Source organism: Mesoplodon densirostris, chromosome 4 (genome assembly GCF_025265405.1).
Source record: "Mesoplodon densirostris isolate mMesDen1 chromosome 4, mMesDen1 primary haplotype, whole genome shotgun sequence".
NCBI classification, from domain to species: domain Eukaryota; kingdom Metazoa; phylum Chordata; class Mammalia; order Artiodactyla; family Ziphiidae; genus Mesoplodon; species Mesoplodon densirostris.
This window is the reverse complement of record NC_082664.1, coordinates 90224669-90293167: the sequence shown is the minus strand read 5'-3', so window position 1 is coordinate 90293167 and position 68499 is coordinate 90224669. Positions and strand designations below refer to the sequence as shown.

The following is a 68499-nucleotide window of genomic DNA, read 5'->3' as shown; positions in this document are numbered from 1 at the left end:
CGCAGGCTTCTCATTGCAGTGGCTTCTCTTGTTGCGGAGCATGGGCTCTAGGCACGCGGGCTTCAGTAGTTCTGGCATGCGGGCTCAGTAGTTGTGGCTCGCGGGCTCTAGAGTGCAGGCTCAGTAGTTGTGGCGCATGGGCTTAGTTGCTCCGCGGCATGTGGGATCTTCCCAGACCAGGGCTCGAACCCGTGTCCCCTACCTTGGCAGGCGGATTCTTAACCACTGCGCCACCAGGGAAGTCCCCCTATCTAGTTGCAGAATCTCTGATTGTAATGCCTTTTAGATGTTTAAGAAATAAACCTGAAAAAAAGTTCCAGATAGGATAAAAGAGAGATTAAAAGAACCTTTACTTTTTATATCAGTCACTTTTAATGTCCCTGCAGCCCCAGCAACAGTGGCAGACAGGAAAGAAAGAAGCCCTAGCGGGAGTGAGTTTGGTGAGGACCACCGGGAAGTGTGAGCGCAGCGACCTGAGGAGCCTCCAACGGTGCAGACCAGGGGTCGGCGGCACGCCTCACAGGCCCTTCTGCCACAGCCTGTTTGTATGGCCCAAAGAGCTGAGGGTGGTTTTCTCATTTTTTTAATGGTTAAAAAATCAGAATAACAATATTTCATGAGGTGAAAATTATGTAAACTTTAAATTTCAGTGTCTGTAAATAAACTCACTGAACATATCCATTCAACCATGGCTGCTCTCTCATGCTGCAGTGGCAAAATTGAGTAGTTGTGACAAATATAAGATATTTACTATCTGTCCCTTTATAGAAAAAGTTTGCTGGCCTCTGGTGTACCCTATTGTACAATTTTAGGGCCATAACAGCATAAATGGATGCAGCAAGCTCTTGTAGAGCCCTCTTGGAAGTTTCTGTGACTGGTTGGTCTCACGGCTACCCTAGTCACCAAAAGGTCTTCTCCTCCCTTTACCTTTTTTCTTTTCTTTATCTGCCTTGGAGTTTGGGGCCGAAATATAGGGAAAGAGTAGCAAGACTTCAAATATTATCTACGTACCATATGTTCTATGTAATGTTCAGCAGCAAAGCCATTTTCTACCCAGAGCACCATGATCACCAGCATCATTTAAGAATATTCTTCAGGGGCTTCCCTGGTGGCGCAGTGGTTGAGAGTCTGCCTGCCGATGCAGGGGACACGGGTTTGTGTCCCGGTCTGGGAAGATCCCACATGCTGCGGAGCGGCTGGGCCCGTGAGCCATGGCCGCTGAGCCTGTGCGTCCGGAGCCTGTGCTCCACAACGGGAGAGGCCACAACAGTGAGAGGCCCGCGTACCGCAAAAAAAAAAAAAAAAAAGAATATTCTTTGGGACTTCCCTGGTAGTCCAGTGGGTAAGACTCGGAGCTCCCAATGCGTGGGGCCCAGGTTCAATCCCTGGTCGGGAAACTAGATCCCACATGCATGCCGCAACTAAGACCCCACGCAGCCTAAATAAATAAGTAAAATATTTCTTAAAAAACTATTTTTCAACGTAAAGCTTATTCACCTGAATTTTTTAATTTCTCACTTAAGTTATGACAAAAAATGAAGGAAATAAAAATGTATATATGTTGAATATCTTATGTAGTTGGTGCCAACTGGGAGTTCAAAAACAAAAAACATTTTATCTGCTAAGTAAATTGAAATTTAGCTGTAAGTCTTTTAAAAGAGTATGTTCTTTAGAGTTTTCCAGTTACCTAGCTAGTAAAAGACAACTATTTTTGAAAACAGTAATAAATACAGTTTTAGATAAGTTATACTAGTAAATACTGATATGTTACATATTCTTTGTGATTATATACCTTTCCAGTTACCTAGCTAGTAAAAGATAACTATTTTTGAAAACAGTAATAAGTACAGTTTTAGATAAGTTATACTAGTAAATACTGATATGTTACATATTCTTTGTGATTCTATACCTTTCCAGTTACCTAGCTAGTAAAAGATAACTATTTTTGAAAACAGTAATAAATACAGTTTTAGATAAGTTATACTAGTAAATACTGATATGTTACATATTCTTTGTGATTCTATACCTTTCCAGTTACCTAGCTAGTAAAAGATAACTATTTTTGAAAACAGTAATAAATACAGTTTTAGATAAGTTATACTAGTAAACACTGATATGTTACATATTCTTTGTGATTCTATACCTAGCTCTACTTCTTTTTGATGTGTTATATTTTGGGGTCCATGTCACATGCTAAAACAAATCCTAATCTGGGCTACCAGCCATACAAACTCTTATTTATGCTAAACTTTCAGCTTTATTTAATATATTAGGATAATATTTTCTGATTATAATTCAGTTCCAACTATGATCTATTATAATTGCTATAAGCTGTGAAATAAACTAAGCATAAATAGGAATTACAAAGCCTTACGACATCTCTATGTGAATCGTGTTTAAGATTAAGATGTTTAAACCTCCTAAGATTATAAGGTTCAGTGAAATATAACCAAAGATGTCATTTTCAAGCAGCACTCTGGTTTAAGGCTCTCATGTGACTTTTGCAGAATGTAAACTGTAAAGTTTGGCCTGTGGGTATTACCCAATAAACATGAAGATGATACTTTGTAAGTTACCAAATAGCTTCGATGTCTCCTGTCCTGGAATTTTCAGACTTATTCTGGTTAGATTTTAAATTCCTATTGTCTGTGTTTCACTTGCCTGTTTCTGCACATTGGTTTGTGGGTTGTTGTTGTGGGTTGTTTTTGTTTTTTCTTTTTTAATTTTATTATTATTTTTTAACATCTTTATTGGAGTATAATTGCTTTACATTGTTGCTGCTGTATAACAAAGTGAATCAGCTATACGTATACACATATCCCCATATCCCCTAGCTCTTGCGTCTTCCTCCCTCCCTCCCTATCCCACCTTTCTAGGTGGTCACAAAGCACCGAGCTAATCTCCCTGTGCTATATGCAGCTGCTTCCCACTAGCTATCTATTTCACATTTGGTAGTGTATATATATCCATGCCACTCTCTCACTTCGTTTCAGCTTACCCTGCCCCCTCCCCGTGTCCTCAGGTCCACTCTCTATGTCTACGTCTTTATTCCTGTCCTGGCCCTAGGTTCTTCAGAACCATTATTTTTTTTTTAGATTCCATATATATGTGTTAGCATATGGTATTTGTTTTTCTCTTTCTGACTTACTTTACTCTGTATGATAGTCTCTAGGTCCATCCACCTCACTACAAATAACTCAGTTTCATTTATTTTTATGGCTGAGTAATATTCTATTGTATATATGTGTCACATCTTCTTTATCCATTCATCTGTTGATGGACACTTAGGTTGCTTCCATGTCCTGGCTATTGTAAATAGAGCTGCAGTGAACATTGTGGTATATGACTCTTTTTGAATTATGGTTTTCTCTGGGTATATGCTCAGTAGTGGAATTGCTGGGTCATGTGGTAGTTCTATTTTTAGTTTTTTAAGGAACGTCCATACTGTTCTCCATAGTGGCTGTATCAATTTACATTCCCATCAGCAGTGCAAGAGGGTTCCCTTTTCTCCACACCCTCTCCAGCATTTACTGTTTGTAGATTTTTGATGATGGCCATTCTGACCAGTGTGAGGTGATACCTCATTGTACTTTTGATTTGCATTTCTCTAATGATTAGTGATGTTGAGCATCCTTTCATGTGTTTGTTGGCAATCTGTATATCTTCTTTGGAGAAATGTCTATTTAGGTCTTCTGCCCATTTTTGGATTGGGTTGCTTATTTTTTTGATATTGAGCTGCATGAGATGCTTGTATATTTTGGAGATTAATCCTTTGTCAGTTGCTTCGTTTGCAAATATTTTCACCCATTCTGAGGGTTGTCTATTTGTCTTGTTTATTGTTTCCTTTGCTGTGCAAAAGCTTTTAAGTTTCATTAGGTCTCATTTGTTTATTTTTGTTTTTATTTCCATTTCTCTAGGAGGTGGGTCAAAAAGGATCTTGCTGTGATTTATGTCATAGAGGGTTCTGCCTATGTTTTTCTCTAAGAGTTTTATAGTGTCTGACTTTACATTTAGGTCTTTATCCCATTATGAGTTTATTTTTGTGTACAGTGTTAGGGAATGTTCTAATTTCATTCTTTTACATGTAGCTGTCCAGTTTTCCCAACACCACTTATTGAAGATGCTGTCTTTTCTCCATTGTATATTCTTCGTTCCTTTATCAAAGATAAGGTGACCATATGTGCATGAGTTTATCTCTGATTCTGCCAGCTCCATTTTTCTTTCTCAAGATTGCTTTGGCTATTCAGAGTCTTTTGTGTTTCATACAAATTGTGACATTTTTGTTCTAATTCTGTGAAAAATGCCATCGGTAGTTTGATAGGGATTGCATTGAATCTGTAGATTGCTTTGGGTAGTAGAGTCATTTTCACAATGTTGATTCTTCCAGTCCAAGAACATGGTATATCACTCCATCTGTTTGTATCATCTTTAATTTCTTTCATCAGTGTCTTATAGTTTTCTGCATGCAGGTCTTTTGTCTCCCTAGGTAGGTTTATTCCTAGGTATTTTCTTCTTTTTGTTGCAGTGGTAAATGGGAGTGTCTCCTTCATTTCTCTTTCAGATTTTTCATCATTAGTGTATAGGAATGCAAGAGATTTCTGTGCATTAAATTTGTATGCTGCTACTCTACCAAATTCATTGATTAGCTCCAGTAGTTTTCTGGTAGCATCTTTAGGATTCTCTATGTATAGTATCATGTCATCTTCAAACTGACAGTTTTACTTCTTCTTTTCCAATTTGGATTCCTTTTATTTCTTTTTTGTCTCTGATTGCTGTGGCTAAAACTTCCAAAACTGTGTTGAATAACAGTGGTTAGAGTGGGCAACCTTGTCTTGTTCCTGATATTAGTGGAAATGGTTTCAATTTTTCCCATTGAGAACGATGTTGGCTGTGGGTTTGTCATATATGGCCTTTACTATGTTGAGGTAAGTTCCCTCTATGCCTACCCTCTGGAGAGTTTTTATCATAAATAGGTGTTGAATTTTGTCAAAAGCTTTTTCTGCATCTATTGAGATGATCATATGGTTTTTATCCTTCAGTTTGTTAATATGGTGTATGACATTCATTGATTTGTGTATATTGAAGAATCCTGGCATTCCTGGGATAAACCCCACTTAATCATGGTGTATGATCCTTTTAATGTGCTGCTAGATTCTGTTTGCTAGTATTTTGTTGAGGATTCTTGCATCTATGTTCATCAGTGATATTGGCCTATAGTTTTCTTTTTTTGTAGCATCATTGTCTGGTTTTGGTATCAGGGTGATGGTGGCCTCATAGAATGAGTTTGGGAGTGTTCCTCCCTCTGCTATATTTTGGAAGAGTTTGAGAAGGATAGGTGTTAGCTCTTCTCTAAATGCTTGATAGAATTCGCCTGTGAATACATCTGGCCCTGGGCTTTTGTTTATTGGAAGATTTTTAATCACAGTCTCAATTTCAGTGCTTGTGATTGGTCTGTTCATATTTTCTATTTCTTCCTGGTTCAGTCTCGGAAGGTTGTGCTTTTCTAAGAATTTATCCATTTCTCCCAGGTTGTCCATTTTATTGGCATATAGTTGCTTGTAGTAATCTCTCATGATCCTTTGTATTTCGGCAGTGTCAGTTGTTACTTCTTTTTCATTTCTAATTCTGTTGATTGGAGTCTTCTGCCTTTTTTTCTTGATGAGTCTGGCTAATGGTTTATCAATTTGTTTATCTTCTCAAAGAACCAGCTTTTAGTTTTATTGTTCTTTGCTATCGTTTCCTTCATTTCTTTTTCATTTCTTTCTAATCTGATCTTTACGATTTCTTTCCTTCTGCTAACTTCAGGGGGTTTTTGTTCTTTCTCTAATTGCTTTAGGTGTAAGGTTAGGTTGTTTATTTTAGATGTTTCTTGTTTCTTGAGGTAAGATCATATGGCTATAAACTTCCCTCTTAGAGCCGCTTTTGCTGCATCCCATAGGTTTGGGGTCATCGTATTTTCACTGTCATTTGTTTCTATGAATTTTTTGATTTTGTCTTTGATTTCTTCAGTGATCTCTTGGTTATTTAGTAGTGTATTGTTTAGCCTCCTTATGTTTGTATTTTTTAAAGATTTTTTTCCTGTAATTGATATCTAGTCTCATAGCATTGTAGTCAGAAAAAGATACTTGATACAATTTCAATTTTCTTTAGTTTACCAAGGCTTGATTTGTGACCCAAGAGTATGATCTATCCTGGAGAATGTTCCATGAGCACTTGAGAAGAAAGTGTGTTCTGTTGTTTTTGGATGGAATGCCCTATAAATATCAGTTAAGTCCATCTTGTTTCATTTAAAGCTTGTGTTTCCTTATTTATTTTCATTTTGGATGATCTGTCCATTGGTGAAATTGGGGTGTTAAAGTCCCCTACTATGATTGTGTTACTTTCGATTTCCCTTTTTATGGCTGTTAGCATTTGCCTTATGTATTGAGGTGCTCCTATGTTGGGTGTATAAATATTTACAATTGTTATATCTTTTTCTTGGATTGATCTCTTGCTCATTATGTAGTATCCTTCTTTGTCTCTTGTAATAGTCTTTTTTTTTTTTTTTTTTTTTGCGGTACACGGGCCTCTCACTGTTGTGGCCTCTCCCATTGCGGAGCACAGGCTCCGGATGCAGAGGCTCAGTGGCCATGGCTCATGGGCCCAGCCGCTCTGCAGCATGTGGGATCTTCCCGGACCGGGGCACGAATCCGTGTCCCCTGCATCAGCAGGCGGACTCTCAACCACTGTGCCACCAGGGAAGCCCCATAGTCTTGATTTTAAAGTCTATTTTGTCTGATATGAGAATTGCTCCTCCACCTTTCTTTTGATTTCCATTTGCATGGAATATCTTTTTCTATCCTCTCACTTTCAGTCTGTATGTTTCCTTAGGTCTGAAATGGGTCTCTTGTAGACAGCATATATATAGGTCTTGCTTTTGTATCCATTCAGCTAGTCTATGTCTTTTGGGTGAAGCATTTAATCCATTTACATTTAAGGTAAGTATTGATATGTATGTTCCTATTATCATTTTCTTAATTGTTTTGGGCTTGTTTTTGTAGGTCTTTTCCTTCTCTTGTGTTTCCTGCCTAGAGAAGTTCCTTTAGCATTTGTTGTAAAGGTGGTTTGGTGGAGCTGAATTCTCTTAGCTTTTGCTTGTCTGTAAAGCTTTTGATTTCTCTGTTGAATCTGAATGAGATCCTTGCTGGGTAGAGTAATCTTGGTTGTAGGTTTTTCCCTTTCATCACTTTAAATATGTCCTGCCACTCCCTTCTGGCTTGCAGAATTTTTGCTGAAAGATCAACTGTTAACCTTATGGGGATTCCCTTGTATGTTATTTATTGATTTTCCTTGCTGCTTTCAATATTTTTTCTTTGTATTTAATATTTTATACTTTGATTAATATGTGTCTGGCATGTTTCTCCTTGGATTTATCCTGTATGGGACTCTCTGTGCTTCCTGGACTTGACTAACTATTTCCCTTCCCATATTAGGGAAGTTTTCAACTATAATCTCTTCAAATATTTTCTCAGTCCCTTTCTTTTTCTCTTCTTTTTCTGGGACCCCTGTAATTTGAATGTTTATGCATTTATTGTTGTCCCAGAGGTCCCTGAGACTGTCCTCAATTCTTTTCATTCTTTTTTCTTTATTTTTCTCTGCGGTAGTTATTTCCACTATTTTATCTTCCAGGTCACTTATCCGTTCTTCTGCCTTAGTTATTCTGCTATTGATTCCTTCTAGAGAATTTTTAATTTCATTTATTGTGTTGTTCATCATTGTTTGTTTGCTCTTTCATTCTTCTAGGTCCTTGTTAAACGTTTCTTGTATTTTCTCCATTCTATTTCCAAGATTTTGGATCATCTTTACTACCATTACTCTGAATTCTTTTTCAGGTAGACTGCCCATTTCCTCTTCATTTGTTTGGTCTGGTGGGTTTTTACCTTGTTCCTTCATCTGCTGCATATTTCTCTGTCTTCTCATTTTGTTTAACTTACTGTGTTTGGAGTCTCCTTTTCACAGGTTGCAGGTTCATAGTTCCCGTTGTTTTTGGTGTCTGCCCCCAGTGGGTAAGGTTGATTCAATGGATTGTGTAGGTTTCCTGGTGGAGGGGACTGATGCCTGTGTTCTGGTGGATGAAGCTAGATCTTGTCTTTCTGGTGGGCAGGACCACGTTAGTGGTGTGTTTGGGGGTGTCTGTGAACTTAGTATGGTTTTAGGCAGCCTCTCTGCTAATGGGTGGGGTTGTGTTCCTGTCTTGCTAGTTGTTTGGCATGGGGTGTCCAACACTGCAACTTGCTGGTTGTGGAGTGGAGCTGGGTCTTAGCGTTGAGACGGAGATCTCTGGGAGAGCTTTCGCCAATTGATATTACATGGGGCCAGGAGGTCTCTGTTGGTCCAGTGTCCTGAACTTGGCTCTCCCACCTCAGAGGCTCAGGCCTGACACCCCGCCGGAGCACCAAGACCTTGTCAGCCACACAGCAGTGAATGTGGCGGTCTCCATTATGAAGTCAGATTACGAGGGTCTACAACAGCTGTTCAGCTAGAACAGGCTGACTTGGTAGCACTTTGTCTACGAGGCTGTCTCCAGCAGCTGGTCGCTAAAAGCGTAGGTCTCAGCATGTGCGGCCAGAATCTTAAACGTTTATATAGAGGTCTTCACTGGGTTCAGTCACGGATTCGGTACAGATGGTCTCAAGAACACCTTACTCTCTCAAGGTTGTGTGCTTGAAACAGCTCCTAAGCCTGAGGGTCTACAAGCTGCAAGAAGACGAGACCGCCAGGAGCGGCCTGAAAGCTGTGATTCTTGCCACGAACCCTGCTGCTGCCGTCGTGGAATCTGGCTTCCCCCGCCGCTCTGCAATGAGTTTTCAGTGAAGCTTTCTCTCTGTGCTGATGAGATTCATGTTACCTGAGTTGCCCAAAGCCACAGAGCTCTTAAATGTTGGGGCGGGGGTACAAACCCAGCAAACCTGGCTCCAAGGTCGGTGTCATCTCACCCTGTCTGAAGCAAGGTCCTGGAGCAACACCCCACTGTGTGTGGCAGACAGCGGGCAGGACCATTTTTGTTTTTTGTTTTTAACACTTTTGTTCACTTTAACAAAATGCTGACAGTATGGGTAGGTTTTTCTCCAAAATATATTGAGGTATTTCTTGTTAAGAGAGTAGGATTTTTTTAAATAGGAAACTTTTAGAGACCTCATGAAGCAAGGCTAGCCTTAGAGCAAGACAGACCACCTCTGTTCCCTTGACTTTCCTAGGACTGAGGCTCTGTCCCCACCTTCTTCTATCACCTTTCCCCTACTTCCTTTCCAGAAGAAACTTGCTAACAGCATAAAGGTAACAGCGATATTTACCTCTGAACAGTGATTACATTGAATGGCCTCAAACTTCAGAACTGGGGTGAAGATAAGAGTTTCCTGGACTTCCATTTACTAATTATCATATTCAGCTGTGAAAGCTACAAGGCAAATCCTAGTTCCAACAGGTTTTAAATCAGTTACAGCTTGACCAGAGTTTCAGTATTATTAGAACATGAGCCTATTCCATCCTCTCTTTGCTTTTTTGTATAAGAATATTTTCCAAAGGCCAGAATATTCTTAAAACCCCTGAGACAAAGTACTACAGAATTTATAGTGTTTTAACCATTGATATATATTTGGTTTTAGAAGCATTCTCATCTTTAAGATACCATGATATTGAAATCGGGACATCTCAAAAAGTTGGTTCAACTGGTTGGAAAATTTTTTTTTTTCTAGAGTAGATTGAGACTATTTCCAGATGCTGATTTTATAAGCGTTCAACTAAGAATTGCTCTTTGAAGGCCACCTCCCTACCACTGAACATGTTACGGAATAGAACATGAAACTCCTACATATTTTTTAAATTAAACAGGAAATTAAACAATATTATGTTTTCGGAGAGCATGTTGAGCCATACGGTCACCCCTATAGATAGATCACGCTCCCATTAGGGATGGCTTGAGAAACTGGCCTGTAGGATAAAGCCCATCCTCTTGGTAAAAACACACAAAATCCTTCTGATTGGTGACTGCTGACTTCTCCACCCACAGTTCCATCCTCTCCATGACTGCCATCCTACTTCCCAAGCATCAGCCATACCAAACCACAGTCAACTTTTGGTTAATGGGGGAAATAATTGCTAACATGTATTGAGACTTTATTGCCCTTCAGACACTGTGCCATGCACTTTTTATGTATTATTTAACCCTCATGATGGTACTTTGAAGAATATTATAATATTCATTTTGCAAATGAAGAAACTGAGATCAGAAAAGGTTAAGTGATTTGCCTAAAGTCCTACAGGTGGAGCAGTAATGCAGGAATAGAAGTCACAGACAACTCTTTAATATAGTTGTAGCTAGTAAACATGTAGTACAAAAGGGATGCAATGTAGACTAATGTAGTTAAAATCACAACCAAGTTTTAATAATGGATGTATAAAAGTAATAGAAGTATAATAGTTTAGGAACATTCAAACTTATATAAGTTCATGCATGATTGGCAAAAAAAAAGTAGCCAAAAGTTTACTCTGTTTCTTGAGTTCTTGTTTTTTGAGGTACCAGAATGGCACTTAATAGGGTCCCAGCATGTTCCCTTCATTGGCCCTTCCTGTCCTTATTCCTCAGCCCTCACAGCCATGACTGGGAAGGGCTGGAATCCAAGCCACAGGGCTTGGACTCCTGGCCTTTCCTCTGTAGCCAGCCACTCCTCTAAGGCCAGGACACTGCATTTCCCAGTCCACACCTGGTCTTGTTTGTGAGGGGTGTGGGGGCAATCCATGTTACAGTCAACATACCATGGCACCCACTGGTCCCAGCAGCCCCCCAAATTTTAAGTCACTTCATGCATGGTTTGGGGGGAGGGAAGGAAGGCTAAATTAAGAAGGGGCTGTGCCCACCAGTCAGCCATCACCAAGACAGAACAGAGACAAACAGCTCGGAAATGCTGCATAGAGAATGTGAACCCACAGGAAACAAAACAAATGAAAACACAAGCCTCTGGTAATTCATAGAAATTTCCAGGAAGACAATGAACTTCCCACAAGTCATGGAATTATGGGTTAAAGTTGATCTCATCTTGGTTGGGAGTGCATAAAACCTAGTTGATATCTGGGTTAGTTACTAGGTAGCTCCAAACCAAATAGATGCTTTCATTGTGAGCTCACACAGAGGCAGGGGCTCTGGCAGGCAGCCTAGATTTCCATCCTGGCTCTCTCACCCTAAGAATTGCAGAAAGTTACTAAACTTCTCCATGCCTCAGTTTCTCCATTTGCAAAATGGGGATAATAATTGTCCCTACCTAATGTGACTTTTACGAGGATTAAATGAACCACATAAAGTATTAAGAATACACAAAGCTCAAATGTCAACTATCGTCCACAAGTTAATTTCTTCACAAATGCACTTTTATTTATTTTTTTAAACACTAATTGAGCACTGCCAGTCTTGCAGCTCCCAGAACAAGACAAACTTTCTTATCCTCTGCTCCCTTGCCCCCTTCTTTACCTGAAAGATCTTTTCCGCAACTTCTTTACCTCACAGAAACCAATTCATCCTTAAAGACTCTCCTCAGGCATCACCTCCTCCAAGAAGCCTTCCTTGCCCTCCCTAAGTGAATTAGGAGCCCCTCCTCTGTGCTCACTTCCCTAATTCTGTCTCTGTCACCCTGGAGAGCCACCACTGTCTGATTACCCACAAGCCCCCTGGGGTGGAACGTAGGTCTGCTCTTTGAATTTCCAATGTTAGAGACACAGGAGGGCTGGGTGAATGTTCCCATGGTTGGAAACTATAGTCATTAAATATCTATTTATACACAGAAAATTTTTAAGGAGCCCTAAGAACCCCCACTGTCAATGCTCTAACCTCTTCCCTGTAATGTAACTGAAACCCTATCGTAAAACTACTCTTCTGGAAAAATGTTCCAGATTGGCCATCTCCCAATGACAAATTGTTTTTTTCTACTTATGATATGTGTAATTATATTGCAGCCATGCAAGTACTTATGGTTTTCTTTATCTTTTTAAGATTGCAACAGAAATCAGACACTTTTCTGAAACACCCAAGACAAGTATGCAATTAACTGCCACTAAATTGGTGTTAACAGCCAGCAGTTTTTATCACTTACAGGGCCTGATGATCTCGCTTGGAGCCCAGTGGTAGGACTGAGCTGGTTCCTATCAGTTCTAGTCTTCTTGATGACAGCTTCTTTGTTTTTATAAAAGACCCTTTCTTTTTGAAAGATGAGTGAAGTGATTATTTGCAGCATGGGGGAACAGCTCAGGCTACTTCCAAAGTATTGATGGATTTTAAGTCAATAATCTTAGTGTTAAAGCGTGTAGCCAAGTATACACAACTGCTCTGGATTAAGAGGCCAGAGAACAGGTTCTGATCCCAGCTTTGCTATGTGTGTCTCATCGGAAAAGTTACTCTGTTTGGCTGGGCCTCAGTCTGGCTATCTGAATAATAATAATAATAATAATAATAATAATAATAATAATGGGGACTTCCCTGGTGGTCCAGTGGTTGGGACTCTACGCTTCCACTGCAGGGGACGGGGGTTTGATCCCTGGCTGGGGAACTAAGATCCCACATGCCACGTGGCATCGCCAATAATAATAATAATACTTATTATTATTATTAATTAATACTTATTATTAATAAGTATTATTATATATTTAATAACACTAATTATTATTATCTTATACTTAATAATAATACTTATTATTTTAAAAACATTGATGGAGTGCTTAGCGCTGTACACACCAGGCATTGTTCTAAAAGATTTTTCATTTGGAGTGATTAACAGTTCTAAAAGCTTTTCAGGTTTTTGAGAATCCTACCAAATAGCCCTATGAGTTATCATAACCCCAGTTTTACAGGTAAGGAAGCTGAGGCAGAGAGAGGTTAAGAAACTCGCCTAAGGTTGACTAGTAACCTTGAGCTGGGATTCAAATCCAGGTGGTCAGGCTCCAGTGTCCATACTGTTACCCTTTATGATGTGATTAGAGCTGTGACTGGCCTCATGGGTTATCTAGTACAGTATTGTGCTATGCTCTCTGAGGGCCCCGAGTGACTGCCCTGGGCCACAGCAAGAACCTGCTTCTGTGGGCGGCTGTGTGGGTGGTATGGATGTGGGTGAAGAGGGGCACAGCAGGAACGTGCCTGCTTCATCAATGATTGTCCAACTGGATGGACAGGTTACCTTAACTCTTCCCCCATGTCTCCCAGGATTACCTGAGGCTTTCTAACACATTCTGCAAATAAAGACCCCGAGGGGCTATGCTCTTACTGCCTCTTCTCTTGTATACTTTGTTGGTGAGACACTAAGGAGAGACAGCATGGTGCAGTGGAAAGGAGAGGGTTTGGATCCAGCCTGCAGTCAGTTCAAATTCAGCTCTGTGAACTTAATAGCTATGTGATCTTAGCAAGGGCCTAAAAGTCTCAGCTGTGCAAGAGGATGACACCCTGGGCCTCACAGGCTTGCTTTAGGGATGAATTAAAGCACTGTACATAAAATGTCTACATGGTGCTTGATGCTCAGTAAAATGCCATCTCTTTCTTCCACTCCCCACTCCGGGGTTGAGAGGTTGCAAGTGTCCCTGCTGGACACATATAATCAACTTAGTCTAACTCAGGCAGATTCTGTCATCAAGGGATCAATCTAAAGATTGAAAGAAACTAACTGTTATCAGAGGTTTTATGTCAGGTCATTTCATACATACCAGCTTCTCCTAACTGGGGCAACACTGACCCTGACTTTATATCCAGGTTCACTCAGTGTGACCTTAGGTAAACTATTTGACCTCTTCAGGCTCAGTTTTTTCATTGGTAAAGTGGTGGTCGTAATATTACCTGACCTCATAGGACTGTTGTGAGAATTAAATGAGATGATGCATGCAAATGCTTCGTGCTCACTCAGTGGAGGCTGCAGCTGTCATTATTCCTATTTTGGTTTCCCGAGCTTCCTTGGCCCCACAGAAGCTTTCCTGACACCGTAAAAACAGGTTCAAAGTCACAGACTTAAATATGCAATTAAGGTGCAGGATCTGTTTCACAAGGAAGTCACTCATAACCATCCCAGCACAGATCACACCATCAGGTCAAGGATGACATATCCCAGCCCCTTCCTCTTCCTTCCACCAAAATCCTGTGCTTAGGGCTGCTTCTGGGGGAAGTATCCACAGCCGACTCTGATGAGCCATGAGCACAAGGACCTAAAAGTTTTTAGGAAGCCTCTTGGTTCAATAAACACACACCTTCTAACTCATGGACCAAAAATAGTTTTTCTCTAGAGGGAGACTCAAGTAGAGATGTGTGTATATCATGTCACAGTGACAGAATGAGAGCTCAGATTATGGGGAGTCCCGCTACTGTGCCCCACCATGTCCCTCAGACAAGCACAATTAGTACTAGGACAGCATGTGTCCTATCTCTCCCCCCAACAGCACGTCCCCCTACCTGAAACATCAAGTTCGCCACCTACACCCCCATCCTCCAAACATACCATCTGTCCCTGTCCCTTGTTCTTATTTTCATAGTAGGACAGTAGGACTTATTTCATCAGTAAGACAGGGAGGGCCTCCATCCCTCACCCTAACCCCACACCCTTCCTGGGGCCAAGTTAAGAGCGTCTAAACAGACCTGAACTACTCTACTTGATCATCACATTGGATTCTTCCTCCCCTTCCTCAGTGGACTGCAATGTTGAATACACCCATAGCCCAACCAAACTGAGTCCACTAGACTGTGAGTGCCTTGAGGACAGGGTCCACATCTATCTTGCCCCATCCCATCCTTAGTGTCCAAAACGATGAGTGGCACAAAGTCGACCTCAAAAGATCTTTGCTGAATAAATGATGAATGAATAAATTCAGATTTTAGAGAAGGAGCAGAAGTCTTGAAACCAAGCAGGACCCTGTGGGGCCCTCATGGGTACAGGTCCTTTCTGTGTCTCCTGTTTCTTGTTTATAGGAAATAGGCTTCATTCAGCCTCCTTGATCTTCCCTGAGTTCCAAAGGGAAAATTCAAACAGTCGCTAATCAGGGAAGGGAGGAGATGCAGAAACAGACAGAGGAGCAGTCAAGAAGTGTATCAACTATTCATACACACAACAACGTGGATGCGTCTCAGAATAATTATGCTGAGCAAAAGAAGTAGACAAAAATAAATATTGTATAATTCCATTCATATAAAAGTTGAACTAATCTATATTGACAGCAAGTAGGTCAGTGGTTGCCTGGGGATGGGTGGGGACAGGGAAGCATGAAGGGGAGGGATTACAAAGGCACACAAGGAAACTTTTAGGGGTGATGGATATGTTTACCCTCTTGATGGTGGTGACTGTTTCACAGGCATATACATATACAAATATTATAAAATTATACCCTTTAAATATGTGCAGGGTATTGTATGTCAATTGTATCTCAATCAAAAACAAGAGTAAAGGCCCTGAACCAAGATGGCGGAGTAGAAGGACGTGCTCTCACTCCCTCGTGCGAGAACACCAGAATCACAACTAGCTGCTGGACAATCATCAACAGGAAGACACTGGAACTCACCAAAAAAGATACCCCACATCCAAAGACAAAGGAGAAGCCACAACGAGATGGTAGGAGGGGCGCAATCACAGTTAAATCAAATCCCATAACTGCTGGGTGGGTGACTCACAAACTGGAGAACACTTATACCACAGGAGTCCACCCACTGGAGTGAAGGTTCTGAGCCCCACGTCAGGCTTCCCAACCTGGGGGTCCAGCAACTGGAGGAGGAATTCCTAGAGAATCAGACTTTGAAGGCTAGTGGGATTTGACTGAAGGATTTTGACAGGACTGGGGGAAACAGAGACTCCACACTTGGAGGGCACATACAAAGTAATGTGCGCATTGGGACCCAGGGGAAGGAGCAGTGACCCCAGAGGAGACTGAACCGGACCTACCTGCTAGTGTTGGAGGGTCTCCTGCAGAGGCGGGGGTGGCTGTGGCTCACCGTGGGGACAAGGACCCTGGCAGCAGAAGTTCTGGGAAGTACTCCTTGGTGTGAGCCCTCCCAGAGTCTGCCGTTAAGCCCCACCAAAGAGCCCAGGTAGGGTCCAGTGTTGGGTTGCCTCAGGCCAAACAATCAACAGGGAGGGTAACACTAGGATGACTGACAGTGAAATCTAGACATTTGGGGCAGAAAATCCACCGCATATTACATGCAGGGTTTGCACATGTGACCCATGACGAGGCATGAAGGACAGTCCAGCCTGTGCAGAGAACTCTTGAAATTACACTGACTGAAACTTACACCTACATTCCACCAATCATCTCCAAGGCCTCTCTCCCTCTTGCCCCCTACTTCCAAGAGAAATACCCCACTCAAAAGCCAATTGGGAAGACAGATCTGAGCATTGCCTCCTGTCTCCTTGTTTGGCTGCCTTACAATAAAGGCTTTTACCCTCTGCAAAAGCCATTGCCGTGGTATTTGGTCTTTTTTGCTGTGCAGCAGGCAAACAGAGTCCACTTGCTCTGTTATACCATAAAACATCCTCTTTTGTCTTTAGCTGAGGATGGTATTTAAGGTGAAGGTTTCAGCCACTTTGGCAAGTTACTCAGTTTTTCTGGGTCTCTTCCATATATACATGTAATTAAAGTTTTGTGTGATTTCCTCCTGCTAATCTGTCTTATGTCAATTTAATTCTTAGACCTGCCAGAAGAACCTAGAAGTATAGGGGAAAATTTCTTCTTCCCCCTGAGGCAGGAGACAGATGGGCCCCAGGCTGAGCAGCTGGAGTTTGTCCCCTGTGGACAGATACTCCAAGAGGAAGGTAATAGCAGGAGGATAATAGGAGAGGCTGAGCCCTGCCCAGATAAAAGATAGAGGCCACATATTTCTCATTCTCGAGGTCAAGGAGACCTTCCCAACTATACATGTTCAGAAAGGCTCCTTGGAGTTCAAAAAGGGAGTGATGTCAACCTACCCATAGGGCTCTTCACTGGAATCCATCTAGGCTAAGAGATGTGCATGCACACATGGGAGGAACCTGAGATAAACCAAATATGGACTCAGAACCAGGCAAAGCAAGATGATTGGCCAAAGGAAACCTGGAAGAAATGTCCCATATAAGTGATTCAAACAACATGAGGGCACAACTCTCTCTGAGTCCACCCGTATATCTATCCACACATACTTTTTTTAAAAATATTTATTTATTTATTTTGGTTACGCCGGGTCTTAGTGTGGCATGCAGGATATTTAGTTGCAGCGTGCAGACTTCTTAGTTGTGGCAAGCAGACTTCTTAGTTGTGGCATGTGGATTTTTTTTTTTTCGGCTGTACCTTACGACATGTGGAACTTCCCCCACCAGGGATCAAACCTGCGCCCCCTGCAGTGGAAACATGGAATCTCAACCACTGGACACCAGGGAAGTTTGCATGCGGACTTCTTAGTTGCGGCATGCAGACTCTTAGTTGCGGCATGCCAACTCTTAGTTGCAGCCCGCATGCGGGATCTAGTTCCCCAACCAGGGATCGAACCCAGGCCCCCCTGCCCTGGGAGCATGGAGTCTTATCCACTGGACCACCAGGGAAGTCCCTATCCACATGTACTCTTTTTTTCTCCTAATAAACATTTTATTTGTTTCACTACTTTCCATCTCTTTGTGGGAATTCATTTCTACAAAGTTGACAGGCCACAGGCCTTGTCACTGGCCACTGGTTTAGTGGCTAGGATTCAGTGCTCTTACTGCCATGGCCTGACTCCAAACTCCGGCAGGGGAACTGAAATTCTGCTTCAAGCTGCCGCAGGAGAGATCACCACCCCTCTCCATTTCTTTCCCTCCCCCTGTGTTATATGCACTGTGTGCTAGGCCAATTTGCTCTGCTTGTTATCGAACCAAGTCTGTGTGCCCATGCACAGTGAGGCCAAACAAACTGAAACATGAGTTTGGAGCAGAGAAAGGTTTATTGCAGGGTCAAGCAAGGAGAATGGGTGGCTCATGCTCAAAAGCCCAGAACTCCCTGATGGGTTTCAGGGAAGGGTTTTTAAAGGCAACATTTAGGGTGAGGGCTGAAGGGTGCATGACTTTCTTCTGATTGGTTGGTGGTGAGGTAACAGGGTGGTATTCCAGGAATCTTAATGATCAACCTTCTGGTTCCCACCAGTCTAAGGTCTCAGCATGTAGTTACCACACTCCACCTAGGTGGGGCCTTAGTTCCAGCAGAACAGCTCAGACCTATGTAACAGATTGTTGTGTGTATCCCTTGAGGGGGAACTAGGACTCTGTTTAATTGCTGCACTATTGTTTCTTGACTGCTTTTCCTGTTTCTGCATTCTCTCACTTCTCTAATTAGTAAGTCCTTGAATCTGCCCTTTGGAACCCAGGGGAGGTCTAGGAGGCTGAAGCCTTTATCTACAAACAGGAAGGGGGGGTGGGGATGTGGCATCGAGGGGACTTTGTATCTGGGAGGGCACTGCAGGGTCCTGCTTGGTTTCAAAGCCCCCTTTTCTTTGATACTCCTCAATCCTGAGGGGACAGGTGTGGGACAAGAAAAGGAATAAAGTTCTGGATGGAGAGGTTAACCGTAACTTGGCCGGAGCACTTGGTTTTAGGGGGACTCAGTTTCATACTCATCTAGGAATGTTATCTTAGTGATCTTTCATGCCAGTACTTGGAACTCTTGTTTAGCTGAGTCCTCCCTGGATTTGCAAGGTTGGGTTTTTTTTTAAGATTTAATTTTTTTAGAGAAGTTTTAGTTTTACAGCAAAATTGAGAGGCAGCTACAGAGATTTCCCATCTACCTCTTGCCCCTACACATGCAGGGTCTCCCCCACTATCAACATCCCCTCATCCCAGAAAACATCCTCTTAGTAGCTCTGAGGGGACTGCTTCAAAGAGGTAGGGGAAGAGCCAGTACATATGTGAATTTTTTGGCTGGGAAATACATGTATCTAGCATACATTTTGGTAAAACATTACTGCTAATCACAGAGAACAGACATCTCAAGTTAATGATTTTAGTGCTCTTCTATGTATGAGAGGATGCAAGAATCTGGGGTCACTGAAATTCTTCCTTAGCTATGCATCTTAACTATCTAGGGGCTGGTGTATCCAAAGCACGGAATGTGTTTTTCCCATCCTGAATTTCCCTCAGTGTGCATTGTCAGTGGAATTAACCCGCATAACTGGATTATTAGTGACATTCTTTGTTCTTTTTGTTTACAGCTTGATGAACCTACATCGACACATCATTGTCACCCAAAGTCCATAGTTTAGGGTTCACTCTTGATGTTGTCCATTCTATGGTTTTTGACAAATTTATAGTGACATGTATTCACTATTATAGTACCATACAGAGTATTTTCACTGCCCTAAAAATCTGTGCTCCACCTATACATCCCTCCTCTGACCCAAACCTAGGCAAACACTGATTTTTTTTACTGTCTCCATTGTTTTGCCTTTTCCAGAATGTCATATGGTTGGAATCATACAATATGTAGCCTTTTCAGGTTGGCATCTTTCACTTAGTAATATGCATTTAAGTTTCCTTCCAGGTTTTTTCATGACTTGATAGCTCCTTTCTTTTTAGCTCTGAATAATATGCCTGGATGTAATTGTCTGGATGTACCACCGTTTATTTATCCATTCACCTACTCAAGGACATCTTGATTGCTTCCAGGTTTTGACAATTATGAATAAAACTGCTATAAACATCCAAGAGCAGGTTTTTGTTTGGCCATAGTTTTCAGCTCCTTTGGGTAGATTCCAAGGAGTGTGATTTGCTGGATTACATGGTAAGAGTAGAGCATAAGTTTTTACTCTGTTGACCAACTCACCTCCTTCGGTCTGTGCCTGCATTCTCTCCTGGTTCTCCTTTCACCTCTCTGATGCTTCCTCTGGCTTCCTCACTTCCTCCTTAAATATTCCTTAAATGCAATGTGACTGGCATATAGTAAGCACTCAATAACTATCAATTTCTCCTCCACTCCTCACCCCCTCCAACCCCCAAATACTCCTCCAACCAAGGCCAGCCATCCTGGTGGCCAGATGGGCTGGGGAGGCTCCAGGGACTTTATAACCCTCTGCTCTCATGCTTCTGCTGAGAGATGCCAGGCTCTTGCTGGCAGATGCCTAGGGAAACTGAGGCTCAAGGGCACCACTTCATCTTAGCAACAATTAAAGGTGGGAAAAGTGACAGTTCTTCTCCTTTTTGCGATACAGTTATTTATTTCCTTCATCATAAATACACAGTTCAGATATATGAACCAATGAAACAAAATAATTATGCCACAATCCCAAAATTATGGGAAATTTATAATCAGTGAGTGGACAGTAAAACCACACAAAGAAAAACCACATTTAACAAATTCTGCTAAGTAATGTGGATGAATCTCTTAGGAAAAATGAAAGTTGATTCATGTCTTTCATTTCATGCCACAAAAATTCTAGATCAGGATATTCCATGGAATCATGTAAAAGATTAATAGGTGATATAAGAAAGAGTGTTGCTCAAATGCATTGGAGAAAATCTGTCTACTGTGTCCTCCTCCTGGAAATACACAACATACATTTGTCTCGTTGTTCACTGCTGTATTCCCAGCCTCTAGAGTGCCTCATAATAGTGCTCAACAAATATTTTGCTCAATGAATAAAGTACCACATTTATGATCTGATAAGTGCCGTAATAACGGAGCTGTTTAGTTTTTGTCTAATTCATTATTTTCCAATTTTATTTGACTATAGAACCCCTTGAGAAAATGCATTAACACCCAAAGAGATAAGAGGAAACTGGTGTGGGAAACACTGCTTAGAAAAAATTTATGTTAATTTAGGAAGAAATATATATATGTTAGGTAGTTAGTCAGACACGAGCAGGTCCACACCCCATCCTGGAAGGGGTCATCTTTCCCTCCCCCACCTGGACACTGGTATCAGAACACACCCAGAGGTCCTCCCTCTTGTCACCAAGGACCACTGCTAGGTTTCCAGTTACATCAGGACCAAACAAGATAAAAACTGCCAGCACAGGTTGGTGCAGGCGCACCAAGACCTAAAAGGTGGCTCAAGGTAACCAGGGGTTCATTATGCCGTATTTTTAATAAATTAGCATTTCGGTTTTTGCCCCTCCACCCACCATGGGTTTCGAGCGGGTGCTTATGGGTAAGCACCTGCATACCGGGAGAAAAGTTATATAACCTAAAGCTGTCAATCAACTTGTCAGTCAAATGATGCAGGACACAGGGAGGGACCACCAATCTAAAAAACCCAACCCTACCCCATTGCAGTGCTGCTTCTGGTTTCCAGACAGCACGCTCTCATCCTTTCTCAAGAACATACTTTCACTTTTGCTGAATAAAACTCTTAAAACTCCTTAAAGCTCCTCTATGTCTCTCAACTGAATTCTTTCCCTTGAGAGGGCAAGAACCGAGGAAATCGCCCTTCCACTGGTGACATATTTATTACTTACTATTGAGATAATAAAAAAAAAATTGAGGAAAAAATGGAAAGGTGTAACCACAGAAGCATTCAAGTAAATTTTTATTATTTTCTTTCGTTTAAGAGTAACCATTAGAATTGGAGAAATTGTGACAATTAAGACAGATAAAAATTTGCTAATAAAACATAAAAAAGATTAAATACAGACCCATAAAGAATACAAACTCCTAAATAGGCAGAGAACACACTGACCAGGCAGTGTGTATGAGGGAATTATTGTCAGCATTTTAAAGGAAAATATTTAGTTTCGCTAATAATTAAGGAAATGTAAATTAGTCCACTTCCATACCATTTTTTAAAAATTTATTTATTTATTTATTTATTTATTTTTGGCTGTATTGGGTCTTCATTGCTAAGTGCGGGCTTTCTCTAGTTGTGGCGAGTGGGGGCTACTCTTGGTTACAGTGCAGGGGCTTCTCATCGTGGAGGCTTCTCTTTGTTTTGGAGCACAGGCTCTAGGACCACGGGCTTCAGTAGTTGTGGCACGTGGGCTTCAGTAGTTGTGGCGCAGGGCCTTCAGTAGTTGTGGCTCATGGGCTCTAGAGCGCAGGCTCAGTAGTTGTGGTGCATGCGCTTAGTTGCTCTGCGGCATGTGGGATCTTCCCGGACCAGGGCTTGAACCCCATGTCCCCTGCATTGGCAGGCGGATTCTTAATCACTGTGCCACCAGGGAAGCCCCCATACCATTTTGCAAATGTTAAATCAATAAGCTCTTAAAACCCTGTTTTAGAAAACACACACTTTGAAGCATTCTTGAGTTGCTATGGGTTGGTACAGTCTTTCTGGAGGACAATCTGGCAAAGTTTATAAAATAAGACATTAAAATAGCTGTACCTTTTTTTTTTTTTTTTTTTTTTTTTTTTTTTTGCGGTATGCGGGCCTCTCACTGCTGCGGCCTCCCCCGTTGCGGAGCACAGGCTCCGGACGCGCAGGCTCAGCGGCCATGGCTCACGGGCCCAGCCGCTCCGCGGCATATGGGATCCTCCCAGACCGGGGCACGAACCCGTATCCCCTGCATCGGCAGGCGGACTCTCAACCACTTGCGCCACCAGGGAGGCCCAAAATAGCTGTACCTTTTGACCAAATTATTCTACTCGTGGAAATTTTCCCTCTGGAAATAATTCAAGAGGAAAAAAAAAGCCCAAACAAAATGTTTGCATAGGGCAAGAATTCTCAGGGGGGAAGACAGAGAGGCAGACCCCCAGTGGGAAGAATCTGAATTACCTGCAGATTTTTTGTAGTCAGCACCTGCTTTTCCCCTTTCCTGAGTTTCTTATACCTTCCTTCCACACTCTTGCCTATATTCTCCTGGTTAGGAATCCCATTCTACCCTTCCACCTTTCACTTTTTTTTTATTTTTTATTTTTATAACTGAAGTGTTAAGTGTATTTTTTAAAATTTTTTAAATTAATTAATTTTTTTTTTTGCGGTACGCGGGCCTCTCACTGTTGTGGCCTCTCCCATTGTGGAGCACAGGCTCCGGACACGCAGGCCCAGCGGCCATGGCTCACAGGCCCAGCCTCTCCGCGGCATGTGGGATCCTCCCAGACCGGGGCACGAACCCGTGTCCCCCGCATCGGCAGGTGGACTCTCAACCACTGCGCCACCAGGGAAGCCCTTAAGTGTATTTTTTAAGTGCTCAAATCAAAGATAAATGATCACAATGTGAACACACCCATATAACCACCAGATCAAGAAATATACTATCATCAGCCCCAGCCCAGTCCCAGTCTCTGCCTGCATCCTCCACACCATCATCCTGACACCTAACACTATAAAATGGTTTGACTTTTATATAATCATTATCACATAGTAGGCATTGTTTTATGTCTAACTTCTTTTACTCAACATAATATTTGTAAAATTCATCTATGTTGTTACTGTGTGTAGCTGCAGTTTTTTGTTTGCTTTTGCTTGTTTTGCTGTTAGATATTCCATTGCATTAATATACTACAATTTATTTATCCAGCCTATTTTCATGGACATTTGCACTGTTTCCAGTTCTTGGCTATTACCAGTTATGCTGTTAACAATCCTGCATGCCTGTTGGTGTACATGGGCACACATTTTTTGTGGTGTATACCAAGGAGTCAGGTTGCTAGGTTACAGAGTAAGCCATTGTTCAACTTTTTTAGATAATGCAGAACAATGTGTCAAAATTGTATCGGTTTGCACTCCCCATAGCAGTGTATGAGAATACCCATTGCCCCACATTTTTGCCAGCTTGGCATTGTTAGTCTTTTAATTTTAGCCATTCTGGAGGGTAAATGGTGATGATACCTCATTGTGGTTTCAATTTGCGTTTCCCTGATGCAAATTAAAGTGAAAGTACTCCCCCTAGTGGTTGAAATCTGAATTACCTGGGAAGTTGGCGGGGGGGGGGGGCGGGTCTGTTTTAAGTATTCAGGCTTCCCCTATATCTAGGCCCTCCTTCACCTCTCTTCCTCTTCCAAGAGTCTCCAAGAATGAAAAGTCGACCATTTTTCATAAGTTCATCGTGCACTGGATATCCTCTTTTATAAAGTGCCCCTTTAAGTCTTATGCTCATTTTTCTATTGAGGTGTTTTTTTTTTTAACTTGTAAGAGTTCTTTACAGATTCTGGCACAAACTCTTTGTTATTTGCATGTGTTGTTGCACACACCTTTTCCATTTTAAACCTTTAAATCAACTCATTTCCAACACAACATTGTAAACCAACTATACTTCAATTTAAAAAATAAAAAATAACTCATTTTCACCTGTGCAAGAGGCTCAATGCAAGTTTCATTTTGTCATACTTAGGAGTTACCAGTAGATGGCGCCCTAGCCTTGCTCCTGAGGCTTCCACCGGCTGTGCCTGACTTTCAGCTAAATTTCCCAAAATTTAGCAAGTATTAAAGAATGAGAAATCAAACTTTAAACCATCATACAGCTAGATGGAATACAGCTGCAACTGGGTCTTTTGGTGGGAACAACACATTAATGTTTTTTGCTCCGAATAAAGGAATAAAAAGGTCTTTACCACAAGGCAGGGAAGACTGGCGAGGCTGTCCGGTGATGGGCGGGGCACCAAGTGGAATCCATGGAAACACCTTCTAAGAGTAACCTGCAGGAAGAAAACGAATAACTGCCACGCCTAGCATTTAGACAGTTTTACTGTTTACAAAAGGCAGGTACCCACTAGCACAAGGTCTGAGAGGGGAACAGCGGTTTGGTCTCAGTTCCTGCCTCCCTCTGCCCCTCCTTCCGCCTCCACTCAGGGTGCAGATTTCCCTGAGCTGCGCCCCACTCAGAAGTGGACCGACCTTCCGTCCTCCTCCCTCCTCCCTGTGCCCGCTCCCCACTGAATGAAGGAATGAACTAGTGAGTGAATGACAAGGTCCTGGCTTTCCTGAGCTTAGAAATCAGAGCACATAAACCTACACGCAAAGGAAGACCCCAAGGGAGAACGTGGAAACGCTACAATTAGAGGTGCAACTCCAAGAGCCGGAGGGGGCGGGTGCGATGGGTTGGCTTGCGGTGGGCTGTGATTATGAGCAAGGGGAAGGCACCTTTAGCTACGGGAAGACATAAATCGAGGACCGAGGCATATTTGGGGTGTGGTGAGAAGGTGACCCCTTTTCTCCAACTTTCACAATGGTGATTGGCAAGAACACAGAAACATCAAACCAGAGATTCAGCTTACTTCCTGCAGTAGCCAAGACAAGGTTTCCACCACAGTGGGTCACCACGTCTGATGTCCCCACAAAGGGGGACAAAGACTGGCCCATTTAGAACATGTCTCTGGTGGTTTTCATTCTCACTGTTCAGAAATGCCCGGAGGCTGAGTTGCACCCCCGAAGCTCTCTCTGTCCCACATCTGTTCAGACCCAGCATGACCTGCCTTGCAGCCCATGGATATAAAGAGAGGCTCAGAAAGAGAGGCTTTGTCTCCTTTTGTTTTCTTCATTGCAGGTGATTGGGCAAGCTTGCTTTCTGAGAAATATGCAAGTTCCAATCCTCACAGGATTTCACACTTTTCAGGGTGAAGGAAATTGCACCACTCGAACTTCCTGGCTCTGGGGGCCGCCAGGGTGGGTGTCCAGAGGCTGCGGCCTGGGCGGGCGCAGAAAGCACACATCTGTGGGTGGAAGAGGTGCCCAGGGCCCAGCTCTGCCCCTCCTGGGTCTGACTTTAAATGGGGATTCAGAGGCTTGCTACCTGTCACATGCCACCCACACTGACACCCACACGGCCTGGGCAGGGAGAGGATGCCAGGCGAGAGTGCACTGAAGTTTGGGGCTTGGAATCCCCCCCTTTTCTCCTGGCCCAGGTGGCACTCAGTGGTTTGCTGGAGCTGGTTTGTACTGCTTGCAAGAGCCAATTGTTAAGTTTTCAGGAATTGTGCAAAGCAGTTGTTAAAACAGCCATTATTTTAACAATTAAATTACAAAATCTTACAAGAGAATAAATTATATTTTTAAGAAGCAGCAAATACTCAAAACTTCCTATTTTACTGCATTTTGTAATTATATTTGCTTTTGAGGCTGTCTATGCCTATTGTGTTTGCTTGCTGGAAATATTATGTGACAGTGTACTACTGCCCATCTGTTCCCAATTCTGCATTCAGGGACAGCCTGTTGGTAGCTTGAAATCGGTCACGGTGGGAATATTTACACTGCAGAAAGCAGGAAATGTGACCCATTAGGGCTTTCCGCCCCCAGTGCCTGTTATACGTTGGCCAGAGCACCGCTGCAGCTGGGGGACCTGGATGTGCAGTGGCTGGGAGGGCAGCTGGCCCGGGGTTTTCCACCGGCTGCTGCCAGTGCAGGACCTTTTCTCAGGCAGATGAGAGAGGAGGGAAGGGGAGGAAGCGGATAGAAACTGGGAAACACCCTTGGTTCCCCCAGGACACAGCGGTGGAGAGCCTGGCTCACTGTGGGGTGGGCAGGACTATCTGGAGGAACTCAGGGAAGGAAAGCCCGGAGCATGAGGAGGGTGATAAGCAGAAATGAGATAAGCGACTGAGTGGAGGAAAGTGTAAAGTCCAGGAGGCGGGGCTTGTGAAGACAAAGGGGAAACACAGAATGTGGCATTCTTGTGACCACAAAAGGGAGGTGAGGGGCTTCCCTGGTGGCGCAGTGGTTGAGAGTCCGCCTGCCGATGCAGGGGACACGGGTTTGTGCCCCGGTCCGGGAAGATCCCACTTGCCGCGGAGCGGCTGGGCCCGTGAGCCATGGCCGCTGAGCCTGCGCGTCCGGAGCCTGTGCTCCGCAACGGGAGAGGCCACAACAGTGAGAGGCCCGCGTACCACAAAAAAAAAAAAAAAAAAAAAAGGGAGGTGAGCCCAGAACACACAAAAGTTGAGCCCCATGGAGTTGGGTTTCACCGAAGGCTCTGCAGTGCTGGTGCCTGTCCGGGGCTGTTATAATGGGATCGTAAGGACGAGGCTGGAGGGAACAGAGAAGTCACAGGCTCACTCACAGTCCTGAGGTAGGAGCTCCTGGTGCTTCTCCATCCCCCCTGACTCCCTCAGTCCTCGGCCCCTTACTTAAAAGTTCTTCTCTCCAGGGCATTCCAGCCCTCCTCCCCATATCCTGCCATACATTCACCCCTAAGGCTTCCAGAATCTTCTATTGCTGGAGACACCCCAATCTGGAGCTGGATGTCCCACAGGCACCCAACTTTCCACCTAGTCCTCCAAACCTACTCTCCACGGGCTCCCATCTCAGGCAGATGCCAAACCTAGAAGGCCTCATAGGTCCAACAACTGTCACAGCTCAGAGGAGCCCCTCCATCACCCTACACCCCTCCTCCTCCCCCACCCTGCCTCCCAGACCTCTGACCACTGCTTCCCAAACTTAAATGACTTTTTCTTTCATGTTCCTCATGTTTTGAAAGTTGCCTATGACATTGCATGTATTAAACAACATCACCTACCCTTAAAGTTGCATAAGCAACTTCCAATCAGAATTTCACCCATTAAACACCCACTGAGCAGTTACCACATGCCGTGCTGGCCAGTGTACTGGGCACGGGGTTGCAGAGGTGAACAGGGCCCGGCCCCGGCCCTCCAGGGCTCACGGCTTACTTAGGGGAGAGTCACATAAAGAAGTAATAAAATCATAACAATGCCCCGAGGTAAGGACAATGTCTCTGCCGCCTGGACTCTGTCTCCAGCCATTCTCCAGACCAAAGCCAAAAAGGGATTCCTGGGACACAAAGCCGACCAAGTCATGCCCTTATGTAAAACTGTTAGTGGATCCCAATTGCTCTTAGGATAACACCCAAACTCTAGTTAGCTTGGCTTCTCAGCCCTTACTGACCCAACCCACATTAACATGAGAATTCTCATTTACTCGTTCACTTAACGCCAATTTAATTGAACACTTACTGTGTGTCAGGCATTGTGCTGGGCACCAGAATCCTGAGAAAATATAATGTACAGCATTTCCTCTCCTGGAGCTTGTAAACCAGCAGGGGATACAGATCTCAAGCAGATACTTATACAAATAATTGATTACAGTTGTGATGAGGGCGGGAAAAGGAACATTTCCTCCTCAGCTCCCTTCTTTGACCACGACTCCTGGCGGGGCCTGCCTGCCGGCCTTGCCTACACCATTCCCTCTCCTGAGATGCCCTCTCTCCTTCAATTGGCCAGATCTCTGTAACCGCCCAGGTATCGGGTCAAGGTTCCCTCCTCTTGGGAGTCTTCCCTGAACCCCCTTGTGGTTCCGTGGTGGGTCTCACCCCTGTGAGGACGCTAAGTACAGGCCTGTGTCCCCGAGGCCCAGCACAGGGCTCCTGCGAATGACCACTAGGTCCCTCTTTATCCACGTGTGAATGTTTGCATTTAAAATTTTTTTCATTATAAAATTATTTACATCGATTTCGCATATTTATGAAGGCTGGAGCTGAGTGCAAATAAAGGAAACAGAAATGTTTTTTTTAAAAACAAGGATGCTTGTGAAGATGAGAGCTTTCAGGCGACTGTGAGTTAAAGAGTGAGAGGGGTGGGCTGCGGAGGAGGCGGGGCGGCGTGGTGAGGGCGGCTGTAGGGCGAGGGGCGCCCTCGGCCAGGCTGGCTTTTCCGGGGTGGGGGGAGGGGGCGTCCCCATCTTTCCCACGGGCTCTTGGCCCCGAAGCCCCTGCTGACTTCCTGCTATCACCCACCATCCTGCCCCGAAGCCCGGTGTCTGCCCCTGGGCTTAGCTTCTGTGGGCTACTCATTGCCCCGGGGAGAGAGGGGCACCGGGAAAGGAGGGGAACCCCAAGGGGGCGGGAGCAGCTGGACCCTCTTGCATTCTAGCGCTCTCGCACCCCGGGGCAGCCTGGCCGAGCCGGCTGGACTCCCCTCTGCTGCGTCTTGGGGAGGAACTCCACTCCCACCGCCGAAGTCCCGCCCAAGTCCCGTGGTGGCAGCCGGTCCAGGAGCAGCCGAGGTAGGGTAGGGAGGCGAGGCCTGTCACTCACCCGCTTGCAAAAGCCGCCTGTCCCTCTAGAAGAGGCTTTGTTCTGCCTGGGAGTCGCCCACCTCCAGCAGCTTATGCGCAGAGCCCCACGCTGCTCCCGCAGCTTCCTCCTCCCTCGGAATCACAGAGCTGGAAGATCACCTGGTCGGCCCCCTTCACTTAACAGCTGAGGAAGCTGAGCTCCTGAGAGGGAATTAGTGACCAAGCAAGGTACCACAGCCGGTAAGGGCAATCGTGCTTTCAAACAAACAAATAAGAAAGACAGCCTCCTGGCCCTCACTCAGCCTGGGGCCCCTTTGCTAAGCCCTGCTGCCCACGTGTCTGGGGTAGGCTGCCCCAGCTTCTCCAGCTGGTTTGAACCTGAAAGTTATGCCTCCAGTGAGTGAAACTCACAAGCCTCATGGCCAACCCCCCGCCCCCCACACCTTCCTCCACACCCACCTGTTCATCTGCCCCTCTGACCAGGAAGTGGGGCAAAGCTGGACCCAACCTGACAGGCTCTCCCAGGCAGGGACCTAGAGCAGGGGCTGCACAGTGACTCTGAAGCAGGACTCACCTGGACTGGGAGTGGCTGCCTTACCACCTTAAGGAAGGAAACCAAGCACAGGTGTGCCCTGTTTGCCTTCCTGGCTCACAAACATGATGGGTCTCTACCCGCCTGACAGGGTAAAGCTCCAAGCTCTTAGCCCAGCCCTGAAGCCCTTCCCAGTCGGGCTACAACCTGCCTGTCCAGCCTCATCTCCCACCACCGTGGGCCCCACGCTCCTTCCTGCGTTGTCACACCGTCCTCAGATTGCACCACACCCTCCAGCCCTCTTTGGCTTTATAGGTGCTGTTCCCTCTGCCTTGAACGCCCTTCCCTGCTTCTCCACATAACCAGCTCCTTATTGTTAAGACCCACCTCGGAGGTCGTCTCCCATCCTCTGTGCAGATGCTTTCCTCCTCTTCCTCCTCCTCCTTTTCTGGATGATTCAACCCAGTGATGAATCCTTTCACAAAGACTCATGCCGTTACTGAACTCTGGCATACTTTTACCAACAAATAGGTATGATGAGTGCCTACTACACGCCAGGCACACACCAGCGGTTAGTGATCCAATGATGAGTGAAAAATCCGGATGGCACTCCAGATTTGTGCGGGAAGAAATTAATTTTCCAAATGCGCATAGAATGACACCGTGAAAAAGTTATTAAAGGAGAGGGTCACAGGACTGTAGAAGTGCAGACAAGAGGGCCTGTCCGGGGGTCCGGGAAGGCTCCTTTGAGGAAGAGGTTTGCACATCAATCCACCCACCCACCCACCCACCCATACATTATGGACCACGTTCCAGGGTTTGCTTAACAAGGTGCCAGCACATACTGACTGCTCGTGGGTCATTTCCCCAAGGTCCTTCAGAGCAAGAGGAAACCCGCATCTCCTGGCTGCATAGGCCTCACCCAACAACAGGCTCAAGTTTTTAAGTGTAAGTTTTCCGGTCAAGAAGAAAAAGAACTTTTTGTGTGTGTGTTCGAAGCAGCTTAAACTGAAGCTGACCTCACCATGGGTGCCTCAGGTTGTTTTTGGTGAAGATAATGAGCCAACTTTCCAAGAACCTCGGGACACACCCAGATTGCCCAACACTGCAGGGCAGTGCAGCCCAGACACCTCCCAGCCCCTTCCCCTCCTTAGTGCCAGCTCCTCTGTAGCCAGAAGTCCACAGGGGACCATCCCAAATGAACCTTCTCCAGGGTCTGCTCGGGGCATGGTCAAGGGCAGGCCTGAAGGAGGGACTCTCAGACCAGTCAGATGAGGCATAGACCAAACTGTCTGCCCACCATCAGGAGATGGATGATGACTGTGCCCTCTGATGCTCTGCTCTGAGCTGCCCTCACCCCTTCCCAGGGCTCTGAGCTCATTAACAGTAATCCTACTGGCTCTGGACACAAGCTGTCGCCCACACCTCGGCTTCTTCCTGGCTTTCTGCTCAGGTCCCCTTTCTCTCTCCTGACTAGCTTCTTTCCACCTCTAGTCCCTCAGTAACTTGAGGTGTAAGTAGCCCTATGACGGCCCTGACTTCTCTCCTGGCTGTCACCCTTGTCTCTTACTTTAAGCTTCTGAGAGAGTCTGACCGACCTAATAAGCCTTTTCAAGCTGGGGTCTCGTGAGGCCACTCAGAAGAAGATTGAAAACCCTGTAGATCCTTTAAGATCTAATCTCAGCCCTTTCTCATCCTGTCTCCTTCCTGCTGATCAAATTGGTTTTCCTTTTGGATGTAAAGAGGGCTACTACGCCATCATAAAATCTTCCAGATACCGTGGCTTAGAACATAACTTCTGGGCTCAGTTTCCCGAGCTTTGTCTTCCAAACAAAACCCTTTCTCTCCCAACTTGCCACACATATATGCATATTGGCTTTTGGGAGGGCTGTGGTCTCAGCTATGGATTTTGAAGCCTCTACATTAATATTTATTTGCTCTAGACCAGAGCTTCTCAAACTTTAGCCATGCAATAACCTGAAAAGTCTGTGTATTGAAACTCAGAATCCTGGGCCTCCCTGCCAGAGATTCAGATTCAGCAGGTCTGGGGTGCAGACCCAGGTGATGCGGATTCTGCCAGCCCACCAAGCTGCACTTGGAGGAGGACTGTTCTTGCATCCCAGTCCTCACCCTGAAGCAAAAGTTACTCTGGCTTAACACTGGAGGGAAGAAGAGCAATGAGGAAACAGTGCAGGGATGAGATATCTCAGTGAGGACATTTCTAAATATTAACCTACCTCACTGGTTTACCCCTGAGATGAATCCCCCTTTGCCAAGCAAGGTTTTGAGAAGTTAGGAAACCCACCCAGGTCACCCAGCTCTTGACTTGCAGAGCCTAGAGTCAGGTGCTAACCTGTCTGCTTGCTCCCTGCCCACTGTGCCCAACATGAAGCTGAATTAATGTCAGATTTGATTGTAACTAGCAGAACCACTGCCATCTGTCCTGACATGGGTGGTCAGTACGGTCACCTCTGCAGAGAAATGAAGATGTTCACAAATGCATCCGCATCTACTCCCACGGGTACCTGCTAGACCCACCACTCCTCAGGTTAGGGTGCTGGGATCAATGTGACTGAACAGGCAGCCGGGGCAGCCTGGCAGCCTGGCAGCCTGGCCAGAAGAGGCACTCCCACCCTTTGGGTGTTCCATGCCTGGCCTGACCCTGCTCTCCCGATAGCAAGAGTTCAACTGACATCTCAAGGCTGGTCTAGGGTGTTAACAACTGGGTGAAATTCCCCACTAATTACCAAATGTTATAGGAGCCGTTTCAGCACAGTACTTCTCAAAGTGTGGTCCCCAGACCAGAAGCATCAGATTCACCTGGAAACTCGTTAGAAACCCAAATACTTAGATCCCACCCCAGAACTACTAAAGCAGAATCTTTGCGTTTGGGGCCCAGCAATCCACATCTTAACGTGCCTTTCAGGAGAGTCTGACGCACAGCTGAAGTTTGAGAACAGCCGTTTTTACTGAAAGAATGAGCCAGATTCCTAGTGCGGTTTGGGAGGATTTGGTTTGGCGACACAGAGGGCTCCCTGCTCTCTGGGCAAGCTCTGACACACACGGAGACAGAAGCGTTGGGGAAGCATATACTGATCCAGTTGTGAAGCCAACCGTAACTTCTCTTGCTTAGCTTGGTTACAGCCTTGCCCTGGAGAGGATTCATTGCCGGGATAGTCTTTGGGGTTTTTTTTTTCTTTAACATCTTTATTGGAGTACAATTGCTTTACAATGGTGTGCCAGTTTCTGCTGTATAACAAAGTGAATCAGCTATACGTAAACATACATCCCCATATCTCCTCCCTCTTGCATCTCCCTCCCACCCTCCCTATCCCACCCCTCTAGGCGGTCACAAAGCACGGAGCTGATCTCCCTGTGCTATGCGGCTGCTTCCCACTAGCTATCTGTTTTACGTTTGGTAGTGTATATATGTCCATGCCACTCTCTCACTTCGTCCCAGTTTACCCTTCCCCCTCCCCGTGTCCTCAAGTCCATTCTCTACATCTTTATTCCGCTACAGTAACTCTTGTACTTTGCCTGGGCCCTTACTCTGTGGGTGGTAATATTTACAACTTTGAGACACAAGGTAAACCCATTGTCCGAGCTCTGCTTCCGGGTCTCTCCACACCAGAGGCCAGGGAAGCCTATTTGTTGTCACTACAGGGACAGCCTAAACTACAAGCTCTGGCCCAGCTGGTCTTGTTGATGTGCTTCTTACAATCTTCAGTAATCTCCAATTTCCTGTTTTCGAAAAAGAAAGCAATTAAAATGTAACATATGGGGGGGGGCTGGGACGGATTACTACATATGGTGGAAACCTCTGTTAGTTCTTGAGGTGAGAAAGCAAGTAAATGTGGAACAGATTTTTTTTGATGATGTAATTCACATACCATAAAATTCACCCTTTTAAAGCTTACAATTTAGTGGGTTTTAATTTAAAAAGTAAATTGTGCCACAAGAACTTTCTCGGGTGATAGGAATGTTCAATAGCATGTTTTGCATGATGCTTTCATGGGTGCATATAATTTTCAAAACTCCTCTAACTGAACCATTAAGACCTGTTCATTTTATTCTGTCTAAATTATACCTCAATTTAAAAAATAATTTAAAAAGTATAACAAATGGTGCAGTTTCCCAGTAAGCAGCCCAAGGTGGCCTCTGAAAATGGTTCGCTATTCTCTTGACCCAGAAAACCCACAAAAATCATGCAAATCAAGAGGTTCAAATCTTCGTGCCATTAAGGGTATGCAGGTCCAAAAATCCACCAAGTATCTGAAGGATATCACTTTACAGAAGTAACGTGTGCCATTCTGTCGTTACAATGGTGGAGTTGGTAGGTGTGCCCAGGCCAAACAGTGGGGCTGGACGCAGGGTCAATGGCTCCAAAAGAGTGCTGAATTTCTACTGCACATGCTCAAAAATGCAGAGAGTAACGCTGAACTGAAGGGCTTAGGTGTAGATCCTCTGGTCATTGAATACATCCAGGTGAACACAGCTCCCAAGATGCAGTGCAGGACTTAGAGAGCTCATGGTGGGATCAACCAGTACATGAGCTCTCCCTGCCACACTGAGATGATCCTTACTGAAAAAGAGCAGATTGTTCCTAAACCGGAAGAGGAGGTTGCATAGAAGAAAAGGATATCCCAGAAGAAACTGAAGAAGCAAAAACTATGGCCTGGGAATAAATTCAGTTAAAAAAAAAAAAAAGAGTCAAATAAAAGTAAAATAAATGGTGCTACTTCAAAAAATAATCTGAAACAAAATTTGAGAAGTGTCCAGTGGTTAACTCAATGAACTTGTCTAGAAAATAACAAGCAAACAATAGGTCACATTTGCCTTGCAATATGAATCCATTTCTCATTAATGTTGGTAAGGAGAATTCAGATAAGCAAAGGAATTATAAAATAAAATAATCAGGTTAACTTGCCCGAGGCAACATAACCTGAACAACATGACCTTTAGAACATAAACACCAAGGGAACAGTAACAACTTCATGATTACACACAACCAAGTAAAGGAAAAATCACATATATTACTTGATGTAAATATTAAAAAGTGGAGTTTAGTTTTTTACATAGTATGCCCACTCTCCAAATAAGCAATATTTTATTATATATGTATCATAAGTCCGAACTCTGGTCCCTGGACCAGAAGCATCAGATTCACCTGGAAACTCGTTAGAAACCCAAATACTTAGGTCCCACCCCAGAACTACTAAAGCAGAATCTTTGCGTTTGGGGCCCAGCAATCCACATCTTAACGTGCCTTTCAGGAGAGTCTGACGCACAGCTAAAGTTTGAAAACAGCCATTTTCAAACTTTAAATAAATAAATAAATTTATAAATAAACAAATAAATATATTTTAAAAAATGATGGTATGTGGTTTGAATAAGGAAGGAGGGTGAAGTTGAGTATATGTACCTAAGAGAGCAATAGGAATTTTTAAATTTTTATTTATTCATTTTTAGGATTAAAATAGTAAAGAAGTTTTCCTGGCATAAAAAATAGTATCTTCTGTAATTCAAAGTGGAATTGGCAGACCAATTCTTAACCACTGCGCCACCAGGGAAGCTCCATACCATCATCTTTGAATGTAAGAATATGTGTAGTGTACTTGTGGAATATAGTGATTACTAAAATGTAGACAGTGGTTGCTAAGGACAAATTTTTATATTATACACATAAAAATAATTATTTTTGCTACTATGTCTTTTCTAGATGTGAGGCTGTCTAGGTGGGCACATATGCAGGGGTTCTTATTTCTAGCTCGGTGTCTGAGTAGGTGAGAGTAAAGGTGAGATGTGTTTATCTTCGGGTGTGCTCGTGCTCTGGCAAAGGTTTATAACTGGGGTGCTGTGAACCAAAGGTGGACCAGTTACCAGAAGTAGGCGTGTGTGAATCTCAAACAGGCAATGTTCTCACTCATGGAAGAATATAATTTTATACACATTAAGAGCTTTCTCTTCTTTTTTTCCAGTTAGATGCAAATATAGTTCATGACAAAGCAAATTTATGAAGGGATATGCTAGATCATTCATACCCTTAAACACAATTAATATAATGGGCTGACTCTCTGAATACAACTTTCAATGCAGAGGAAAAGAACAGACATTGCTCTAGCACAGAGTCAAAGCCAAGGGAACTATAAAGCACACTTGGGTGTTCACTGTGCACAGAGCTTTCTCTTTTATAGTGATAATCATTTTTTAAAAAGCAAAAAGGGAATACTTATTGAACAACTAGTGCATGTTAAACACCATGTCAGAAACTTTTATTATCTCACATAATCTTCACAACTAACCCAAGCAAGTAATAGATTAACCCAATTTCATAGACCAGGAATCTGAGGTACAAAGCAACATGGGTAGTAAAGTGGCAAAGTGGTCTGATTTCGGAGCCTGTAGTTTCATTCTCCCACAAAGTCTCAACTAAAATGTGAGAGAATTTCCCCAAGAAAATTAAAAATGATGATGAATGAGTATTTAATTAGACCTCACTCATTTTTAAGTGATATGGTGTGTGACTTTAACTTTTTTATTCAGAAAGCTTACTTCACATCTTCTTTTTATATGAGAGAATTATAGGTGTTTGCTTAAGGCTCAAGGCCATAAAACTGAAGGACTCTGGGCTTTGGTTTAATTGCAAACTGAAACCAACAATGGAAGAGCCTTCCTTCTTCTCTGGGCTCCATGATGCATCTCCTGGTTCTCCTTCCCCATTTCTCTCAATCCCCATCAGGGACCAAATCCTCTCTCCTGCCCACATCCTTCATGATGACATTCCTCTCTGTTCAGTCTTCATATCACTTTAGAGCTGCCTCTGTAGGCAGTTTTACCCACGCCCTGGCTTTTACCACCCCTTGAACTGTCTCCAAGTCACACCTCTTGGCAGCTCTCGAGAAGTAACTTACCTAGATAGCTTACTGGGCTCTCCAACGTTCAGTTCCAAAGCCCAACTCATTCCTCATCTACACTTCCCTTGAACATTCCATTTTATTTTCCTCCTGTATTCTCTGTCTTGGCACCACTGCGCACCCAACTACTCGGGTGAGAAATCTGGGAGTCATTTTGCACATCTCCCAGCCACATCCAATAAGCCTTGAGGTCTTCTCTTCAATCACGTTCAAATGCATCCTCCTTTTTCCATTCCCTCTGCCATTGCCTTGGTTAGTTATGGCCCTCCAGTGAGCATCACCCACCTCTAGATGATATAGCCAACACTCCCTTGAGAAAACTGTATTATCTCCTTCCCCATCTTAAAATCCTATTCTGGTTCCTTTGTGCCTGCAGGATAATAGCATAAAAGCCCCTATGCATTTCACCTATCCCACTCTACACTCCAATATTAAATTTCATGTACTAAATTGCTACAAGTTTCTGAAGAGATGTTGTCTTAGCTCTCTATGGCTAGGTAAATACATGCCTCTACTTCAGTTGCCTTTCTGACTTCTAATTAATGGCTGTTTTTTTAACATCTTTATTGGAGTATAATTGCTTTACAATGCTGTGTTAGTTTCTGCTTTATAACAAAGGGAATCAGCTATACATATAAATATATCCCCATATCCCCTCCCTCTTGTGTCTCCCTCCCACCCTCCCTATCTTACCCTAATTAATGGTTTTTGAAGAAACTAGGCTTTCAGGGACCCAACTTCTTTGGAACCTTCCTTTGTACCATGTGCTTGTTTCTATCCTTGCCTTATTGTCACTGTATTGCTTGGATTTGTTCACAGATGTATCTACCTTTGCTATGTCAGATCCTTGAGGCCAGCACACCACCTATCACATAGTGAATGCTTAACAATTGTACAACTTCTTAAATATTTAAATTACTTGAAAATGTCTTTATTATGTCTCAGATTTTAAAACTTCAAAGTCCACTTGCAAGAGAATCTTATCCAGATCAAACTCTGCAGAGAGAGTTCTATACAAGCTCCTTGGGAGTCACTTCCATGACCACATATCTGTCAAGTACTCAGTACAATAACCTACCAACCAAATGCAACAAGTGAAACTTGGATTGGATTCTGGACTTAAAACTACAGTTATAAAGGACATTACAGTCAGAGGAAATGGAAGTGGATTATATGTTAGGTGATAGTATTGAATTAATGGTAATCTTCTTAGGAATGATAATGATATAACAGCTAGAATGTCCTTTCTCTTAGGCATGAATGGCTTTATGATGTCTGTAACTTATTTTCAGAGTTCACACATACAACAAATGTGGCAAAATATTAAGTGATAAAAAGTGTGAGTATTTTTTGTACTGGTTTTCCAACTTCTCTGAATATTTGAAAAATTTCAAAATAAAACGTGTGGGAAATGCTAAGAATACTATCAAAAATAAAATCAATAAATCTTTTGAAATTTAAGTTTCAATATTGCTGTTGGCCTTTCTCCCTCCCAAACCTGCTGCATGGTACCTTCCACTGCCTTGTTCACCCCATAAAGCCACTGTATTTCAATCAGGTTTGTGTTTTAAAGTTGAAAGGCACAGTCCCCTCCCAAACACTACAATTTGCTCTCCTAATTGGCCAAGCATCACAAGGCTGTTCATTTTTATTTGCCTATATGGTACATTACCCTTTAGAAGCTTAAGCAAATAAAATTGTACTTCCTAACTGGTACATGTAATTCCTTGAAATCAATAATTGGAGATTTTCATCTGGGAAAATTTCAGGTGATAAGTAAAGTAGAAGTTGCAGAAGTAGTCTTGCTTTAATCCCTTCAGAACTGCCAAGTCTCTAGAAAGATCTAGTTAATTCTTATTGCCGTGAAGGTGATGAGAATTTAGCCCTTCTCTTAAATTTCTATTATGTTCAGATGGAAATAAAAAGGGATTTATGATATTTATTTAAAAGAGTTAATGAACCTAGGTATACACCCAAGAGAACTGAAAAGATATGGTTATACAAAAACTTATACATGGCTGTCCACAGCAGCATTATTCATAACAGCCAAATGGGAGAAACAATCCAAATGTCTGTCAACTGATGGATAAACAAAATATGGCATATCCATACAATGGAATATTAGTCATAAAGTGGAATGAAATACTGATACGTGTTACAACACGGACGAATCATGATAACATTATGCTAAGTTAGAGCCAGGCACCAAGGCCACATAATGTGTGATCCCATTTATCTGTAATGCCCAGAATAGGCAAATCCATAGAGATAAACTTTATTAGTGTTTCCCTAGGCTGGGGGCAGAGGGGTCAGAAATGGGGGAATGACTGCTAATGGGTAAGTGTTGTTTTGGGGTGATAAAAATTTTCTGGAATTAGATGGTAGAGATGGTTGTAAAACTTTGTGAATATACTAAAAACCACCGAATTGTGCACTTTAAATGGATGAATACTATGTTCTGTGAATTGTATCTCAATTTTTAAAAAAAGTTAATGAAAAGCTATTTTCTATGTGGTCCCACTTTCCAGAACAGTCAAGGGGGAGCTGAGGGGCATGCTGGGTTTGATCGTACCTTTGATCTCCAAGGGACCATTAGCCACAGTGAAGAGGAGCCCCAGACTCTGTGGGGTGCTCTCCATCCTCCCCTCCCCAAGCCTCACAGGAGCACCACTGTTAGCCTTGGCATCTGGAAGGCTACTCTCGCATGCCCCACATTCCCATCACTGCCAGAATCCCAGTATTTCCTCCAAGACCAATCCCCATGCAAGTCTCATACCCCATCTTGTCTTCATTTTCCTCACTGTACTTACCATCTTTTATTCCTCTCCCTCCAAAGTTTGGTTTTGTTCATTGCTTTATCTCAGCTGCACAAGAACAGTGCCTGGATAACAGTAGTTACTCAATAGATTTCTGATGAATGAGTGAACTTGGGAAAAAAGTTTATACAGAAATTTGCACTGGGTGTTATTTAAAAAGATGAAGTTCCATGCTTCAGAATGTGTTTATCTCCCATAAATAGACTTTCTCCTCTATTTAAATATGTACCTGAACTTTAAGAAATCTCGCACAAGTGGTATTTTATTGGAGACAATCAAATTTAACAACTCTTTATACATTTTAAGGAGAACATTCAGGCATCATAAACACAAAAATTTCAATACGCAAAACAAATTTACAACAAGAAAATAAACATAGAATCTTATTTTGGGACTACGTGGTTATTGTTGCACTACCTTTATAATTCTTTATCCAGAGTCTAAAAACGTAGGCAAGCCCTAAAAATGTAGCAGAAGCATTTCCGCACACTGGTATCCATAATCTAGTTTGTGCAGAAGTGTTTCCACTAGATTCATAGAGTACTCTTTGGAAGAAAATGGCGAAGACTGGTCACCTGGTTGCCTTTCGGACCTTCTGCAACTCTTCAATAGGCTTCCATTCTTGGTTGATTGTTATAAGCTTTAAAAAAAGAATAAAAATGTTTTGTTAGGATCTGTCCATCCTCAGGTCCCCTTCTGGGATTTGTACACAGCTCCCTTTGTAAAAAGCATCACCATAACATTTGTAGTCAACGAATCACCTCTTCCCATCTCTAAAACAATAATATGGGCTGGTTCTATCCCTCTATCCCTCTAAAGAGCCTTTGGGTTCCTGAGTGTTATAGGATCAAAGAGAAAGGTCATATCCATTTACCCTACTTTCACTCAACAGGTTCTAGATTTTTTAATTTCCTATGGTTTTATGTGAACTATGAGCTCAAAAAGTGTCTGCTCTGTGTGAATGGAGGTATGATGCCCCCAGCACAGAGCTAGGCACATAGTAGGCTCTTAAAATTTCCTCACTGTAATTGCTCAACAAAGGTACAAATGATCCAAGTTATACAATAAGGGAAAAGGCACAGAGCTGTGGACAAGATAACTAATAAGCACAGGTAACTCTACTCAATATTTTGTAATAACCTATTTGGGAAAAGAACCTGAAAAAGAATGGATATATGTATATGTATAACTGATTCACTTTGCTGTACCCCTGAAACTAACACAACATTGTAACTCAACTATACTCCAATATAAAATAAAAATTAAATTAAAAAAGGAGATGAGGTGTCACAATAATGATAAAAGTTAATATCTGAGTGCTGACTATGGGCCAGGCACTGTGCTAAAGGGCTCTATCTTATCTTCTTTAATCCTCTAAACTCTGAGGAAGAGCCCTATTATTGTGCCCATTTTATAGATTCTGAGAGCCTCAGAGAGGCCAAATTATCTAAACTCACCTGTGACTAATGGAGCAAGGATTTAAACTAAATCTCCATAACCCTATAGCACTCTCTTTGCACTACACATTAAATGGCACCCTAAAGGTGAAAGGGTATTACATCTATTTTGCTGACAAATGTGCTAAGGATTCGGCTAAGTATAAATCACATTTTAATGTAGCAATACCTTTCTAGGTGCAGTAGGATCCACAGTTTCCCAAGGTTCTGGATTTCTTTTTCGATCAATGCTAAAAATAAAAGAAAGCTGATTAAACATTAAAATAAGTGCATTTAAACTAAGTCTGATATTGGGTTTATAAATACGCTAGGGACAGACTCAGAGTGCATACTTAGGCATTGAGTTAATTGAAATTGATGGAACATTCCTTTAAAAAGCTTCACAGTTTGGCTCAAACATCAAGGATCAATTCCTCTGCAGAGTAGGAGGTCTGTATTCCCTTTACTGGGCTAGACTGGAGAATGTTCTCATAAGCTGAAGAGCAATTAGGGTGGAAGTGCCAGGCTAAGAGCAAGCAAATATGCTCTTACCCCAGTTTCTGGAAGAGGCAGAAGGGCTGGGCTTGAAACCAGTAGGTGATGAACTGCCAGAGCCTAGCATTACGGCTCTACGGAGCCCTGCACCCGGTCAATATCAGTTTCAGGTTTTTCTCTTCCTCATATTCCAGGATACATGGTATTTTACCTTATATCCAGGGCTAAGATTGCATTCATTGTAGACAACTGAATCTATAAACTCTACCACATTAGGAAAGACCTTTCTAATGAATTGACATTTTAAAATGTTATTAAAATGATTAAGATAGATGATGTATATCCCAAAAGAACTAAGAACTTTAAATTTCAAAACTTAAGTTAAAAAAAAAAACCAACAAGCTTTATTTTGCTGCAGGAGAAGAGGAGGAGGGCCAGTGGATGACAGGGTATTTAGATACAAGGAACTTACATTAGTAAACGTATTTCATCACTAATCATCATTTGATAGTCTTCTGATACCTGGATGCTTTCTGGCCCTGACTCTAACCAAGTTCACAATTCGACATTCTTATCCTGGGGGGAAAACCAGGAAACTGATACCATGCATTTCATAAACTGAAGGTCAACCTAACACGGCTAAAAACGTTTTTATAAATGATGAATGCCTACTTACATCACATCGGTTTTTCGAAGGGAATACAGAGCAAAAGACAAAGCTCCAGTCGCTGCCACGGTCGTGAAAAGCACCAAAGGAATAAGCTAACAGAGAACAAAATACTCTGACGTTTCAATGTGAAACACTTGAAATATAACAGAATAGCTCTATATCATTTTATACTTTCTTCAACATCTTTAAAAGTTAATATTTTTAGTCAGATTTTCAGTTGCTTTAAAAATTTGCTTTCTTCTTTTGAACTTCCCTGGTGGCGCAGTGGTTAAGAATCCGCCTGCCAATTCAGGGGACACGGGTTCAAGCCTTGGTCCGCAAGATCCCACATGCCGCAGAGCAACTACGCCCCTGCGCCACAGCTACTAAAGCCCGCGCGCCTAGAGCCCATGCTCCGCAAGAAAAGCCACCCCACTGAGAAGCCCGTGCACCGTAACGAAGAGTAGCCCCCGCTCACCGCAACTAGAGAAAGCCCACCCGCAGCAACGAAGACCCAACGCCGCCATAAATAAACAGATAAATAAAACCTTACTTCCTTCTTTTTCATCAGGAATTGGAAAAAGCTCATGATGACTTCGGTGTAGAATGCCAAATCTAGAAGAAAAAAAAAATCCAAGATATTGATCAAAACTCAGCTACTAGGACTCAGCCTGGAGGGCTCCAAACCGTCCAACGTATCCCAAAGCCAGCCTCGAGGCGGCTCACCAGAGCCTCCGCCCGAGGGCAGCTCACCTGGGAGACCTGACGCGGAACCGCGAGCGGACGATGCTAACGACCAGAACCGAACGCCGACCTCGACCTCCGCGCATTATATACCAACCCCACCCTCTCCGGAAGGCCGGCCGGTGCGTTCTGGTCACGCGGACCGCGCAGGGGGCGTGCGGGGCTTGACTCGCTTTCCTTGCCCGGCGCCCGGCAACCGGGCGCCCCCTGCGGGACGCCGGGCCTTCAAACGCCGCGCCGCCGGACGCTAGCGCCCCCTGCCGCCTGCCGCGGTTCTTACCCGCCGCTCGGAGCGAGCCCAGGCTGGGCGTTGGCGCCTCTGCAAGGGGGTGGAACTGAGAACAAGGGGCGCTTGGATGGCCAAGAACAGGTGAAAAACAGCCCGTCTAAAAGGAGGTCCGGAAAAGGAGCCGCAGATCCGGGGGTCCCATGGGAGGCTCCTTGGTGCAGGCAGGTAAACTAGAATTAATCCATGTCGCATTAAAAGCTCCAAAAATGTGATGTGGCGCACTTATGGAGATAATTTAAGTTGTAAATATCCTTTCAGAATAATTCCTTGTTGTCCTGATTTTTTCCATTAAAAAAAAAATCAGGAGATGAGGAAGAAGAAACAAAAAGAATCAACTGGAGAGGTTTCCAGGAGATCTCTGAGACGACCCTGAAGGAACTCACCCCTAAGCTAGCAGCCTAGCCTTTAACGGAGCGTGAAGGCGGCTGCAGAACCACGGGAATAATAATTAAATCAGTATCTGTGTGCCAGGCACTGTACTGGAATCTTCTCGACATTTTTGCAAGGTATGTTATCTAGGCTCAGAGATGCTCTAGGCACATAGCCAGTAAGCGGCGGAGATGTAATCAGAAGCCCGGTCTGTCTGGCAATCAGGCAGCACTGTTCTTTCTGCACCCTGCTCTTAGCAATTGTGATTAAGTCAAGAGTGCAAGTTCAGTTATCTAAAAATAGTTATTTTAAAACAATTATTTTAAAACTGTTTGAAGTTCAAGCTATGAGTTAGCATAAAAATGAAAACATCTTAATGTTTTCTGAATGGCCAGACCCAGCTCTGTTTCAGCCCCATTTTATTTCTAGTCATGGGCTTTGCATTCAAACTGACCTGAGTTCAGAGCCCACCCCTGCCATACTTTATTAGCTGACTGACTTCGAGGAAACTACTTAACCTTCACGACTCTCAGTTTATATATATGTAAAATGGGGACAAACCTGGCTCGGCAGGGAGTTGGAAAAAATGTTAGAATGTATGCAAAGCATGTAGCAGTCTGCCTTGCCTGTAGTAGGCATTCAATAAATAGTAATTATTATTTGCAAAGATTTGTTTTATATAAGGCAGATCATAAATATAACTTCTCACCCAGTTACTGACAAGGGTTCCTACTGTGTAACTCGAGCTGTAGCTGGAGACGTTTGTTGATTACTTCAGAGAAAATTCAACATTTTCCGTGGTTTGTATTGAATAGAATCAAAGAAGCCTTTTAATGCTCCTTCTGTAGAATCTCTAAAGCTTCTTTTGTCAGTAAGTTCTAAGAAAAGCTTCAATTTGTTAATTAAAGATAAATTTTTTTCTAGGATAGAAGCAGGAGAAAAAGGAAATCTTATAGGAATATATCATGGCCCGCAAATTAAAATTAAAATGTGTAGCCCTTGGGAATTAATTCACTGGCAGTCCAGTAGTTAGGGCTCCGTGATTCCACTGCTGGGGGCCCGGGTTCCATCCCTGGTGGGGCAAGTAAGATCCTGCAAGCCACGTGGCACGCCCCGGGGTGGGGGGGAGTGTAGCCCATGCCTAGTAATGACCTTAAACTTAGAGCCCTGCTTTGCCAATGTCATTTCTTTTCAAAATGCAGTTTTGTAATAGCCTAGGCATTATTCTCAGAATGGGGCATGGTAAATTTAAAAGAATAAAACACAAGTCCCTTATTTCACGTTTCTTACAGTTTAGTGCCTGTAAGTAACTCTAACACGCTCTGTCATGATCTGGTGCCAAAGACCGATGATTAATTCTAATGGGCTCTGAGAAATCTTACCAAAGGTGAGGATACTTATTTGAACATAGAAATAGACAAACCAACTGTAAAGACATTTTGGGGGCAACTAGAGAAACTTAAATACAGACCAGATATGAAATGATATTAAAGGGAGTACTGTTGATTTTTTCAGGTGATAATGGTATTATGGTTGTTTGTTTTTTTAAAAAACACATTTTTAAAGAAATGTATATGGAAATAATTAAGAAATATCATGATGTTTGGGATTTACCTGAAAATACTTCAGTTAGAAAACGAAGCAAATTTAGCAAAATACTAATTATTCAATCTAGGTGACAGATATGTGGGAGTTTGTTATATTATTGTGTGTGAAAATGTTCAGAATAAAATGTTTTAAAAATTTATAAATTGTATAGTGTTAAAAAACAGAATTCATCTGAGTCAATTTGAAGATCTAATTGGCTTCAATCAATGGTTCATGAACTAGAAGGGTGCTCCAAGGGGTAGTACAAACAGAAGGCTTTTATAAATTTAGGCAGGAGGGTGGGGCAAGAAGTAGTAGCAAAAGAAAATGCTTGTTTCAAGCCAGACTGCCTTCTTTTGGGGGCCAGGATGGGGTGGGAGGAGGGGGAGGGGCGGGAAGGAACCGGAGGGGTCTTTATCATGCAGATTACCTCGCTACTGTTGATCAGGAAATTTCAGACTGGCTGTTTTAAAGCTCACAATGAGAACTAGACCCTGAAAGCCATGCTTTCCCTCTTTTGGTTAATGCCCAGGTTTACTGAGCTTGTGTTTAGTCTTTACCAGAATGACTAACTAGCAGGCACAGTTCTCACCCTTCAAATCTTGGCAGCACCCCAAAGGAACCCATTCAGGATACTCACCAGCATTACCCTCTGTGGCTGCTCCAAAGCCCAAAATCCCTTGGGGGAGCTTCCCCTCCCCACCCCAATTGCCAGAAGCTTCTAGAACCTTCTCTAGCTGCTGCAACCCGGGCTTGCAGGAGCATGGAACCACAGCTACTTGGTTCCCACACTAGGAATTTAAACTTAGATTTTCATCAGCCCAGCTCAGGCTTTATAAGAAAAATAGAATATCCTTTCATTAAATATTTTTTGTTGGAATTCTTTCTGCCCATCCTTCAGTGGCTCCCTAGTTACCAGGTTTAGCAAATATGGATTTGCTAAATTTCAGATGGTCTGGGAGTGTACTATTGATACATTGTTTAATGCTGTAATGTGGCTCAGAAAGGAGTTTAAGCTTAATGTAAAGCTTTTCACACTTCCCAGGTATAATACTTAGAAGCTGAAGTGTTTTCTCACCGATTACAAACACAGCTTTTGGAAATTTCCCAGAGCCATCCTCTAATCACACTGAAGTTGAGTCAAAGAAATCCTTGATCTGACTTCATCATTTATTGATTTATTTCAGTGAGAGAGGAAACATGGTTTTTGTCCTCAGGAGGCTTCCAAAGTTCTCTTGCAAAGTTACAGTTTAAAAAGACATTTTCAAATAAAAACTCAGCCTCTAACCAAAGTGTGGGTACTAAATTTCTAGGCTGACCACTAGAAACTTTCTCTAGGAAAAAACAAGGGGCATACAGCTAGAATCTGAGTTAAGGGGTTCAGGCCTAGGGATGGCAAAGGCCTAATGGCTGCCTTTTCCTGTAAAATCAGTAACGGACAGAACATGAATGAAAATATTCAGAATTCTAATCAAGTTTCTAGGTATTTCCCCTACTACTCAAAAGCAAGAGTCGGGTTGTTAGAATAATGTTAACTGAATTATATTTTATACCTATAAATAAGACAGGCCTTTTCCTTAATTGTTCCCCAATAGTGAGGTTTTGCTTAATAATAGTACTGGCTCCCGTCAGAAACAGAAAACTTTCCAACTGCTTAACATTTATGACTTCATATGGTTCACGCACCATGTTCTGACGGTACCTATATCCCTTTGAAGCTCGTCTCCTGGGTTTAACTCACACTCTGCATGATCTGTTGGAGGCCCCGCTCCCAGCTGCCCTAGCAGTGCCACGTCCGTCTCCTTCACTTACACGCCTGCACCCCGTATGGCACCTTGTGAGTGAAGAAAGTCTCAGTAAGATGCTTACCAGATATTGTGAGGTGAGAAAAACAAGAGCTACACAGTACCATGCTTTTGGTTTTAAAAACTTATCTATACATGCGTAAGGGACTGGAAAGTTAAATACCCACATGTTTTCTTCATGTTTATCTATATTTTCTAGCATGATTACTTTTTTAATAAAGGAAAATAGGGGCTTCCCTGGTGGCGCAGTGGTTGAGAGTCTGCCTGCAGATGCAGGGGACACGGGTTCGTGCCCCGGTCCGGGAGGATCCCACATGCCGCGGAGCGGCTGGGCCCATGAGCCATGGCTGCTGGGCCTGCGCGTCCGGAGTCTGTGCTCCGCAACGGGAGAGGCCACAACAATGAGAGGCCCACATACCACCAAAAAAAATAAAATAAAATAAAGGAAAATAAAAACACATATAACCTATCTCCTTAAAAAATATGCACAATTACAAAAGGAAAACTAGTAGCTATACAGTGGAGAAGATGGACAAGATCATAAACAAGTGATCAAAATTAACATCACCAATAATGTGCAGATGTCACGTGCCTCCAGCTGTGATCTGAGGACAGGACAGCACATACATATGCTCCACTGGTGATGCATAACCTGAACCTATCATGATGCACATCAGACAAACACAAATTAGGAACCAACTGTTCTATAAAATACTTCGTCTGTACTCTTCAAAAGTGTCAAGGTCAAGAAAGACTGAGGAACTGTTTCAGACTAAAAAAGGCAAAGAGGCTAAAGAGACATGACAACTAAGTGCAGTGTATGATCCTAGACTAGATCTTGTAATGGGAAAACAATTACTATTGGAACAACGGATGGAATTCATCGTCAGTAGATTAAAATGTTGTATCAATGTTAAATTTCTTGAATTTGATAACTGCACTGTGGTCATATAAGAAAATAAGCTCATTTATAAGAAATGTACATTGAAGTATTAAAGGGATAAAGGGGCATGATGTGTAAAATCTACTTTTAAATAGTTCAGAAAAATACTGTGGTGGGGAGGAGGGAGAGGGAAAGAGAGAAAGGAAACAAATGTAGGAAAATGTTAAAAATTGGAGAATCTGGGTTAAGAGTATATAAGAGTTCTTTGTGTTATTCTTTTAACTTTTCTGTAAGTATGAAATCTTAGCTTATTAGGCACAAGTTTTTTTATTTATAGGAAATAACACACACAAAGTGTGAAGTTGCAAATTATAGTGCACGTTCACATTTCAGTTAATCCTTAAGCAGGTATGTAAAATAATTTTTAAATATCTTCTAAGTTAGAAAATCCTTGTTTCTGAAATAAGTTTTTATATAAAGTCAAATCCTTGTGACTTAAGGATGGTTTTACAGTCTTAAGTGATTCTAGAAAGTGCTCTTGTTTCACTGTGGTCGCTTCCAGTCCATTTTCTTGCAGAGCCAGCAAGGCGGCCTGTAAGAGACAAACAATAGGAAATAATAAATATGCTTCATTGTTATTTTATAATATATGGTAATACTCTAAAATGTGAACACAAAAATCTCAGTCTCACTTCATAGAATTTCAATATTCATAATGCTAGAAACATTAAGCTAAAAAGTTAAAGTGATTAAAAGTCCTCTCAGTAGACCATCTTTTCTTCTACATTAAATTCTAGCCTTAAATGGGTGGGGGGCTGGGGGGGAAAGCAGACTGCAGAATAATATAGGCATTGTGAGTGCATATATTTTAAAGATGACATCAACTATACTCCGGTATAAAATAAAAATTTTTTAAATCAACTATATGCCAATAAAAAAAAAATTAAGTTAAAAAAAGATGAGAGACTATATTCCTGGCCTCAGAGTGGGAGTTTTTAAACAGGAAACAGCACTGATCATAAAGGAACAGATCAACACATACTCGATGACCCACCAATTCTCTTTGTATACGAAATAGACATACACACATACGTATACCAATAGACACGTACAAGATTGTTCATAGCAGCATAATTCATAATAGCAAAAAAGTTGTAACACAAATGTTCAAAGATAAAATGCGTATATAAATGCAGCACATTCATATATTAGAATATTATAAGCAACAGAAATGAACTACTGCTACACACAAAACAACGGATGAACTTCACAGACATAATCTTGAGTTAAAGAAGCAGACAGAAAAGCATACCATATGGTTCCATCTATATAAAGTGCAAAAGCAGGCAAAACTAATCTCCCCAGTGCTGGAAGTCAGGAGAGTGGTTCTCTTTTGGGATAGAGTGGGAAGGCCCACGGGAAGCTTCTGGAGAGGTGGTTATACAAGTGTGTTCACTTTATGTTAATTCAGTGCACTATATCCTTCTGATCTGTGCATTTTTCTGAATGTTATATTTAACACAAGTTTATAGAAAGGAAAAACCCACAGTGGCTGCCTTTTTTGGCAGCCAACATAAAGTCTAAATGCCTTAAAGTGACTTACAAGAACCTGTGTGATCTGGCCACTGTCCATTCCACCTCTTCAATAATGTCATCTCTTTCCTCCAGTTGCTGCACATTTTGTTCCTTCTGCCTCAAACACTCCGCTTCTCTCCCTCAGCCTAGCTAACTCCCTAATCATCCTTCCAGTTTCAATGTACACACACCCTCTCTCAGATAGCCTTCTCTGATGCCCCCAGGTCTGGACTGGTGTCCTTCCTAGGTACTCCCACAGCACCCTGAACTTCCCTGACTCACTACATGTTTTAATTCAGTATTACCTCTCTGCACCTCCCCCACTGCCCCATCAACCTGTAAGCTCTGAAGAGAAGGTAAGGGACCACAGTGGTCTTTTTCACCTCACATGGTGCCTCCCTTTCAGTAAATACTGCCAAGTGAATAAGTTCTGAATAAATGAAGAAATGTTTTGAACTATAGGTATTCTTCACTAACTTACTTCTTTGCAGAGGTTTCCAAGATCAGCTCCAGAGAAAAAACAGGTATCCGCTGCTACGTTTTCTAAGGAAATATCAGGCGCCATTGGCATGTTTTTTGTACAGACTTTCAGAATAGAAAGCCTGCCCTGGAACAAAATAAAAAATAATATGTTTATAACCTTACAACATTTATGTCTGACACAATGCTGTATTAAAACATTTCAAGTTAGAGTTTTCTATCATATTACAGAGAAAGTATATATATTTCAGAAACAAACAATAAGAAAGAATCACTTCTTCTCAAGAAGAAAGTAAATGTGACATCATGATACATTTTAATATTTTTATAATTAATTTAAAAAATAGCCAACCATAGGTATAATCTTTAAGAAACTTGATGAATCTCTCTTTTGGGTACAAACAGTCCCATCAGACATGGTTCAAGAGCAAATACATAAATTATCAGACACAATTTAAAAATAAAATAGATATAATTCTTTTCCATCCCTTCAAAATCTGATAAAAGCCTAAGGAAGGAAAACAATTCATTTTCTGTGTCTTTCACCACTCACTGCCAGTGGCTCTGGATGTGAAGGGCAACGGATTTACTGATTCTTTGGCTGTGGATACATTATGTATAATCTCCGCAACCTCAGATTTCTCCACTGAAAAATAAGAATGCTGACCCAGATAACCTCCGAAACCCTTTTAACACTTTAGGATTCCTCCATTCTAGTTGCAAAATAATGTTGAGTAGACTCAATAAGCTCAGTATTTTGAGTCTTCCACAAAAAGGAAATTACTACCTTGCTTTTAGGCTTATGTTTCTCTGAAAACAGGGCCAGAGTACCCAGCAAAAGCAGATGAAAATGATGATTTATGACGGGCCCAGATAAGGAAAAATGCGGAATCCAATATAGGACACATACCATGTACACCTACACCCAGTAAGGGATTCAATTCTGCCGTCTTCTTAGAGCTCAGACACTGATGTGTTGTTAGAAATGCTCACACAGAGTAAATGTGCACAATGATTACCTTTTCATCTGGAGGTGGAATATAAATAATCTTGTCTAATCTTCCAGGCCGTAACAAGGCATCATCTAACACATCAGGTCTATTTGTTGCTGCAACAATCATGACATTGCTATGAAAATCTTCCTGAAACTCTAGCTGAGGGAAAACATACAACACAAAGTAATGTCAATAAGTTGTTAATTATTAAATGTATTTTTTTTTAAATTACAAATCAGAAGGTCCATTTGTTTCTAAATAGGGGGATATTTTTTTCTTGGGACTAGAATGCTTATATTTCCTTTCCAGACCACCTTCTCAATATCAAGGTACCCCAGAAACAAATTATCAAAGAGCTACTCTGTGTACACAGTGAAGGGAGTGATCAATCCTGATGGGGCATCTCTCAGTGTGAGAACTGATGAAAAGCTTTACACCACAGCAGAGAACATCTATCTGTTGACCTAAATGCACCTGAGCCCCAGTGAATGATTACAACTTAAATGGACGACTTGAAAAGACAGAAGCATCTGACTAACACATGTATAGTTATGAAAAGTCTTGGCTCTCATGTTCTTGAAGAGGGAGATTTATTTTACCCCTTTGTTTTCTTTCCACAGGCAGAAATATGACAATTAACATAAGCTGCATTTATATAAATCCTGAAGATAAGAAATATCTAAGAGCAACCAGAACAAGGCCTTACACATGCTAAGCATTCAAAATTGTTGAACTTAATTATCAGAGCAGTTCTCCAGTGATGTGATCTCTCAAAGCAATGAGTTCCCTATATCTGCAAGTATTTTAGCAGAGGCTGGGTAAACACCTGTCAGAGGCTATAGAAGGAAATCCTGCATGATGAGGAGATCTGATTAGAAAACCTGATGGGTCCCGTCAAATTCTAGTGGCACATGTTCCTAAGGAGCTGTAAGACTCTCTTTCCATGGAACAATTTAAAAAATGGGAAACAAGTAAGAACAAGAAAAAAATAAAAGAAAAAAAATTCTCTGTCAGGAATTACTTAAGGATACCAAACTCTATCTGGAGAAGGCTCAGAAGAGAGGAAGAGGATTTCCAAGGTCATTTTAACTTTGTTATAACCAAGGAAACCCATTCCTCAAGAAAACTGAAAATTTTCAATTACTGATCATTATTTCCAATGATCAGTAACCTAAACATGGGTTATGTTTCATTTCACATAAACAATTTTAGAAAGGGATGAACACTAGTTTTTCAGGGTATAAAAATAAGAAGAAACTCCCTTCTCCACTAGCAATATGTAGTTATGTTTCTAATCTTAGGAAAAAATTCACATCCATATATATCTAAGATACTTTATTATAAAATTTGCCTCACCTTTCCCAGGTAAATCACTATTTTATCAGCTCTGTAAAAGTCCTAAGAGTCACACTGAAATTATATAATTCTATGAGATGAATCCAGCATAGGAAAAGCTAGTGCAGATGCAATCTACTTAATGCTGGCCTGGATTTTTGGTGTATTCTGGCTAATAAATACCTCTTCGTTTTTTTCCAGCTCCTTGTATTTACCATGTTGATCTGATTTACTTCCTCTTCTCTCTATGGTCTTCAATCCAACACCATCTAATTCATTTAGGAGAACAGAAAGAACACGCTCTTGAACATTACATCCTGTTCTGCTGATTGACCGAGAGCCCAAGATTGAATCAATTTCATCCAAAAACACAATTGCTGGAGTATTTGCTCTTGCTTGTCGAAATACCTTTTGTTCAAAAAACGGAAATATTTAAAAGCTATACATCATGCCTTATTCATATGAATGTATGTTTTCTGCATTACTCTGTATTTATGATTTTTAAAATATAAAAAGAAGAGAAAGATTCTAAATGTCTAAGAACTAGGGAATGAATAAATAAAGAATAACAATATTATATAGGGGTTAAAATAATATTTTCAAAGAATATTTAATATTATTGAATTTTAAAAGTGATAATATTAAGTTAAAAATCACAGATCTATGTTACATCCACCCATTCCCTGCCCAAGGAAACAGAAAAACAAAGGAAATTCACCAAAATGTTAACGGTAGGTGGAGGAATTATGGAGGATTTCTTATTTACACTTTTCTATATTTTCTAAATTTTCTATACACAATCAGGTATAACTTTCCTAATAGGAAAAAAAGGCAGTTATATTTAAAAAAAATAAGGTCTATCCTTAAGGCATGAAACAAAAATTCAAAAGTAAACTTAACTGCATGAGGGAAAATAAAAAAACAAACCTGAGACAAGATTTTTTCTGAATCTCCAACAAAAGGTGAAAAGAGATCAGCTCCGCTCACTGAAACAAAAGAGCAATGACAGCTCGTGGCCAGGGCCCTCACCAGGGTGGTTTTAGCACACCCAGGGGGACCATACAGGAGAACTCCCTTTGGTTCTGTCAGGCCCATCCTAACAAATTCCCGAGGGAATTTCAGAGGCCATTCAATGCTCTAAAAGTATACAAAAAGAGAGAGTTGTTTTAGTATAATGATGAACATCAAAAAATTCAGTAAATTCATGCGTTCAACAACCCTCAGGTACCTGCTATGAGCTGGAAATGTGTTCCGATCTCCACACAGCAGCCAGTGATCGTATGACCTAAGTGAGGTCACATCACTTCCTGCTTAAAATCTTTCAATGACTTCTCATCAGAATTAGAATAAAATCCAAATCCAAACTCCTAACTTACCACTGCTTACAAGGCCTCACATAACCCATCGCCCAAACACTCCAGTTTGTTCCCATCTCACGGCCTTTACCTGCTAGTCTCTCTCTGCCTGAGAGATCCCTCAAGATCTTTGTGTGCTATCCCTCATCATACATGTCTCCACTCATATGTCATTTCCTTGGAGAGGTCTTCCCTAACCACTGTAGTTAAAGCAGATCCTCCTCCTCCCAGGCAGTCTATGCTACTACCCATCTTCTACTTTTGGAGCACTTATTCATTTGCTATCTGAAACTACTATTTTTCCATGTTGAGTTAGTCATTCTGCTCCTGCTAGAATGTAAGTGAAGTTCACCTCTAAATCCCCATCACCTAGAATGACACCTTCACAAAGTAGGCACTCATAATAGGAAGTAAATCCTCACTACCTCTGAGGTAGATGGTTTTGTTATCATCATAACTTCACAGATGCAGAAACTGGGGCTTAAAAAGTGAAGTAACCCGCCCAGATCTATCTTATTGCTAGTGAGGCAGAACTAAGACTAACCCCAGACAGTGTAGATCAAGAGCACAAGCTCTTAACTACTGATATTTTGCCTCTACAGAAAAGGACAGACAAGACCCCTGTACCTAGAAACTCCTATTTTAGTTGGGGAGACAGGCTTGTAAACTAACAAGCAGACCAGAGAAGGGCATTCCACAGACAAGGAACAATACATACAGAGACACATGAAAGCATCCAATTCATCTCCCAACAGTAAGCAGGAACAGAGGGGAGGATGAGGGAGGCAAGACGTGATAGAGCTGAAGTGGAAGTAGGATTCAGATCACATTGGGCCTTGACAGTTTTAGTCAACAATGAGGAAGCAGTATAGAGAATGGATAGAAGGAAATGAAACTAGAGGGAGGGAGACCACTTAGCAGTCTCTGGCAAGGATTCAGACTACAAAAATAATAAGGCTTGATGCGTCACAGGCAGCGGAGGTGGTGTGGGAGGGACGTATATGAAACATAAAATGTCACTGTATTTTACGCAGGGGAAATCCAGAGGGGAAGTTACGTGATGTATGACATGACTCCATGCATTTAGAAGACAGGTTTCTGACTGAGGGGATGGGGTGACTGGCTGCATTCACTGAGGGAGGGAATCCAGGTGTAGAGGTGGAACTGATTAGCTGAACTTTGGACATGATGAGTTTGAGATCCCTGGAAGTTATCCAGTAGGCAGGCATTTAAGTAGCTCTAATGATCAAAAGAACTATCTGCACTGGATATAAAGATTTCTGAGTTAGCAGTTTTCAGGGGACAGCTGAGACCTGGGACACAGGAGATCAAAGGCTCACTCAGAAAATGCAAAAAGAAAACTCTCAGGCACTCGGAGAACTAACATTTAAGGTAGGGGAGGGGAGTGCTCAGAAAGGCAGGAAAGCTTAATATTCAGAGCTAAAGAAACAGTGTTTCTAACAGAAAGGTATTACTCATCTCCCGCATGTATTTTGTGAAGATTAAATGAGACAAAGCATGTAAAAAATTAGGGGGACTTCGTGGGGGACTTCCCTGGTGGCATAGTGGATAGGAGTCTGCCTGCCAATGCAGGGGACACAGGTTCGATCCCTGGTCAGGGAAGATCCCACATGCTGCAGAGCAACTAGGCCCGTGCACCACAACTACTCAGCCTGCACTCTAGAGCCCGCAAGCCACTACTACTGAGCCTGGGCGTCTGGAGTTTGTGCTCCGCAACAAGAGAGGCGGCGACAGTGAGAGGCCCGCGCACCGCAATGAAGAGTGGCCCCCGCTCGCCGCAACTAGAGAAAGCCCACACACAGAAACAAAGACCCAACACAGCCAAAAATAAATAAATAAAATAAAAAGAAATTCAAAATAATACTATTTTGTGACGTGAAAATTATATGACTTCAGTGTCCATAAATAAAGTTCCATCAGAACACAGATACTCATTACATACTGTCTACGACTGTTTTCTTGCTACAATGGCAGGGTTGAGTGGTTACAACAGAGACCACAAAGCCTAAAATATTTATTCTCTGGCCCTCTACAGAAAAGAGTTTACTGACCCCGGTCTAAATTATAAACTCTTTAGAGCAAAAAGCAAACAAAAAGAGGGTGAGGCAGGAAAGTATGAAAAATAAGGGCTTCCCTGGTGGCGCAGTGGTTGAGAGTCCGCCTGCCGATGCAGGGGACACGGGTTTGTGCCCCGGTCCGGGAAGATCCCACATGCCATGGAGCGGCTGGGTCCATGAGCCATGGCCGCTGAGCCTGCGCATCTGGAGCCTGTGCTCCGCAACGGGAGAGGCCACAACAGTGAGAGGCCCGTGTACCGCAAAAAAAAAAAAAAAAAAAAAAAAGAAAAATAATATTTGATGCCTATAGAGTCCAGTTAAATAAGGACTGAAAATCGACCATTAGATCTAGACGTTAGGATCACATTAGTGATGACGGCAAGAAGTTTCGGTGCAGCTTGTTTTCACCATAAAGCATTACGCTAAGACTGTCATATTTTACTGGCTTAAGCAGATTCTCTATCTCACCTGTTTTAACTTCAGTTTTACATCTTCAAGGCCACCAATCTGCTCCCAGCCAACAGGCTTGATGTCCATCAGTCCAATGACACTTCGAAATGATGAGGGCTGGATCTTTTTAAAAGCTTCAAGGAAGTCTGTTTCATCAATCATTGGATTGTCCTGGTTCTGAAGAAATCCACCCCAAAAAGCAAAATCAAACCAAAAATCAGGTGGGCCTTTTTTGTGGTACACAAACACAATTACTTTTTAATTTTAAATCCTCTTCTGAATTTATACATCTATTTTGTTATCACTATAAAGAAATTTGTAACACATGGTATAAAAAAATTAAATGTCTCCCCCTCAACTCCTCCAATATTCATCCCCAGAGAATGTCAACAGTCTCCTGTGTATTCTTCCAGTATGTTTTATGACATATGTATATGCTTTCAAAAAGATACATAAATGTGACCATACCATACATATTAACTTGTACTTTTTCTTAGAAATTTATCTTAGAAATCTTTTCATGTCAACTAATACAGTTCTACCTCATTCTTTTTGACAACTGCATATTGTATGAGTATTTTAACGACATCCTTCTGTTGAACATAGGTTGTTTCCAGTCTTTTGTTATTAAAAACAAAGCAGCAACTGAAAGTCCTTGTGCACATGCTCAAGTATTTTATATAATAATTTCCTCAAAGTAGAATTATTGTGCTTAAGAGTATGTACACTTATAATTTTCACAGCTACTACTAAACTGTCCTCAAAGCTGCACCAATATATGAAGCTGTTCTCCCCACACCTCTCCAACAATGGACATTACCAAACCTTACATTTCTGCCAGTGTGACAGAGGAAATGGTGCTCACTATTGTGTTAATTAAATTTCTTTAATCAAGAGTGAGGTAGAGGAAATAATGGAATCAGAAAATCAGTTTTGCAACCATCGCAGTAAAGGCTGTTTAGGGCAAGAATCAATGGATGCTAATCTAGGGGAGGGAAAGTTTGATGCGTTGTCTCAGAGCGTTTCCTCACAGATTTCTTATTAGTTGCAAAGGGAAAAATAGCAGCTATACAGTAGATAAACTGGACAAAACCTTGACTGATTCATCACATCAGTCACCATTAGGGACACCACCAATGAGGGGCAGGTGGACGTATTGTGCCTTCACATGTGACATCATAAGGAGGACACATTATCACTTATGTAGTATCCCCAATGGGTATGCATAACCTGAATCTGACTATGAAGAAACAGACAAACCCAAACTGACAGAAGTTCTATAAAATCACTGACCTGCATCCTTGAAAAATGTCAATGTCAAATGTTGCACACACACCAAAAAAGGGCTAAGGAAGCGTTCAAGATAAAAAGAAACAAAAAACTAAACACAATACATTATCCTGGACTAGATCCTGTACTGGAGGAAAAGAATGCTACAAAAATTGATACAGTTAGCAAAATTAGAATAGGAACTGCAAATCTGACAACATTTTGATCAATATTAAAATTCCAGAATATAATGAGATTATACATACTTTTTCATAGGAAATGGACATTAAAATATTAAGGGATAATGGGTTAAGATGCATGCAACCCCTTCTCAAATGATTCAGAAAAAAACAAGGTGTATACCTAGGCAGTTGACCCTTGAACAACATGGGAGTTAATCCTCGTTTAAGTAGAGGGGGCCCCCCATATCTGCCGTTCCCCACATCTGTGTGGATTCAACCAACCCCAAACCGTGCAGTACTTATAGTATTTACTATTGAAAAATATCTATGTGTAAGTGGACTGGTGCAGTTCAAACCTGTGTTGTTCAAAGGTCAACTGTACAGAGAGAAGAGAAAAGAGAGAATGATAAAGCTAATTTGGCAAAATGTTAAAAACTGGTGAATTTGGATAAAGGATTTAGCAGGAGTTCTCTATCTCAGAACTCTCCCTGAAGTTTTTATTATTTCAAAATAATAAGTTTTTAAAAAAGAAAAAAAATCAAAAGACTAATTTTTAAAGAAAGTTGAGGATTTTTCATGTGTATAAGCCATCTGTAATCCTTTTACTGTCAACTACCAGTTCATATCTTACTACCCATTTTCTCTTGGATTGTTGGTCTTTTCTTATTGCTTTGTGAGAGTTTTTTCTACGCCAAGGAAATTGGGCTTTTGTCATGGGCTGAAAGTATTTTTCCCAGTCTGTCTCATGTCTTGCCTTTGCTTATAGTATTGTTTGTTTGTTTGTTTTGCTTTTGAACTTGTCATCTTTCTTTTTTTTTTTAATAGTATTGTTCTGCCATTCTAAAATGGTCAAATCAGTAAATCATTTCCTTTCTGGCTATTAAAAACTTATATTTCTATTTGTAATATCTGTATTATATTTAGGTATTTGCCCTCTTACATCAAATTCTGAACATTCAGTTATCCCAAAATTCCCATTTTCAATAACAAACTATTTTATCCCATTTATGAAAGATTAAATAAGTGAATATGTATACGTGGAGCTTTTCTGAAGTGTTCCTAAAAAATGTCAATAATTATAATCTCTGGGAGGTGAGATTTCAAATAATTTTTACTTTCTTTATAATTTTTATCTTGTTTAATTTCTCACAAATAACGCTATTAAATAGTTTTTTGAATAGTGCTTTTTTTTAACTAGCTAGCAGTATTAGATATTGGGTAACTGAATACTAATTAATTTTTAGGTAACACCAACTAACATTTGAAAATCCCATTTACACTTGCAGATTACTTGTGTGTACACTATTCACTTGATTTTCATAATCCCTTCAGGCAGATAAAAACCCTTTCCCCTCTATGTGTATATGTGTGTGTGTTAAACTGTCTTTCTAACCCTTTAATAGGCATACTTGACAAAAAGATGAACCAACTGTGATGTGCTCTTGTCTGCCCTGGCACAGATAGAGGCAGCAGCAGCCCCTCAGCTGCCTGGGGAGGGAAAGAAGAAACAGATGGAGCCAGTACCTTCCCAGAAGCCTCTGTCCCTTCTTCCTTTTTGCCTTTCTTTCTTCCACTTCCCCTGGTTGTTTATGAACTGAGCCATCACCTGGGGTAACTATGCCTGGGCAGGCCCCTCCTGAAGTAGCAGTGGGCTCCACCCTAGGACGGCTGCAGCTGGATGGTCCACCTAAGCCAACGTGCTTAAGGTCAAACCTGGAACTTCAAAGCAGAGGGAATTCTAAATGTAAACCTCCTTTCCCATACCGTGGTATTCTTGTCCTCCCCTCAAGAGGCATATATCCTCAAATCTTCACACATGGGACTTGTCATTAAATCTTCAAGCAGTTTTGGTTCTAAACTGAAAAGATGAGGACTTACAAGTTCATGTAACTCCTTCCCCACCTTTGGTGTAAGAGTAAAAATAAAGGAAAAGAAAATGAGGAAGGTTATAAATGACCTAGGTAAAAAGGTTTTCAAAATTTAGGATGATAAATCATCCTCTTATAGCTTAAACAAACTCAGAATTAGGTTTTTAAAAATTATAAGGTCAAAGAACAATTTTAACATTACAACAGAATCCTCAGCATGCTGAAAATATTTTTCTGAAGGGGTTTAGGGATTCAGGTTGACATTACACAAAAGTGAACAGATTTTCCAATCTATAGTGTTGAAAACTACTATATTTAAGATAATATCCTAACTATTTTTAAGAAAAGCAGACATGAATTAAGGATTTGAATGTCAAAGATGAATTTAAATAAAATTCCAAGCACCTAATCGTCTCCTGAGTTAGAAAAGCTTATTTTCCCTTCAAGATGCTTATTAACAACAAAGGGAAAAATAGTATCTTGACAATGGAGAAATCTCAGAGATACCACCTTATCCAAGAAATCAAAGTTAATTTCACCAGTAATAGGACAAAGATATATCATTTGCTACCTAATAGATGCAATGACAAAAACACAGTATCATTTCTGTGATATTTCTGCCAAAAATGCAAAACCTGGATCAAATCATGAGAAAACATCAGTCAAACCCAAACTTAGGAATATTCTACAGAATAACTGAACTGTACTTTTAAAAAATTAAAGTCGTAAAAGAAAGACTGAAGAATGTTTCTAGGTTAAAGATTAAGCAGCCATGACAGCTAAATGCAATGTGTAATCCTGGATTAAAAAATATTTTTTTCTTTTTTCCTTTCAAAATTTTTGCTACAAAGGAAATTAGTGGGACAAATGGTGAGACTTGGTTAAGGTCTATATAGATTAGGTAGAAGTATCATGTCAGTGTTAATTTCCTCATCTTGATAATTGTACTGTGGTTTTAAAGTCCTTGTTTTTAGGAAATATACACTTAAATTTTCAATGCTAAAGGGGCATCATGGCTGCATTTGAGAGTATGAGTATATATATATACACACACACACATAAACATTCATACACATGAAGAGAGTATGATAAAGCAAAAGTGGTAAAATGTTACATTTGACGAATCTGTGTCAAGGATATACAAAAATTCTTTGTACTATTTTTGCAACTTTTCTCTAAGTCTGAAATAGATTCAAAATAAAACAAAAATTAAAAAGAAATAGGTTTACTTCTTCTGGGGCCACACTGTCTTTTTCCTGACTGCTCTGGGCTTCAGCACTAAAGAGTTACTATGGGAGTGGGGGAAAACGCTCTGGGCAAACCTAAAGAACTCAGCTCTCTGTCCCTACTTTCAGTCATATACTATTTCTATGCAGTTCAGATGTAAAAATATATGTAAGAGGACTTCCCTGGTGGTGCAGTGGTTAAGAATGTGCCTGCCAATGCAGGGGACACGGGTTCGAGCCCTGGTCTGGGAAGATCCCACATGCTGCGGAGCAACTAAGACCATGCGCCACAACTACTGAGGCTGAGCTCTAGAGCCCGCGAGCCACAACTACTGAGTCTGCATGCCACAACTACTGAGCAAGTGAGCCACAACTACTGAGCCCATGTGCCACAACTACTGAAGCATGCACGCCTGGAGCCCATGCTCTGCAACAAGAGAAGCCACCACAGTGAGAACTCCACGCACCGCAACGAAGAGTAGCCCCTGCTCACCGCAACTAGAGAAAGCTCGCGCACAGCAACAAAGACCCAACGCAGCCAAAAATAAATAAATAAATAAATAAAATTTTTAAATGTAAGAAACAGCTGTCGAAGGTATCAAAAGTTTGAAGAAAATGTACTTACCACTTTTTTTAATCTCTAAATTAACTTGTTACGTTAATAAAAGGGTTCACATAGAAGGTCATAAATCAATCCTTCTTACCTTCTCACTATGAAGCAGAGCGTGCATGGCAGCCTCCCTACAGAGTGCGGTCAGGTCTGCACCAACATAGCCAACTGTCATTTCTGCAAGGAGGCTCAAATCGACTTGACTGGAGATGGGCATCTTTGAGGTAATCACTTGTAGAATCGCCTTTCTTTGTCTAAGTGTGGGAGTTCCAATGACAATCTATGTGCAAAGCAAGGAAAGAAAAAGTTTACAGCTTAAAATATTATTTTTTTAATCCTCACAAACATGTATAATAATTTAGCGAACAAATCTAGAACTATTACTGTGTACTCTTAAGCATACCTAAGATTCTGAATACATGAAAATCCTTATCTTCCAGAGGAGTAACACTGGCTAGAAAGTTGCACAGTTAAAAATTACATATGTCATTTAATAAGTTTTTGTTATTTTTGAGAACCTACCACGTTCTAGGAGCCAGTAAACTAGATAGTCTATGTCCCTGCTCTTCTGGAGCTTATTCAGGAGACAGGTACTACATGGTGTGAGGAAGAAATCCACTCACGTTCTAAACAGATTATGCTAAAGTGGGCAATTATCACCTGTCTCTTTAGAAACCTACCACAAAGTTCAAACATCATTTAAATAATCACTATTCAAACTATTTAGTAGAAACCAAGAATCAATTTAGGACTGAAGTTTATAAAATAGGACAGCTTTGAATATTCAACCTTCCTGGCAACTCAGGGAGCAATTGTGGGATAGGAGGCTGGCGTTCGAACAAGGAATGAATAAATCTAGAAGAGTTAAATGTCTGCTCTGATTTAGTCCTTCCCTGCCTTCCCCCTTATTTCAATACATTTGTTTCTCGAGGCTATCCTACTTTAAATTCTCCTTCCAGATCCGTAAGAGTTTAATATGCTTGTAGCAGTCCTAGTTCCCTTAAAAACTAACACTAATGATTATAGTACTCCTCATTCTCAGGACCTGCACAACTCATCCCTAACGGCCCCCTTGCTTCTCAGAACAATTTGACTCTGGAGGGGGAAAGGGTCCTGGCTCGCAGATCATTTGTGGACCAGAGAATGGGTTCTTCTCTGCTTTACAGAGCCCCACTCCAGCTTCACTGACTTCCAAACCTAAATGGCAAACGCCTACCAGGGCCAGAAGAGGCCGGGGTTCCAGGGGCAATGAGCTAGCTGGCTGAGCCTATTTACCTCTCGGTCGAATCTCCCAGGTCTGCGCAGCGCTGGGTCTAGCGCGTCCGGCCGGTTGGTGGATCCCACAACCACCACCTCCCGGCCCCCACTGATGCCGTCTAGCAGCGTCAACACCTGGGCCACCACGCGGCTCTCGGGGGCTTGGTGTGGGCCGCCCCGCCGGGGACACAGGGCGTCCACCTCGTCCAGAAAGAGAAGGGTGGGCCTGCGGCTGGCCAGCTCCCGGGCGCGCTGGAAGACCCGCCGTACGTTCTCCTCGGTCTCCCCGGGCCGGGAGCCCTGCAGCATGGGGGCACTCACGGCCAGCAGCTCCGCGCCCGCCTTTCGGGCCACGGCCCGAACTAGCTGGGTCTTGCCCACTCCGGGGGGGCCGGCCAGGAGCACCCCGCGTGGCACTTCTAGCCCCAGCGAGGCCAAGGCGCGGGGGTAGCTGAGCGGCAGGTGGAGGAGCTCCCGCAGCGAGTCGGCCGCCTCGGAAAGGCCCCCAAGGGGCACCTCGGGCTGCGGCTCTTCTTCCGACGGAGGTAGCCCGCTCAGACTGATGTGGGTGCGAGGGGTGACCAGCCCGGCCGGATTCGGGTTGGGTGCCCCGCTGACGATGTGCAGGGCGGCCACCGGGCCGGGAGCGCCCGGAGGAGCGGCCACCACGTGGCCCAGAGAGACTGGACGGTTCCTCAGCAGCTCCTGCGCCGCCTCCAGCACCGCGGCTGGATTTGGGGCACCAGACACTCCCGCCAGCTCCCGCAACACCGGCCACACGGCGAGGAGCCGAAGGGGCGGGCAGGGCACTAACCGGAGTCGGCTCAGGTTCAGACTCCCTCGGGACCCCGGCGCCCCCACTGCCGCCCCCGGGCTCGCGCACTGCGGATCCAGTTGCACAAAGCCGTCCGCTCCATCCCGCCGCGGCCAGGCGGTGCAGAGGCAGGAGCCGCCGTCAGGCAGCGAGATCTCCACCGCCGAGCCCAGGTGCGCGCCTAAGGCGCGGAGGGCCGCCGGGCCCAGGCGACAGCGCTGGGTGCCCCGGTCCCTAGCGTCTACAGGTAGCAGCTTTAAGAACGGCCCTTCTGGAAAGGGACCTGAGTCCGGAGCCATTGCTCACGGAAGACGCAAGGCCCGGGAAAGTGGGGGTAGGTATTCCACCCGGGCCAGAAAGACCGGTACACAGAGCGCCTCTGCCGGAAGCACGTGATGCGCATGCGCCAGGGATCTGTTGCCGTTCCCTTACATGAGGCAGAAAGGACCAATCGGAAAGTTAGACGAAGTTAAACAACGCTCGGACCCTCGGGGCTAGTTTGCTGTGGTGCTGGGTTTGATGAAATCTAGTCGTCCTTTCCATAGCTTTACGAACAAGGCCTTCGTCACGGGTGTCTGAGAGGCAGCGTAAGCTACCTTTACTAGGTCATTAAGCATGTACCTTGGTGGTTTGGGGAGTTGCCACATAGCATTCTCTTTCCCTGGCTCCCGGACTCGAGCATCACCATCTGCGCTTTTGGAGTATCAGCCTATAGACTGTGCTATTTTGTGAAAAAACCTCGACAGTCCTCAGGGGCACAGTATTTTGGAGTGCTCTGGTGGTAATGTCTTAGGTGACTTGGAGTGGATGAGAAATACAGCCTTGGCACCTTCGATAACCTGGGTTCCAACCTGTTTGTAAAGTGCATGCATGTCCTTCCTATACAAAAGCACCAGCCGAGCAAAAGAGAATCACAGTGTAACATTTTAAATCCCTTGAAGAAGGGAAAGAGGGAAAACCAGGCCATCTGACGTAGTTGTGGCACACCAGTACATTCTGTTCATATTCCTGACTTCTCCTTTGAATGTTCTTTGACAACAACTTAATCATAACCTCTTCTGTTCATGTGATTAAGTCCTTATTGTCTATCTGGGGCACAACAGTACTAAGTCCTGTATTAGAGGCAATGCCTGTCTACATTATTAAGACCTCCACCTAATATTCTCTTTCCACCTCTCCTCTCCCCTCCCCACCGGGAATTACTCTTTCCTCCTATCCTTTTAAATGCTGCTCATCAAAAAGAGCTACAGGGCTTCCCTGGTGGCGCAGTGGTTGAGAGTCCGCCTGCTGATGTAGGGTTCGTGCCCCGGAGCCTGTGCTATGCAACGGGAGAGGCCACAACAGTGAGAGGCCCGCAAAAAAAAAAAAAAAAAAAAAAGAGCTACAGATATTCAAAGTCAAGATAATATGCCTTGTTTTTTATCCTACACACATCTTTCTACCTCTGTTTTTCCCACTTTCACTGAAACCCAAATTTATGTGATTACAAAATTGAGATTGCAGATGGAATGCTTAAGTCACTGGTGTTTGAGTGCTTTTTCTTCCTACTTATGCAAATAATCAGCTGCAGACTCCATAGTGATCTCTTAATGGAAAGTACTGTCAGATCTGGGATCTTATGACTAATGCCCATTCCTGGCCTCACTCTATCCAAACCTCAGGGCAGACACTATGACTAACTTCTGGAGTCCACAGTCACTTATCAGATCTCTGCTGTGTGTTTCCAACCACTGTGCTGGAACAACTTAAAAGGAACTAGAAAATAGCATACTAAGAGGAGGTCCTGAAATGGGTAAATCACCCATTACATCCTGTTTGCTTCTTTCTCTTAATCGTATTGCCTTCTATTCTCTTTGGAGAACAAAGACTCTAAACTCAGACTTTTCAAGAACAGCTTTGTATTTTCTGAAATAAAAAGCCAATTTTTTTTGCAGCAACACGGATGGACCTAGAGATTATCATACTAAATCAGAGAGAGAAAGATAAATATCATATGATATTTCTTTTACGTAGAATCTAAAAAAAGGGTACAAATGAACTTATTTACAAAACAGAAATAGAGTCCCAGTCGGAGAAAACAAACTTATGGTTACCAAAGGTGAAGGTGTGGGGGGGGAATAAATCAGGAGATTGTGATTAGCATATACACACTACTATATATAAAAGTGATATCTAATAAGGACCTACTGTACAGCACAGGGAACTCTACTCAATATTCTATAATAACCTATATGGGAAAAGAATCTAAAAAAGAATGGATACGTGTGTATGCACAACTGATTCACTTTGCTGTACACCTGAAACTAACACAACATTGTAAATCAACTATAGTTCAATAAAATTTTTTTTAAAAAGCCAATGTTTTTACCTCTGAAGATGTGAACAAAATGCCCATTAAGTTATTCAATTATGATACCTCTACCTCACAGAGGTTCTTTTATTCTGGTTCCAAGAAGCTTTGGGGATCCAAAAAAGGGAAAGAAGACAGGACATGATAACTGTCCTAAATATGCAAAGGGCTGTCATATTAAAGAGTTGGCAGATTTATGTATATCTGTAGTGCAGAACTGGCCAGGAAGTGCAAGTTTAATGGAGTGAACACAAGAGTCTGCCTCCTCATGTGGTCATGTGCAAGAAGCAGGAGACATAGCCAAGGGGCATAACCAAAGCCAATATAGGGAAGCAAATAAAGTTAAATCACTCTTAGAATTTTCTGAATTTGGTTTAAAACAGATGTATAGGTTGCAATATTAGGGATATGATATGAAGGAAACCACATGTTGCTTTGGGTTGGTCTGAAAGGTTGACTTTATACAAGGTCAAGCTAGAATTCTCTGACCTTGTAGGACCCATATGCCCAGAAAACAGTCACTTCTCTCTATCCCTAAAAGGTTGAATTCTCACCTTAGGTTGCAAACGAAAGCAAACAGAAATGCTGTTCCTGGACCTTCAGCTATTATCTACACATTCTCAGCAGAACTATAACTGGCTTTTCTAGTCAGCCAGTGAAATCCACTGTGTCCCTTTAGGTCAGACCATTTGAAACACAATTATTTCAACTACCTTAATAGCCACATTATCATACCATTCAATCACATAGTTTTATTCTTGTGGGAAACCACTCAGGAGTTGTGTGGTCCTTTTGCTTGTTTTTAATATGACCCAAAATTTGATGATTCTACGAACTGAAGAGTACCAATTAAAGCACCAAAGGTTGAACCACTAGAGGGAGTCCAGAACCAAATAAGCCCTAAGGCTGTAAAATTTGAGTCTGAAGTGTGCTCAACTGTGGTTCTAGGTTTTCCCAAGATTCACACCCAGGTGTATGAAACAATCTGTTGATATATAGTTACTTATTTTCACATAATTTCTACATGCCTCAGGCCATGTATAACTCACTTCCCACATTGTTCACATTATCTTCGGTGCTGAATACTTCATTTGTCCTTTGAAATGAAGGTCACTGTTTCCCTCCCACGTCCAAAAAAATGTGTGGGAGTGGTCATGAATGCTTAGGCATTTTTCAAAGTTTTCTTTGGGAAACTTCTTTCCATGTTTCTCTGCTACTCTCACACCCTCAAACTTTTCTGACTTCAAGCAGACTCAATATGTTTCATTGCCATGAAACAGTGTCTGACCTGCTTTGGTGCCACTGGGATGGATTCTAGGCAAACATACCACCTCCAGACAGAATTAATCAATTCTTCCTTTGGCTTTCCTCAGCGTGTAACCTGCACCCCTTTTAGTACATGGCTTCATTATGCCTTGAATGAGCTAGTTGTTTTCCTACCTGTCTTCCTTCTACTCCCTTCTTATTTTAAGAGTTGACACTGTGTGTTAATCTTTCATTCTATGTTTTCTCAGCAGGGCCTAACTACTTGTTGTATGATCTTTAGCAATCCATTTAACCTTTCTGAGCCTGATTCTTGTAATCTATAAAATGGATTATTATGAGGATTAAGTGAGATCATATTTTTTATTATTTATTTATTTATTTATTTAATTTTTATTTATGTATTTATGGCTGTGTTGGGTCTTCGTTTCTGTGCGAGGGCTTTCTCTAGTTGTGGCAAGTGGGGGCCACTCCTCATCGCGGTGCGCAGGCCTCTCACTATCGCGGCCTCTCTTGTTGCGGAGCACAGGCTCCAGACGCGCAGGCTCAGTAATTGTGGCTCACGGGGCCAGCTGCTCCGTGGCATGTGGGATCTTCCCAGACCAGGGCTCGAACCCGTGTGTCCTGCATTGGCAGGCGGACTCTCAACCACTGCGCCACCAGGGAAGCCCGAGATCATATTTTTTAAATTGAAGTATAGTTGATTTAGAATATTATATTAGTTTCAGGTGTACAACATAGTGATTCAATATTTTTATTGATTATACTCCATGAGATTCTATTATCTTAATTGTAATGATTATTGTTCATAACGTCCTTATAAGGACGTTATGAGATAATGTATAAAAATTTCTTTTGAAAAGTAGAAAACTCTATTGGTATGTAATATAAGGCTCTACTAAACAGTAATAGCTATATTTAGAGGGTGCCAGTCACAGTTCTAAGTGCTTTACATGTGTGATCTCATTTAATCCTCCCAATAACCTTGGGAGGTTGGGATTATTATTTCTAATTTACAGATGAAGGAACTGAGGCACAGAAAGGCTAAGTAACTCCCCCAAGGTCACAGAGTTAGTAAGTGGCAGAGCTAGGATTCAAAACTAGCTCTGTGGTTCCCACTCTGAACCACTACACTATGTTATGCTACAATCAAATTTCAGTTTACCAGCTAGGTTCACTTGTTACTTATTAGTTATGTGACCTTAGGCAAAGCTTAAAATTCTAAACCTAATTTTCATCATTTGTAAAATTGATAAAAGTAATTCCTATCTCACAGATTTATTTACTCAACAAATATCTATTAAACTCCTCCTGTTTGCTATAGCTGGGCATATTGCAATATCACGTTGATTACAGTCACATAAAACACTTGGCATACTGCCAGGCACATGGTAAGTGGCCAATGTTAATTATTGTTTTAATTAATAACAATAAGCCAATAACTTCTTTGACACGTTTCCTATTACTCAGCTAGAGATTATGTTCTGATCATCACCATATTGTCATTTCTACTGGTCCATTAATTCTATTTGAAATATTTTGGGGGCATGGTTCTATAGGATATTGCCTTGCTATCATAGCAAAAACAAACAAAACAAAACAGCAATTCAAGTATCTCTCAGGACTAAACAGAGAAAGTGCTTTAAATGGCTACTTTCTGATACATAGCTAAGGCTGGGTGAGGCATGCAAAATATGCTTACTACCAAGGAACATGAAGTATTGGGTTGGCCAAAAGTTCGTTCTGTAACATCTTACAGAAAAACTCGCACAAACTTTTTGGCCAACCCAATATATTTGATGAATGTGAAGCTGTGAGGATCATCAAATATAATGCTTTCAGGAAATGTACAATAAGGTCATCTTGGGAAAGAAAATAGCCCCACATTACATCTCCAGTGACATATAAAGAGCCCAGCAACACTTCTAGTAATCCAGACAGGAAGGGATGGCCAGCTATGCTCTACTGTGCTCTCCTGCACTGTACTTTGG

The 68499-nt window shown here is 42.3% G+C and overlaps 2 protein-coding genes, 1 non-coding gene and 1 pseudogene across 5 annotated transcripts; 1 reads left to right on the top strand and 3 right to left on the bottom strand.

Annotated features, from left to right (window-relative positions):
• Positions 1 to 33578: 33578 nt before the first annotated feature.
• LOC132488128 (large ribosomal subunit protein uL22-like) lies at positions 33579 to 34109 on the top strand (annotated as a pseudogene).
• Positions 34110 to 35473: 1364 nt separating this feature from the next.
• Positions 35474 to 35589, bottom strand: LOC132489671 (small nucleolar RNA SNORA22). The gene has a single exon (XR_009532062.1). It is a non-coding gene; the product is annotated as a small nucleolar RNA SNORA22 (small nucleolar RNA).
• A 3879-nt stretch (positions 35590 to 39468) lies between these two features.
• C4H15orf48 (chromosome 4 C15orf48 homolog) lies at positions 39469 to 42560 on the bottom strand. Its single transcript, XM_060098354.1, has 5 exons — positions 42478 to 42560; positions 42278 to 42339; positions 41752 to 41837; positions 40771 to 40831; positions 39469 to 39784 (listed from the first exon to the last, which is right to left on the bottom strand). Exons 2-5 carry the CDS (start codon positions 42311 to 42313, stop codon positions 39716 to 39718), a joined length of 252 nt encoding a protein of 83 aa, XP_059954337.1. The 5' UTR covers positions 42314 to 42339; positions 42478 to 42560; the 3' UTR covers positions 39469 to 39715.
• A 5161-nt stretch (positions 42561 to 47721) lies between these two features.
• On the bottom strand, positions 47722 to 63251 carry AFG2B (AFG2 AAA ATPase homolog B). Of its 3 annotated transcripts, XM_060098351.1 has the most exons (8): positions 62100 to 63251; positions 60919 to 61104; positions 55688 to 55846; positions 52714 to 52923; positions 51970 to 52194; positions 50476 to 50610; positions 49458 to 49583; positions 47722 to 47993 (listed from the first exon to the last, which is right to left on the bottom strand). In XM_060098351.1, the coding sequence occupies exons 1-8, from the start codon at positions 63192 to 63194 to the stop codon at positions 47826 to 47828; spliced, it is 2304 nt and encodes a 767-aa protein (XP_059954334.1). In that variant the 5' UTR covers positions 63195 to 63251; the 3' UTR covers positions 47722 to 47825. The 3 variants fall into 3 exon arrangements, with proteins under 3 accessions (XP_059954334.1, XP_059954335.1, XP_059954336.1); XM_060098352.1 differs by lacking the exon at positions 52714 to 52923; XM_060098353.1 differs by lacking the exons at positions 47722 to 47993; positions 49458 to 49583 and having other exon boundaries at positions 50502 to 50610; positions 52002 to 52194.
• Between the last annotated feature and the right edge of the window lie 5248 nt (positions 63252 to 68499).

Excerpts from the sequence above, each read along its gene's own strand:
- C4H15orf48 (XM_060098354.1), bottom strand. The coding sequence starts at position 42,313 with ATGAGCTTTTTCCAATTCCTGATGAAAAAGAAGGAA. Across the intron at positions 41,838-42,277 it reads TCCTGATGAAAAAGAAGGAA|CTTATTCCTTTGGTGCTTTT; the intron begins GTAAGGTTTTAT and ends GTTCTCTGTTAG. Across the intron at positions 40,832-41,751 it reads CTTCGAAAAACCGATGTGAT|CATTGATCGAAAAAGAAATC; the intron begins GTAAGTAGGCAT and ends TTTTATTTTTAG.
- AFG2B (XM_060098351.1), bottom strand. The coding sequence starts at position 63,194 with ATGGCTCCGGACTCAGGTCCCTTTCCAGAAGGGCCGTTCTTAAAGCTG. Across the intron at positions 61,105-62,099 it reads CTGGGAGATTCGACCGAGAG|ATTGTCATTGGAACTCCCAC; the intron begins GTAAATAGGCTC and ends CTTTGCACATAG. Across the intron at positions 47,994-49,457 it reads TTGGAAACCTCTGCAAAGAA|GCCGCCTTGCTGGCTCTGCA; the intron begins GTAAGTTAGTGA and ends TGTCTCTTACAG.